The sequence below is a fragment of the Temnothorax nylanderi genome, unplaced genomic scaffold (assembly GCF_030848795.1).
Source record: "Temnothorax nylanderi isolate EJ_2023f unplaced genomic scaffold, tnyl_v1.0 TNYL_tig0370_pilon, whole genome shotgun sequence".
Lineage (NCBI taxonomy): Eukaryota > Metazoa > Arthropoda > Insecta > Hymenoptera > Formicidae > Temnothorax > Temnothorax nylanderi.
The window spans coordinates 122,592-190,135 of record NW_027249432.1 but is presented as its reverse complement, the minus strand read 5'-3'; the positions used below and the strand labels follow the sequence as shown (position 1 = coordinate 190,135).

Here is a 67,544-nt window from a genome sequence, read left to right as displayed (position 1 = left end):
CACGTCTCGCGAAGGGAGGAAACGCGTGAAATGAGGGCGGTTTCATAGCGTACATGGCGGGCACGCAAAGGGAGAAACTCTTTTCCTCTTTTTCCTTACTCGTCGAAACGGCGCACGGAAGTCGTTAGCTGCAGCTTGCACACGCGGGGTCTTCATTGAAAGGTGTCCCGGGAAGTAATGCGGGTGGTGCACGGGTGCGTGTAACGATGGCTGTTACTTTAAATATGTTCGCCACAAGAACTGCATTCAGAAGCGCGCGCGGGAGCACTCGTCGTCGACTAACGACATTTGATTCGGAATTGTGTCTGCGTCAACGAAGGCACAGTTTTTTTCCCCGGCGACAACGCGATATTGCCACTGTAAGTATTCGGCGAGAAAGACAGGAGGAACGAGAGAGATACGATCTCGATTTAATGCCGTCGAAAAAGCCCTATTCGCGGATATATCCTTCGCCCGATTCGGGCGATGCCTTCATTGTTTCACTGTTGCGTACAACGAGAACACAACGGCTACCTAGGTGTCGTTACGCCACGTGGAAACGACGCCGATAATGACGGGGCGAACAGTGCTAAAATTGATAACACCCGTTATCCAACTTACAATACCCGGCGATGGCATCGTCACCAGTAGTCGATGATTAAACGACAGCCCCTAGATTGATCCGTAATGGACTTCTCCAATCTATCCCGTAGTATTATATTACGAAGCAGCCGCGTTCGTGCGCGCAAATGTTGCGGTGTATACACGAAGAAGATCCGTATAGTTTGTGCCGGCGACACGGTTTCGGATCATAAGACACGAGATGCGCAGCTTGCGGCACCAATTACAGAGAACCAGGTGCGAGAACCGCGAGAACCACCGCCCGCGATTTCATTTCAATTGCATAAAATGGAATCGCGGCGCATAAGATTTTAATTGTTGAGACTGACGAGAACGGTAATCGCTCGAACGAGATATTCTCGCGCGTCATATTCCGCGACTTTACCAAGACTCTCGCGGCTATTGCTAATTATACAGCGAATCGTACAAGTTGATATATATATATATATAGATAATCTATATTGAAAATATTTAATTGGATTAATTTATATATTGGCAGGCGGATATAGCCGCAATTACTAATGTTGATTATTAATGCTAATACGTATTAAAGGCATCGATCCACGCGGGGGAGGAGCTCCTATTAATAACAGCATTAGCCCGTACATATTGGATGCGTTAATCTGTATCATATATGTCTAATTGGACTTTTTGCGCTCTTAGTGCTTACGCGGATTTAACTCTACGAGCGTGTAGCTCTCTCGCCAGTTTATACTCCATAAGGACTTAAAGCCCGTATAACCCTGCGCGCGTGCGACGTAAGCCCGGGAGTTCGTAAGGATTTAACTTTCGAACGCGTAGCATTCACAACATTTTGATTCGCTACGAACGAGATTAAACGTTTAATTTACTTTGTATTACGCAATTGCATCAAGCAGCGTTAATGTTAGTGCGAGTAGCATAGGTAATAAGTAGTGACTGGTAACCTGTAACATTTCGATAATCTACAGCGAGATAATATTCCAGTTGTATCGTACAAATACATGCATCGCATAACGTAATAATATGATACGCGCTATGCAGCGAAATGTTTATTCTACCCTTCATGTAAAACTGATATTATCGGGCGTGCAAAAGTTTAACGTTGGAGTTTCTTTCTTCGGGGTTTCGGGGCGATACCGGTTCGGACGTTCTGTTCTCTGTATGAAAATTCGGGTAACTACGTGCATACTGCATACAATAGCCGGTCGTCGACTGCGCCTGTTGCAGATAACTGTCTCCGCGTATACGGTAGCGTATAACTCGTATAGTAACAGAACGTTGCCATAACGCCTGCGAATCGATAGCCAATTGGTCGTTGAAGTTGTGCCAACGCTACATTTCGCGTAAATTGTAAATAGGTTTCCGCGAACGGCGTCGTTTGTTTCGAGAACAATGTCCATCAATACTAGAAAGAGCAGCGAACAGAGCGCGCCCTCAAAAACATCTTTATACAAAAGCGATAGAAAACGATGTTCACACGGTGATAACGCATTCGTATTCTTATTCAAGCAAAAATTTGTTTAGAACTTTGCATGCGAAATTAAGTAGAAAAAGCTGAAGAATTTACGAAGCATGATTTACGATGATGGAAGAGAGAGGAAGAGGAGAGAGAAAGGAGGGATTTTTCTATTTTTACGCTGCTTAATATTTATCAAGAAATTTTCGTACGATTTTTGGTCGAAATCTAAATTATCATTCGCTTCCGTCACGTACCATTGGACAAGTTTAATTAAGTTTTATTCTACAATGTCGAACGGGTGACGCGCGCGTTTCCCGTAGCGAACTCGCGAGCCCTATTGAAGTTCGGCGAGCGATACTTGGATGTGTACGTGAGTACCGCGTGTGTCCGTACACACGTTTGCAGAAAGTTGTGGCTGTAGAACAGCGTACAGTGAAAGACAATTTGGGTGACGACACTGGCAAACACTGGCGGTTGAACTTGTGCCAGCCGTATTTCATGCGCCATTGTACAACGAATAGTAAATAGCCTCATACGAAAAATCCGCCCTACTTCGCTTGTATCTATTTCGGATTTCGAACCCGGGCCACCCTCGCGGTAGCCCAACAATGAGTCTCTTCAAACTCTCAGCACCATCGACCTATCGATCCGTGCGATTCTCGATGCGCCGCGCCGCCGACGGAAGTTAACCGGCATGGCGCATTTTTATCTTTCGCGCGCTCTTGTGTTGTACCCCAATGAAAAATACCATTCAACAACAACTGGCCGTGAAACTCTTCTCCCCCCCTCCCACCCGTCCATAATACTAATTGCGCGAGGAACGTGTTCCGTATCTCCGCACTTGTTTCTGATTTCAACTCTGACCTCCGGGAAACTTTCGAGCGCGAGACCTCCGCGTTGATTCCGCGACCGCTGTAAATCATTCGGAACGCAATTACGCAATCTCAGAATTTAATTGAGAGCGGTGGATGAGTTTTTGCCGGTATGCACGCCTGGGGAAGTTTCTTTTCCAGATAAAAAGAAGAGATCGAAAAGGAAGATACCAAATCTGAGACCGTAGGAGTGGAATAATATCTCGCATATAATAAATTTATCACATCAATTATTTGTTTCCATTATTAAAATTACACTCTTTCTAGCCGAGCAAGCTAAACATTCGTGATAAGATCCATTCGCTGCACGAGCAATTATTCATGGCAACGTCCGTTACGTACCGCAGGGAAATCGACGATAAAGGAATATATACATTAGAAATTAAAACTTATACATACCGAACGTGAAGGAGAGAAATAAAAGAAACATATCCACTTCTAATCTAAAAAAAAAAAGCCGAAGCACTCCAGAGGGTGTGTCAACCGATTGCTTTCTCGATTTCGCTGGCCGCAGGTAATTCGTTTCCGAGGTGGCGGCAAGGAACGTTACGCCGCCCGAGACGCGAAAGAACGTTAATTACTACTCGTTACGCTCTACACGGTGTCGCGGTCGCCGTGAATTATATTCCGCGCGGCCGGGGCCGCGTACGTGGTCGCGTTAATTTTATACGGCGACCGACCGACCGCACGAGACGAAAGTGCAGCAACCCCGTGGGCGCGCGATAGCAATCACGTCGACGGTGAGAGCCTTCCGAAGGAGCCGCTGCGACTTTTATATTAATGAAAATCAAAGCGCTCCTCGAGCTGGGATATACGAGCGAAAGAGAGGATCCTGAAATGTTCGCGCGATTGGGTGGATTGATATCGCAGGACGCGAACTGCGGGGGTATTATTACATCCGTTGATGAAGAACGAGTGGATTTATAGTCGAGCTGTGTGTGCAGTCGATAATTACTCGAACGGGGGTGGACTTCCTGCGCAACTTCGCCGGACTTCGTAAATGCATGCGAGCGATAATTAGTTTACACCCGCGGGTAAGCATAACGTAACGATTACATATTCCTCATTAATTTGCGGTTATATTTATGACTTGTGCGTGTTCCGTGACGTAAGGCAAATAGATCATCGACGCCGCGAGTGTCCGTTGATTAAAAGTCGGCGATATATTTCGCGTCTCGTAAAATATATCGATTTCAGCGTGATAATAATAACGGCGAGATACCATTCTCTTTCAGAAAAAAGATCTTTTGTCACGGGCTTTATATCTTACGTCTGACATATTAAACTTTCCACACAGATAATTTCGAATAAAAATCCTATTTGTTTTAATTAAAACGATTAAAAAAAAATAAAAAAACCTTCGTCGATTCGCGCGAGATTATTCCAACGCACCTCAAGTTAAATGAAGAACACAATCCTGTTATTTGCTGGAAGACGACGCTTAATCTCCGATGGCAACAAACCAACCAATTAGCTAATGTCACGCCTGCAAACAGGCAGTGAGTTCGTGGGATAGATTTATAGACCTTCTCGAGGTAGATGCGATTCAGTGAGAAGGAGAAAGAGAAGCGAGAAGCGAGAGTGCACCTCGCCGTCTCTCCTTTTCTCCGGAAACAAACGTGGTGGAACGGACGTCGTAAGAGCGGTTCCGCGACGTGCACGTACCTCCATCGATTGATATAGGTCCTCGACGGAAATTCTAGACTGACCCTGATCGATACCCTCGACCCGGGGGCGATCCCCCTCCCCTCCTCCCCCCGCCCCCCGGTCTGCCCCCCTACCTGTCGGCGTACACGAGACGAAAGCAGCATTTATTTCTCCCGGAGTGATTTATTCGTCGGGGGCTAGCATTTATTTCGGCGTTTCGACGCGAGACAGCGGCAAGCTTTTTGGTCCCCGATAAAAACCCTTGACGCGTCCCTTGACGCGGGCACGAGACCGCGATCGTGTACCACTTTAGTGATAATGGTCCGCCGGTGTCGCACGAGCATCGGGACCTATACCGGCGCGGCAGCGATCGTAACTTCTTTCGTCCACCTTGCGAATGGCAGCGCGATGTGCTGAGAATACCGTGGCGGTGTAAAGAAACGCAATAACGTTTCTGTATAATAATAATAATACTGCATACAACTCGTTTTATGCGAAGGACGACGCATGGACGTGAGTTTCGCGTTTCGGGCGGGCGGGCGCGATTGCAATTTTAGAAATGGATCACGTGTTGCAATTGCGGGGCTTTTATTGATATATCAATCGTTCGACGGCCGAAGCTTAAACTTCCATTGAGATAAATGGTAACGCGCGCGCGCTTTCTACTCTTAGCGGGTTCACACCCGCCAATCTCGTGATTTACGTACGTATAACCGGCAGCGTCATTAGATGTATCGTCGGCGCGATTCAATCACAGAACGCCGACCATTCCCGGATATACCCCCCCCCCCGCGACACGTACGGCTCGGCGAAGCACGATTAAATTGCTGATGAAAGATGAATACCGCGCCGCCGAGGCCTGCGCTAATTGCTCGTTTGCCACGAAGTTCGACAAAGGTCGAGCCTGCGGGGCCCTCGCGTTCACGATAGGTATTACAAGCACCAATTTTAGCGCTCCAAAATTGAGCAATTCAAACTTGCCGCGCACGTGAGAACTGTAATTATTTAGCGCACGATGCATCGGGAAAAATTAACGTCGGACGTTGATATTTTGTAACGTTCATATTTGTATTTATTATTTCTTTGTATTTTAGAAATATATATCTACTATTATCAACAAAAATAACGTTACCTTCTTTCCAATATTTTGCAATTATTCACTACAATCTAATAAGAAAAATTTGAATTGATTATTATGTTTCTATTTTTAACGACCCAGGAAGACCATTGCATACAAATTCCGATACACCGATACAATATCTCATTACTGCGATAGCCGCAATTTTGCAAATCTGTTAATGCCTTGGCGTTTAAAGAGATGTATCTCGATAATTCAGTGAAACACCCGTCGAAACTCCACGCGGACCCGGATGTTTAATCGCTGCGGATTTACATCGTCTGTCTGTACATAATTGCCCGCCGACTTGGCCAATCGGAACGCCTTAGGTACACAGAATTCGTACACGACACGGTCTACCGAACCGCCAACAAATTGACGGCGGAAGATGAATACTGTTCCACGAAGCTGCGCTAATTGCGCGCCATCGGAGCAAGATCAACAAAGGACGGATCTCGGATATTAGCAATTGCAATCTCATAGTTATATTGTCGAGTTAGTTGGAAGCGCGCGCGAAACGGACATCCCGATTGACGATATAGCATCCTGGCGCGGATGCAGAATGCCTCGTGCAATCTTTGAATGAATATATCTACACTTCGAGAGCGACTTTGAGCTGTAATCGGGAACTTGCACGAAATTCTATTGTTAGACGACAAAGCTATAGATAATAGTTTTGCAATGTGTTACTTTGAAGATCATTAGTATCGTTACATTCTCATGAAGTCTCGCGTTTGCGTGATAATTCGGTGATAAGATGGTATTACGGGTTTCTCACCACGTCATACGGGGGAGAGAGCAAACGAGAAAACTGTCCCTATCGTGACGGGGGACATATTCAGCTCTCGTCAGGCGAAATATCTGAATTAATGTTCGAATGGTCCCGTCGCGCCCCTTTCCGCTTCGTAGTCCGGTTTCCGGGCTTCCGCGCGTCGTCGGGAAGCGACAAAGGTTCACGACGAGATATCGTCCTTGTCCTGCAGTCGGGTTTTCAATTACCCAGCAATTCCCGACGACGTCCGTTTAATTTCTCGTCCTTCCCGCCCGCGCCAGCCCTTTTCTTCATCACTCTTCATCGCGTTTACGCTCCCCGACTTTCCGTCGTCCGTTCTTTCATGCCACTGCTGCTATTCTTTGAGTCATAAAATGTCGAACTTTGGAATAATCTTCCCGCTATCAATAATCACGCTATCAATAATTTATGTCTGTGAATTCTATTCAAACGGGATTTTAGCGAAAATAATTATCCTCGGCACTTCAATTTTATACTATTATAACTCTAACCCACTAACTTATACTTACTAATTCATGATTATTAACACCAACATTCTTAGTAAATTACTTAAACTTCTGCAGATAAGTATAAATCGGTCTACTATGATTACCAAAGTAATTTTCTGGAATTTCTACCTTCTTTGAAAGAAAACTCTCTTTTGTCTCGCCAAGTCGCTACGCGAAGTATAAAGGAAACGCGAAAGTTAAGAGCGAAGGCTAATGCACGAGGTAGAGAAATTACTGCAGAAAAATTAGCATATCTAATATAAAGTGGAAGTCAAATATTCTCGCTACGAGTGGCAGCAGCTGCTTTTATTTCGGTGGCAGCGTGCACGGTAATTTTCCTTCGCGTTCCTTTTTCCGCGTTGCCTATACACGTTGGCGCTCCTGTTCTCTTGATGGTCGACGTGGAGTAAATCGCTGCGATGGTTTTTCAGCCGGACGAGCCATTGAAATTCAGGAGGCAAAAATTGCGGCAGCTCTCCTATCGACAAATGGCGGAACTGAGATTAATGCGAAACAGCCAAATTTCTTGCGGGTGTAACTTCGATTCGGAATATCAGGGGAAAAAAATTATACCTTCATATAAATTTCTGCATACAAATTCTCGTCGATTACTTCTTCGCAATTATTTTCCCTAAAAAGATTCTTTTCAAACGTTTTAACAATTACTTTTTATTGTCGCAAAATTTGAATTTAAATAAAATATTCATCATTATTATTATTATTATTGCTTGCAGCAATGCACGTTATTTTTGATACTATTATTCGTACATTGTTTATATTTAAATGTACATTGTTTAAATTTTGCCCTACATATTTTCGTTTTCCTCAAATATTGATATCCATTTATGCCGAGAATAATTAATATGAATTATTTATTATTTATCGGGTACATTAATCATGGCGTGCTTACTTTTGCTAATGGATACGCAGTTGGTCAAAGTTTACATGCCAACAAGGAACTTACGAACAGTCCTTGGAAACCGGTTCGCGAACACACCCGGCACTCTCCAAATTACACAGGGCATTTCACATCAAAGCTCGTATATCCTAATAATAGTGCGTAAACCAAAAATAAAATTCTAATTAAAATACATTTCGTTGCCTTTCCACGCAGAAATGATGAAACATCACCGAGGCAGCCGCATTCAACAGAGAGTTGGGTTTTGTGTGTGTGTGTGTGTGTCTAATGTAAAATCTACTAAACTTGCACCCTTAATTATTCATCATGACATGGATAGAGCGGTTAGGAGGTCTGTATCTGTGCTGTTAAAATCATTGTTCACTGTTAAAACAAATAAAACGGCGCTGTATTCGTGTCCATAATTATTCACAAAGGTAGAATAGGTTTTCTGCCTCTTTCGACACGTACACGTGACGGTTTTGCAAAGCGTCCGAAAAATTGTCGGTATACGCGTTATCTCTCACGCAATTACAAATCGCGACGTGAGTTGTCGCGCGCACGTTTCGCTAGCATATTGCAGGTGTTCATGGGAAAAAAAAGAGGGAAAAGAGAATACCAGCTGTACGATTACACCCTGACATCCCTCGCGCGTCCTATTTCTTTCAGTCGCCGGGGCTTGTAATTCGTTCCGGCAGTTTTTCTGTCGGCGTATCCGCGAAAAATTCAGGAAGTAGAAATTACCGCGACGCCCGCCGCGCCGGCTCGACGCGGCCCGGTAATAGAGCCCCGAGATTAATGCGAAACGCGGTCAAATTTGTCGTCGGCAATGACAAAAGGTCGTCGTCGGCGCGGTCCGTGGACCGTGAAGCCACGGGAAAAAAAAGGCAAAGTTAGTGGGCCGCGTTTGAAAGGGAGAGAAGTCGACAGTTTTTTCGCTCGGTGTTCTCAGTTTTCTCCCCCTGATCTCATTTTCGCGCTGCAGCATCCTTTCCTCTTTTTCCGCTCGTCACTTCTCCTTTTTTCCCCCCCGAACCAGCAATCATCACCGCACTCCCACCTCCCACCCTCCTTGCACGAACGCGCGAGAATTTTGCAGCGCGAATTAGTTCGGAATTCCATTCAACTTAACGAGTATAATCTCAATTTAATATCAATCGCAATAACTGGTTTTTTTCCTCTTTTTCTCTACGTGATAATTTTCGCACATGGATGTACGTCTCCCACGTTTCGATTCTCCCCGCGGATCTCCCTGGCTCGTCGTTTCGAGCGCGGAGATTATCCCCCCCGGAAATCACTGGGGCCTTGGACTCCGCGTGCACTGGCACTGCTTTCTCTCTCCGCCCTGCGGTCGCTGATATCCCGATTTTTATGTTCTAAATTCCCGGTATGTCGCAAAACGTCCCAAACCACGAAACCACACAGCCGGCGGAAGCGCCGGGAGACAAGAAAATAATTCGAGCATCGGGGATTTTTACGGTCTCTCGCGTACCCGTCTAGTCGAGAAATCTTTCAAGTTGTGTACACCGCGCTAATTTCAGACGCCCTTATTTTCGTAACTTATGGTCTTGCGCGATCCCTGCTTTTAATTTCTAATTGACATATCAGTGTGATATAAATATGCGGTATTTATTATGCGATTATTCAATTTATTAACTTTTGAAGTCACCATTCGTAATGTACCGTAAAATCTGTATGCAAAATTCAAATGTATCACGGAGAAAGAACGGTTTTGCTGAAGTATCTAAAAATTTAGCTAGATACAGATCTGAAAATAATTTTGTTGGTCCATCAAAATAATTATGTAGAACACTCAAACTGATTGCTAAATGTCAAAACTTTTTACAGCATTATCATCATACTTCAGCGACCTACTATAATTATTTTGATGCTGTAACACAATTATTTTCAGATCTGTATCTACACGGAGAGAATTTTTTGTTATATTTTACCCTTAAATTCACTACAAACTTGGGACAACTTGGCAACACCAAGGAATTTTTAAAATATACAAAAGACATTTTACAAACAACGTGATAAAAATTACCAAGCAGATTGTTAAATTTTGAAAAATTATTGAAATTTCCTAGATATATTTTAGTAAAATTAATCAAACATATTTTATATTTTAATAATAGATATTAATATTTTTTATTATGGTAGATATTAATCAGAATAGCTCGCATAAAATTCTTGGTGGTACATGTTGTCCCACAACTACCGTGATTTCAGGGTAAATTTTAAGAGAAAATTCTCTCCGTGTAGTTAAATTTTTAGATGCTTCAGCAAAACCGTTCTTTCCGCGTACGTTTCTCAATTCGGAGTCATCGATTGGTAACAAGCGCGCATTAAAGCGTGAAAATTATTTAAGTACGGAGTAATGCACGCCACGGCAGATTGCATCAAAATTTCATATGACCTAATGCACTCCTAATTAATTCCGCATTCCCATCGCGTAATCCCCCCCCCCCCCTCGATTATTTTACCAGGAGCTGCATCAAAATTCGAAGATGCATTTTCCACCTGTATACGCGTATACATTCTTTCTCGCGTGTGCTCGTTAATCCCATCAGCATTAAGTAATTATTCGGCCACCATAGTTTACTTAACCGTCCGTTTTGCCAGCGGAAAGATTATGTCGCGCACTCAAAGGCAAACCGGATTATTCTTTTCCTCCTCCGCGTGCCTTCATAACCGGTTATTATTTTATTCGGTCTCGCAGTCCCTCCACGGGGACCCACTTGGTCGCCGCTTCTAAAACGCTTTCAATTATACCGACTGTGCTTTGGGTCGGGCAATTTCAACAACCTCGACGAAATTTCATGAATTATTTGCCTCTTACATTCAGCATCATTTGATATTCTGCCCCGTTCCTCCCCTTTTTACTACGGGATTTAATGGGCTGGGGATCGTTCTCGAAAAATAATTGGCCGAACAATCGACAAGATAGAATAGACACCGTCATGAATGACTATTGAGTCTGTCGACTTTAAATTGGTTGAAAAATCCGCGGATAGAGAGGAAGAAAAGGGATTTCTGGGAGCATCTCCCCCGAGATACTTGTGTATCTCTGTAACTATATTTTTGCGGCACGTTTCATGAACTTTTTAGCGTAGCCCATAGACATGAAAATTTTAGCTTCTGGAGAGTGTCTTCGCGAGAATGATTCCAGCCACGTAAAAATGTAAGACGCTTAAAATTTAATATAGTCCCTCCGGAGCGTGATTGCAATTTAATCGCATTTTTTCCGAGATTATCGTCGTCAACACTTTCTCAACGACAAGACTTCCGAGGGCTGTTACCCTCAGGGAGGGCGTCAAAAACAAGGGTGGCGACAGAGAGATTCGGGAGATAACTTGCGGCATCGACTGTACCACAGGATACTTATCTACTGAACTGGGTCAATTAGAGGGTAGGCCGCGAAAACCCAACCCTCGACTGATGCCCGCTTTTAGGACGGCGCATTTACAGAAAGAAAGAAAAGGAAGTGCTAAAGGGCATAGAAAGGCGGATGACGAGGAGATAAATTAATGGATGATGATGATGAAAAAGTCTTTCCTTCCGCTGTGATCAGCTTCATCTTATTAAGTGGGTTAACTTCTTCGGGAGTTCACGTAAGTGTAGAGGGTGTATCATCAATAACGCGGTCGTCAGAGGAACTTTGAAGCGAAGATATTATGCCATTACGCAAGCAATTGTCGGATGTCTCTCATACGGTTCGGGGTATTATAGATGTTCCGCGCGGCAACAGATAAGAAAAGTTATTGTACCCTTAGTTCAGTCCATAGATGCTGAGATCCTTAGATGAGGGGAAAGAAAATTGAAGTATGGAAGCCGATACACGGAACGATATTGCCCATATTTCTCGCCATACACATCATACTCTCGAGTCTCGCCATATCTCTCTTTATGAGTTCTCAATTGCCGTGGTCTGGCAATATCATTCGCGGCGCGGATCTATTATACGCGTACTTGTTATCTTAAGCTCGAGAGCGGAAAGGCGAGGTTACGTTTTTCGAAATCTCTCCCGTAGCGAGACAACATATTTTTCGTAAACGCAAGTCGTGCAGTTTGTCGGGCACAACCATCGCGTTCAATTCCCTCGAAACTTCGCCCGGCCCATTACCGCAGAACCGAAATATCGTCCGCTCCTCCGACCGCACAACGCGCACCAGCGGAAGGTGTACACGCTCGTGTCTGTCTGTCCGTCTCTCAGCCCGGCGGCACCGACCTTGGTATCAGGATTTTCGCTTCCAATTTTCCCAAGGAATCCGTGATTAACGAGACACCCGGCGATAACGAAACACTCGACGGCACAAAGCCGGACCGTAATCGGGATTTTGCGCCGAGTACTACCCTGCCTCGTAGAGACGCGGACGCAAACGGGTACTTTACGGGTACAACGCCGGGAGTAACACTCACGCCTCGCATAAGCGCACGCTTCCGAGCGAAACAACGACGCGCTATATAGATGCAGGCCGAGCAGCACTTCGTAGTCCCGGGGAAAGATAAACCGAGATATCCCTTGTTTGCGTCCCGAACGGATTGAGAAGAATGGAATTTCGTTTCCACCGGCTAATCTATTGCGTTATTTTCGCCTGAAAAGAGGACCGTAAATGGAAAACTGGTAATATAAGAGTATCAAGCCAGTCAAGTCGAGCGATAATTTCTAATCCCTCGGATGAACTTAGCAGAGATTTCTTTACAAGGTACGTATTTGATAAATATAAAATATATATATTCTTTCCAAATTTATTATTTAAAAAATGTACGATTGGAAAAAAGAGCCATTAACGTATAGTCGAACAAGCTTTCTCCGCCTTGAAAACGTCGAATTTACCAGCTCGAATCCAACAATTTGACTACGCTAATGCCAACAACTTCCTTCCGCCACCATTACGTTCGTTCTATTATACGTCCATTTTGCTCCCTTAAGGAACTCGTTTCCAGTTATTTAGACAAACTCTCGCGTTTTCGATGACGCGAAAGAAAACGCGATGCAAAGAAAACGGAGAGGAAAATTGGCTTGGAGTGGAGCAACGAGAGACCGGGGGTCGAAATCGGTTGCCGTTTCATTGGTCGAGTTAAAGCCGCAGCTGCATCGCACACGGGCATCGTATCTGCAGCTGCGAGAGCTGCGAGCGGCAGTAAACGAGCCACGAAAGGAGATGAGAGAGCGTTCAAGGAGAGTCGGATGTAGGGGAAAAAAACTAAATGGGACGACCCCTCGGCAACGCCTTTGGATCAAAGCTTACCCTTCCCCCCTCTCTCTCTCTCTCTCTCTCTCTCTCTCTCTCTCTCTCTGTCTATCTGTACCTTCTCGAGTGCGCGGAGTTAACTTTCGGCACGAGGTCAACGCAAACATTTCGGAAACTCCGGTCGGATTGCGCCAACGGCGAAACACGCTGCAGGAGCCGGATGCAGATGTTTTGCAGCTTCAGCAGCGAAAGACGACGATGCACGAATGTAGTATAGTGCCGTGTGGTATATAGGTAGTATAGCGCGCAGCTTAGCAGCAGGCATGTCTGTCTTTATCTCTCCACAGGGTGATTCGGACAAAATTGTGCGCGCGCTCGGCACGACGTCGCAGGATAACGCGATTTACGCAAGGCGCGCGGGCTTATAATCCGCTCGACGCGATGAATCTGTTAATTTCATCGCGCCAGGTAGTGTCAGCGTTTTAATTAACCTTGCAATTAAGCGCCAAAGTAGTTTAACGAGGTTTAATTACCGGAATCGAAGTAAATATACCACCGACCACCAACGCCACGGTCGAGTCTCTCTCTTTCTCTCTCTCCCTCTCTCTCCTTTCTCGTTAAGAAATAGTTTATCGCGAACCACGGTATCGCGCGCGGTCATCGATAATGTTCTTTTTATTTTACAGCACGGGGATCGTCGCCTTCTGCAAATCACGATTTTCTACCATGTCGCCTGCGTGTGACCGTTGCACGCAGCGAAAAGACGAAGAAACGGATGGTTGTTTTTAAGAACATTTTCTGCCGCTTGCGCTTTCTCTTTTTTCTTTTTAAATTACAACAAATCCAACTAAATTATTAATCGCGGTTCGAGATATAAAAATTTCGCTCGAGTATAATGTATCTGATTAAAAATGGACGGTACTTTCGGTGACATTTTGATAAAGTGGCACATATCTTCAATCGAGCAGTCGATGGGAAGACGATACCCCACGTAAATATTATAAAACGCGCAATGAGATCGGAGTGTAATGATGCAAGGAAAATAATCCGCGAATCCGAATGGTAGAAACAATGCAATTCCCAAATGGTCGAAAGAACCGGGGAATAAGAGACGAGGAAACAAGATCGCGATGATTGGCTCAGAGCCGTACCCCGACCGACACTGCTTTCCTATCCCGCTGAAATATCAGCTGAAAGGTAAGATTAAACGGCAATAAATAAATTTTGCGAGAGGAGAGCTCCAACACGAATCGACAAGGCACGTAAAATACAGCGAGCACCGTCGAGGGACTCGATATCCGAAGTCTGACGCGGTAACGCGGTCGGTCGCGCGCGAAACAAGAAGAACGGGGGACTTGAGAAGTGCGCGGGAGGTTTCGTCCCCGAATGACGGAAATAAAAGGAAAGATACGTGGAGATCGTTCTCTGTTTAAGTGAAAACTCGGAGATATGGCCCGGCGTAAAGTTGCCAGGCGAGGGGAGGCTGATTCCCGTGGAACGCGTGCAATCTTCCGCGGAATGTCGCGCGGCGAGCGACAAACGTGACGACAACGATGCTGATCACGCGCGGGCACATTCATCTCGCACTGAAAAACCAAATTATAGATAAGACGCAATATCTGATAGCCGCGAATAATGCCGGAGTCACCGAGATCACGGGGCTTTTATGACGCCTTTATGACGACTCTCTCTCTCTCCGTCGCCATCTCAACTTCTTCGCCGATATAGCACAATCCTCCCTCTCGCAATTTACGCCCCGATGTTTACGACCGCTCGTGATTGCGCGAAATTCACGTTTCATCGCCAGTCTGATTAACCTTTAACGTCCCCGATCATACGACGTATGCAGTGCTATACGTCCACGGGCTACCGTTTCGCCGGGTTTCATTAAACGTAAATTTCCTGATTTCGTGAATTACGCGGTTATAAAACAGATTAGCACATATTGTTTTGGCGTTTGTTAGTAAACAAAGGCGCGAGTTTAAAGGAGTTAAATAATTAATGAGCTTTTGCGGAATATCGTTACTGCGAAGATTACTAATTAATAAAGTAAATAAATGCTTTGAAAAATAGGTTTTCATATAGAGGGGAAGAAAGAGAAACAGAGAGGGAGGGAGGGAGGGAGGGAGGGAGGGAGGGAGGGAGAGAGAGAGAGAGAGAGAGATCCCGCAGAATTCAACGAAAAAGGCACCATGATATCCTCAGTAATTACGGAGAATTCTCGTGCGTCTCAGCCGCAAAAAGATTCGCTCTTTACTTTACAAGATTAGCAAAAAAGCACTCGTACAAAATGAAATCCTCGCAATGTAAAAAAAATCAGCTTGCAGCGCTGCTGCGACCAAGTTCCGCAATGAAACTCGAGAGCAAGGAGTAGGATTCCCTGCCGAGAAAGCGAGGAGGGATTTCCTAGCAGATATTCCCCCGTACTCTTTACACGCGGCTCTCTCTCTCCCTCTCTCTCCGGGTCGAGGAGAGCCTGAGCTGAATGAGCGGAAAAAGAAGTTCCGTACTCTTTTGCCGGAGCTAGAACCAAGTTCGAGGCGCGCCCCATGAACCGTGGATACCGAAACGAAGTGACGCTAAACTAATTTCACCCGCTTCTGCTCGGAACGTTTTTCGACCCTCCGCCTTCGGCGCCTAGAACTAAACCCCTGTCGACAGTGAGGGGGGAGGTCGTGGTTGTGAAAAAAAAAAAAAAAAAAAAGAACAACATCATGGCTGCAGCCGTGGATGAAAATCTCGCGACACAAAGGGCGCCCCATCTCCCTTACCCCCCCCCCCCTCTCCCTTCACGTGCCAGCTCCTTTTGCGCTTTCCGTCTCTTTCGTTTTTTTCCCTCACTTCTTTCATCTGGCGTCACAACATTTCCTCCCCCCCCCCCTCATTCTCCCCTCATCTGCCGTACTAATTGACGTTTCGCTGGCGTGCACTCCTGCGAGGCAACTACTCCCTTCGGAGCTAGGGCCGCGAGCTCTCTTTGTTATCCTAATCACGAGAGCGATGTCGTTAGCCGGTGCTTCCCGCCATGCGCGCGTACAGCCGCACGCGCGCAGACCGCTTTTATTTGCGAGCTAATTTATTATGCTAATTGCTTTCCCGAGTGCGCTCCGTTCCGCGCGCGCGAGTCGACTCGCGTGCTCGTTTCAAGAACGAAGCGGCGCGCGAACCTCTAGTTCTCGTACAATTTGTCCCCTCTTACACTCTTTCCTTCCTCTCTTCACCGCCCGCGCCCGTACAGGTTTCCTGTGCTCTCTTGGCTTTTTTTTTAATCATGCGACGAGTTTAAAGAAGACCACGGGTACCGCGCGCGTGCTGCAAAAAGAGGACAATTGATTGGCCTGATTGCGATTGTACTACACGAGCGTTTACTCGAGTTCTCGCCGCGCGTTTTCTGCACGCGCTTGTTATCTGCTATTTTATGTAATCAATAGAAGTCAGTGTTAATAAAAGTAACTATTATTAATACCGATTACGTAAACTTCCTATTAATAATTCGTAATTTTTATCTTCGTTATCTAATTGTAAGATTTTTCGAGATTAGTTACTCCAATCAACCGAATGTTCTAATTAAAAAAAAAAAAAAAATTTCTCGAGATACCGCGACAAAAAATAATAAGGTGATTGAAATCGAAGAGCTAGATGTTCTTTATTTAGAAAACATCCATCTATGTCTTTTGCTTATTTTAATCAAGCCTACCATTTGTGTAAACCCGGAGAACTATGCGCTTGTAGTTTAATGGAAACTCATTCTGATACAGATTGGGGGCTTTCGATTGGATGATATTCCATTTTGTTTTATCACAAAGAGATAGAGTTCTATGCACAAACATTAATCATTCCCTTTGATATTCTACAATACGCAACATATATATTCGATTACGTTGCATTGCAAAACAAAGCTAGAAATGACGAATTCCTATTAGATTAAATATTTTAACATGCGCAAATAGAGCCTAAGTTAATATATTTGCCATAACGTGCTGCGCAATCTCTATCGTTAACTTTGTTATCTGATGGGCTTGATTAAAGGCAAGCGCAATATAATGCCGGTCGTAATAATTCAATTACAATTTATAGTACCACTGCGCATTGCCCATTACCGGTAAACAATTTATTTGCAGCTGCAGCTCATACATCTGTGCATAAATTACGTTCGTTTGTAATTATTGACAACTCACCTGCACAGTATTGGAAAATACCATATTAAAGAAGATATCAGTTTCGTATATAATTTTAGGACATAATAATATACAAATTAATTAATATAATTCGGAATATCGAAATCAGAAATTATAGCTCTGGACATTTTGAACATTAATTTGTATTCGTAATGTTTAAATATGTAGAATGATTAAATGTTAACTCACAATATGGTGAATGCTCCATCATTAATATATGTATATCCGCGAGTAACGGTTTGCCTTACTCGCGGATATGAATAATTAATAATAGTCGCCAAAGTGTCGTGAAAGAAAATGTTCAGAAAGTTACATATTTGAAAAAAAAAATTGGAAAGAAAGAAAATAAATCTATTTTTTTTTCATAAAACACTCATTAACATCCTTAAATATTACCGTACGGAATTTACTTTCGTGAAATAGATTACATGTTGTAATATTAAACACAACATCGTCACGAAACTTATTGTCACGGCATGATACAGAATAAGTTTAAAATAACCCGAGTATGAATATTTCCGTGCATTCTATTGTATTTTCATGTTGCATAGTGTTAACCTATATCTATACTCTGACGAGCGAGACATTGCAATTTGTTATCAACTACATTTACATCTACATACGTTTTACCTCAAATTTACATATTTCGATGCATTAATTTTCTATCTAAAGCACAAGATCTTTCTACTACAATAATTTCTGCACTATAAAATGACAATTTATGAAGTTTATTTTAAGCGCGCGTGCGAGAGAGAGGAGCTATTCTTCTTCTTTTAGAAAATTAATTCCGCATATTGTGCTCTGTACCTTATTGACTTTCGCATCTGAAACCAGGGCGCCTGAGGTGTTAACATAACGTTCGGATAACACACGAGGCGTTTATTTTGAAAGTAAGCCAGTTTCGAGACATCATGAATTTGAATGAGATGTGAACACGAACCGACGCGCAGACATAGCGCAATGAGTTTAACGAGATTTTCGATAAGCGGGTTTACCACGGCCCCGAAATAAATCAGACCTCATATTATTTTGATTCCGTCTGCGGGAGAAAAAAAAAAGAAGAGACGAGACGTCCTCGCGAATTGAACGGTGGAATTCTCCGGAGAAACGGCATCCAGGCTCGCCTGGCATCGTACATCGCGGTGTCTTGATTATCTGCAAATCTCGCGAGAGATTTACACGGCGGTTCAACGTCTCTCGTCTGCGCCATCCCTCGTCGCGCTCTCATCTCTCTCGCCTCCCGTCTCTGATTTTTTTTCCTCTCCCGGCCTGCCTGCGGCGCAACCCTTGTTCGCGGTGGTAGAGCTGATCGGGAAAAATCACGCGACTCGGGGAAGAGGCGAAATTGACTCCAGATGCGATGTCGGAGACGAGAATGCAGCCCGGGAAAGAAGAAACGCGAGGCAGGATAGGAGAGGCTGTGGGAGAGGAAAGAAGGGAAGGTCGTCGTGTCAGGTTATTGAGAGGTGTGCGCCATTATCGTTCGCCGTTCGCTGCAAAAAGTTCCAGAACCCGGGACGAGTGCGCCGGAACGAGGAATACGCGTTTTCGAATACGTGCCTCGATCCTCGATCGTCGACGAGCGCGCACCGAGAGGCGCGCCCGAGGAGGACAACGAAATGTCTCGCCGAAAGGAATTTTCGCTAAGTTAAAACGCGCTACGGGAGACTGTTCCGCTGCTAACGCGAGCTGTAAACTAAGCGGAAAACGCGAGTGACGGAATTTACGGCACGACATTCCGTTGATGGTCATCGTTTCAAGTTTTACTCTCAGACGCACAGCCGAAAACTGAAGTTTAAACTATGACGCGCGGAGGGGGAGGGAGCCAAAAAAAAGAAATTTACAGGATGTCGACCGCGCGCGAGTCCGTTGCCGTTCTGACAACGGCGAGATTGAAAAGGTGTATCCCAGCGTCGCGCATGCAAAACGACGAATCAGCGGAATACTTTGTGTGATAAATGAACAATGCGCGGCTTCAAAGCGAAATCTGCCGACGAAAAGCGCAGCTGGATCCAGCGAGATCTACCGAATGGTTTTATTTAAACGAAAAATTGCGACTTCCTTTTCTCCGTCATCCACGTTTTTTTCCAAGTATCATTTATAACACAGTAACAGTAGTACTGTAATAGTAATAGTTGGCTGGATTAAGAATAGAGGATATTCCGAATAAATAATTTATCGCTCTTCATAATCTTACGGTAAATCGCTTCTAGGAAGTTGAACGTTCGATAATCTTGTTCTAAAATAAACGATAATCGATACAACGCGCAATCTCTATTTATTTACCGGTATTCGCCGGATATTTCATGTCGTTACTTAACGTAAGGAGAAACGATGTTCGTGCAATACTGTTAAATTTATGAACATCAGGAAGCTACGCGGTCGGAAGGTACACGCTCCGGTCGTCCCCCTAACAAGTGTACTATCACCTGCTACGTGGGTGTGCTAGTAAGATCGAGCCCTCTTGGGGTGTCCTTCGTCTCCTTTCATCTCAGCCTCTTTGCTCATTGGTCCAGTTTGTTCGAGACGGCAGAAAGAAACGCGGTGGTAATTTAAAAAGGCTTCTCTGATCTCTGCGAGTTTTTCTCTCATCTAGACTATTCATATTTTCTATTTTCTATATCATATTTTCGTTGATCTATCTTCAAAGATGTGTAGTCAATATATCGAAGATGTTACGTAGCGAATTTTATCGGATAATAAGGTCGAATACGCTACTAAAGGAATACTCGATAAGGAAAATAAAGTAATTATTCCAAAATTGTCGAAACGTCGTGCGGCATCTTTAAAATCGTGTGTATTAATGTTACGATCGTATTTTTAATCGGAGGCTCAATTACGAGGTTGTTTCAATCGTCCGGCGGCCGAAAAAAAGATCAGCGATGTACGGCGCGCGATTAAATTATTATTTACCAGCGAGCTGCGGGCATTAAAAGCTCATTTGCACGTGGCCGCACCGTGATACCGACAGGCGAGCTGTGTGCTTCGAGGCAGACCGTAGCCGCGCGGTTTTACCCGTTTTTTCTCAGTTCTCCGACGAGAGAGGAGTGTCGGAATAACTCTTTCCTTCGAGGCCCGAGCATTATTCTGAGTGAAGAAGCGTGAGATGAAGTGGAGATTAAGCTCGCGACCACCTCGGTTTAATTGAAACCACGAAAACGGCACGAAAAATTAATTAATGGGCGCGGTACACCTCAACAGTCATCGAAACGTTGCTCCGCTGCGCTGCTGGCGTCGTTTTGCCTGCAACAGTTGCACGTTCACGCCGGAATATCTGGATATTCCATTCTAACCACGCGCACCTGGCTTTTAATTTATTTTTCTCAATTAGAGCGGTCGTTGGCGATTTCGTGTCTTTCCTTTTAACTCGCGCTCGCGCGAGTTTTTCTCCATTTTCACGAGGAACGCGTCTCAAACAAACGGCTGAACGGACCGTCGAAGCCGAGAGCTCGTTGTTTTCGATATTTCGCGCATTTCGAGATGCGGCGGCGTGCAATCGGATCCGATAATTATCGAAGCTGACGGATGAGATAGTTCAGATATCTGATAAGATCGATATACCAGGTTTTTCCCGACGAGATGTTTCATTGCGGGATTATCGACATCTACAATGATTCGCGTCTTGCTGCGACGTTTACAGTAGATCTTTTACCGTCATATTAAACGAGTCTATAACAAATAGCGTGTCTAGACTTGTAAAATCGCATATTTCTCAATAGCGTTTACTAAATGATATTCCATGCAACACAGTGCATTTTCTTCAAACTAAGCTATTCAAAGCAAAGATAGCAGTACCTTAAACGTCTGGCACGCGGCTCTCTGAGTACATACTTCGTTAATTTCTTTCATCGTTGCTCTCCGAGAGAGTTTCCCTTCCTTTTGCTCCTGGGATCAAAAGAGCACACACCAGGTTCGTCTCGTATTTGCCGACACACAACCACCCAGATATAAGCACATATACTCGCGCGGCAATTTTCCGTGCGGGAGTATTAACGAGTATTTCCGCTGGCATTACAGCTAAAATCTTTCCTAGTCATTTGCATAAGAAAATGATATATATGCAGACGTTCGTGTTACGATTTGCGAACAAGTCTTTCCGACGCGGAAATAAATTTTTATTTAGTGTACAATCTGCATGTATTGTCGTGCGGAAATTTGCGTGAGCATAAAAAGACACTCGTCGCAATCTCATATATTCTAAATAAATTCATATTCCTTGCAAATTACAGTATGTATGGGTTGCTCGTAAAATCGGCGGCACTCGAAATTTTCACTCCAAACAGGCGGCATAATATCACTCGCCGGAGGCGACGCGGCGCATATAGAGAAACCGGGAACAAACGCGTCGCGAACCGACGAGGACTGAAGGGCGCTCGTTTTCCGTTGCTCGTCTCGTCTCTCAGGAATAGGGCCACCACAAAGGGATTTATGAAAGTGGGAGGTTCCGTGATTGTTGAAGTCTCGCGAATAATAAAATAATTGTATATTTCTTTCTATAATTGTATTAAAATGAAAATAATACGATTGTATTAAGAATAATAAAGACATTGTAAAAACGCAATCAAATCGTGTATAACGAGAAACGCGAGCGACACGCTGTTTCTATTTCATTGCGGGCGATATGGAGATGCGACAATAACGTTTCGACACCCGGGATGTGTCCGTAGTTGCTTTTTCGTCAAATCCAGTTCCAGGATTTAGTTGGCAAATTTTTTTTTTGCCCAAGCGCCGCGGGAATCTTCTAAGCGGCTCTGCGCGAAAAAAACACCTCTCTTCCACGTACCGCGGGCGCTCCTTCTTTCCGCGGATGACACTGACGAATGTCTGCCGTCGCCGGCGGAATTATCTGACGCGCGCTTCTTGCCGAGAGAGAAACGGATTCACAGGGGCCACCTGATGTTTCCGCCCCGTGGCGGTGCAAGGTGATACGAACGAGCGGAATATTCGATATCACTTCTCGCGCGCGCGGCGGCGCAGCGTCTCAATCCATTATAATTATATCAGAGGGATGGGCACACACACACACACACAACACACACGCACACGAGGGGAGGCGTAAGACGCGCTGCGGGGGAGAACGCGACGGGGGTAGAGGGCGAAGGGGGGAAAAAGATTAATAGCTCGCAACAGCCGTGGTTGTTGCAGCTAACGATGACAGAATGAAAAATAAGTGTCGGATAACAGCGAGTGTTTCTAATGTAATAAATAGGCTGGAATTAATGCGCGATTTTTCATCGGCCGTTATCGAGTCGTGTATACCTCTCGCGCTGCAATTTCGCGCATAAGGGATCCCGTAACGGCGATTAATGATATCGTACGCGCGAATAAACGATTCTCGCGCGCGCGCGCGCGCGACGCTTCACTATTGTGTTTATTACCTCGTGCAAACGCATTCGATAAATCGGCATATTGTCACGAATGCGGAAAATATGGATCATTGTATGAGAATGGTTATTTCTTTTCAATTTCGATACGAACGTGAAAGAGCTCTTTTTGTCTCTCGAGAGAAATAAACTTGTAAAAAAAAAAAAACGCGGCAGCATTTTCTCATTAGCTCCTTGTGAAACATCTTGTGTTTGCTAACGTGTAAAAGGAAGTTTAATTCCGTAAAGATCCTCTTTCTAGAATTAAAACATTCTTTAGACAATGGTATTCAAATTAAAATATTAGACTGATATATATCTGCAATTTGCAATTTCTCGTAATAGCATTAATAAGCATCGTCGTCAGGATGAGCGCGACCGCAGTCTCGCAAAGATAGCGTCTTCAGCCTTGCAGCTGAAGCTTTTCAATTGAATTAAAGATATCACTTTTAATGGCGGAGATAGGCAGAATACCGAGATAGATAAAGAGAAAGAGAGAAAGAGACGTCGCGCGAGCTTACACAAGCACCACGTAACGCGAGCAGTGGCGGCGGCCGGGCTCGTAGAATCGCGCATTGCACTGTGCGCGGCACTCCGGCGAAATATTCGTTTGCCTGAGAAACGTAATTTGCGCGAATGAAATTTGTACAGTAATCTCCGTACGTGTACGCGCGCGAGCAAGCGACCGCGATCTCTGCAGGCGCCAACGGTTAACTGGAAAGTTCAACACGATAATGCCGGTTTAATATCGTGCAGCTTTCGGAGAAGTCACCGTGTGCCGGATCGCGTTACAGATCGCGATATTCGTCTAATTCATGCCAGAATTCAAACAGGAGCGTGTAGTATCCCGATAGCATCGACGAGTGTCGACGAGCGTCGGCGGGCGGCGCGCACCTTATCACGTACGCTAACTAGTTAATTAAGGGGCGCACGTTTCCTAATTAAGTCGACTACCTCCGTCTGTCCCTTTGCCGACACCGCCACGCCCGCGCGCCGTCTTCGCCATGAACGTCGAATTAATACCGGCCCTCGGCTTTTGTACGTCGCGCGCACACGGCGGGCGTTCGCGCGAAACGTCACTCGCGCGCTAATATCCGCCACGGTTAAATTCGCGTGAATAATAGGGGCCACTCCGGTAAATGGATGCACAGGGGTTTGCGCGATACGCGCGCGAGGAGTGAGGATGTTTTCACCCGTGCCAATTCCACGTCAGACGACGGCGCGAATCTCCTTTCCCCTCGCGCGCGTATCTTGTGGTATTCAAAGCAGTGTGTACAGTGGTATACGCTGCGCGCGACACGTATACAATACGCGGGAGACAAGAGTGCTTTAGCGTCGGCGATGCCGCGACTTAATGAAGCACGAGCGAAATGTTTAACCGCGCGCGAGCCTCCTCGGCCGTGAAGAGCCTTTTTTTTCGATCCTCTCTCGCACGGCCAATTCAATTTTCACGCAACGACACCTCGCGATTGATAATTGCCACACCGCGGGAATAAATAGAATGGTGGTTAAATCAGAGGCGATTAACTTGCTAGCACTGCAAATTTGCTAAGGAGTGTTTACACTTTGCTCCGTTCGACGCGAGTACCTAATTAAATATCCCGTGGCGGAAGTGTATTCATCAAGCTCGATGGAAATCATTTCTATAGAGACCGTACGTGGAATGTGATGATACAAAACGTTGATATCTCTCTTGAGAAGGGTCGGCACCAGAGCGGTAGAATCCTCGCTAGATCACAGCTAGAATGTGCTCCGTTTTCTGTCACATAAAACGGAAACTGACATACTATTACCCAGTGCATTCTATCATCTTCTCGTGTCAGAATAGTTGACGCTTTATATTTTATAAGTAACTTCCACACACACACACACGTATCCCTATAGACTTAAGCCGAAGGTTTGATGTAACATTGATTTATTAAAACTTTAATAATCCTGACAGATGCAAACAAGCACAATAACATGGACACAATATTAGCACGCTTAGTATACATTTTTACTTTAACGTTTCGGTTACCTATTCTTATCTTTGATGTATGTAGGAGTATAAATTCGTAAAAAAGTGTCTCCACCATTTTCGAGCGTTCGTTGTGAGCGAGCGAGCGACTTCTTCGCTGGCGATCTTTACGTGTCGCGAAAATGTCACGTATTCGAGAATGCACGGCACGCGTGCAGCATTCGGGAAACGCGACCGGTGTAATCACACGGTTACCGGGTAAGCATCAACTCGTAAAATCTCGAACGACGGATGACGTTGGGAATGGAGCGGCGGGCAAGACGATCGGACACACGTATGCGGTACGTGTGCATACGTGAGGGAGAGCAGGGGAGATAGATGAACCCCCGGCTGTCCGTGTCGGCTGTGTGATGCACAAAAGGTAAAGTAACTTGATACACACAAGTCGAGTCTTGGATATGCAAAGCGCGTATGCGATCGTGGCGCATATATCCGGCGCCGTGCCGGCTTGAAAATCCTACGACGACGACGCGACGTCAAGAATCGCGCCGCTGCGCTGGCTTGGAAACGTTACTTACGACGTTGGGAATCGCCCGTCGTTTAATAGTATTTTTTATTCTACAAAGTAATAGGAGTCTCGAAACCCTCTGGCGCGCACACGTGCCACATTTACTTATGATTGTAACAAGTTTCCGCACTGGGCCGAGGAGTCATTTACAATTTCGTCGCGAGTTACGATGGCGAACGCAAATTCAGAGAGGTAAATGGTGTTGTTTCGAAGCAGTATTACGATTGATGGTTGGCATAATAACAGTTGCTAGTTACTAGTTAGCAGTTGCTAGTTATACTCATATTGAGAATATATTTCATTTTATAATTTATTCAGAATTAGTAATAATAATAGTGATAATAATAAATAAATAGTAATAATAATAATTTTTTAATTAATGGCAGGTGTATAACATTAGTAGATATCTCCACTATTCGTTTAAATTTACAACAAACCGGAAAGATGTAATTCAACTGCATTGATCCCGGATTTCCGTGCGCTTTTCTGTCTCTTTCTCTCTGTCTTGTATAATAATAATAATAATAATAATATTGCACTTTATTGCGCATTATAATTGGCGGACATTGCGAGGACTATAATTAAACTTTACCATAAGTCAGATGTGGTTTATGCGCTACTAAACCCGCTCATGAAAATTTTTAAGTCGGCAACTGCAAAAATTTTACAATTCTGTTTATATCCCGCAGCACATCAAGATGTAGAACTGCATTTTTTATCGTGAAAGCTGCTCAACGCGATAGAAGTTATTGAGTAATAAATTTATCTATTGTCTCACTCGCACACATGATACTCTAACTATAAAGTTCCATTTCCGCAAATGAAAATTCTTATTTTAATTTCTCGAAAGTATTTTCATGATAGGTTAACCTTTCTTTAAAAACTAAATACGCAAATAAATATTTAAATAATACATGCTAAGGCAGAGAGAGAGAGAGAGAGAGAGAGAGAGAGAGAGAGAGAGAGAGAGAGAGAGAGAGAGAGAGAGAGAGAGAGAGGGAGGGAGGGAGAGGGAGAGAGAAGACGTGATGGAGTGTGGTACATCCAAGCACGTTCAACCGGGTCAATATGGTAGGTCGCTATCGTGACTATTATGTGAGAGGCCAAATCATTACGACGAACACGTACGTTGATGTGTGCGCTATTACGAAAATGATGCCACTGAATTCAAGCTCTGTGATCTACCGGAGGATTTCGTGAAACCATTTCATTGCCAGTCGATTCTCGATCAAGTTATGGCGGTTCGTTAAATACCGTACGCTTTAATCACTTTATACAGTCGCGGAGGAAAGAGTAAAACGTCCTAAAAAAGAAAAATCCGTTTTTAATAAGCGTAATCAATATCGAAAGGATTAAACAAACGGTACCTACTCCTTTTATAAATTCAATGCGCACTGATTAAGACCGGATCCGCCGGATGCGGAAAGAATTGAATACGGGAGGGGAAAAAAAACTTTATGCGTAGCGCAATGGAAATGGAGTGGAAAATCAAAGACAGTCGGAAAGGCAGTTCCGATATTGGAGACGCCATAGGCGTACGATAAAACGCAACGCCAGTAAACAAGATTGAGCATGCTGGCGTTCATTTGAAAAGTAGCAAAAACTTCCAGCGAGTATTCTTCCAACCGGGGAGAAGGAACGGGAAGACTAACTCGATTTGCAGAGGATCAGATAATAGTCCGAGCAATTTTCAAAATTACCCTCCCCAAGTAATTCTCATAAGAAATAAGGCAGTACACGATTCCTTGTTCTCGAGAGGAAAAGACGGACGGACGGGAATAAAAGCGGATGCCGGAACGAGCGAGTACACCGAAATGAAAATCGAAATTTCGATTCGGAATATCGCTGTCGATTCGAGCCGCGCTAATCGGATCCTCGATAATGGCAGCAACGTGACCCGGATTTGAGACGTTTATATTCGAAAGTGAATCCGCAAACTCGCGCGGGGACTATTATATTACGGGGCATATAATTACGTTTAAACGCCGATTCGACTGGTTTTACTTGGGCGGAATCGCCGTCAGATTCGATTGCGCTCATCAATTAATTCGGGGAGCGTAGTTAACTATAACGATTCGGAAGCTTGCGTGTGGCGTGCCATTACGATCGTTGTTAAAATGTCAGGCGCATTCAATCGCGGACGGGAATTACGAGGACGCGCGCTATGAACTTCGTTCGATTGCAAATCAGTTTAACCGCGAGTACATAAACGTGGTAGATCCTGTTATGGAAGGTATTTACGAGCCCTGTCCAAATTTTCCATGAAAATTTTATTTTTATAGATCCAAAATTGATTGTATGTTTTATTTTATAATAAAGATTTAAATAATTTAAAATTTTTCACAACAAAAAAATTATTAAATTCTAGCACTCTTGCAAGTTGTTGAGACCGCAGCAGTCATTTTAATTAAGCGTAACTTACTGAGTTGATACAGCGTTTATATCTTCAATAGTTTCATTTAAATTTTTGTCTCTCGATAAACATTTTTATAAATCTATCTACGTTTATGAATAGAATAAGTTTTAAAAGTAATCATTAAATTTGCTTTTCATTTCTCGTGAAAAGCGCCAGTTTTCATTGATTAAACGACATAAAAAAAAGGTATAAAAGGGTATATAAAAGTAAAAAAAGATATTCACGAAAACTCGTCAAAGTATAATCGTTTCATCAGTAAATGGTTATTTCACACAATGAGAGACATCGAGTGCCAGCTGTAATCAATTGAACGACCATTATCTTCATGGCTAATGTCCAATGAACTCGAAAAAGCGTATTATTAAACGAGAGAAGACCAGAAATAATCTGTGACAATACTATACTTTACGTGGATCCTATTTTCCTATCTCTACAAAAGGAGACTAATAACTTTGTTTCTCAAGATTGCGTTTTACATAGTCGATATCGCTTCGCCGTAAAGAAAGAGATTCGAATATAACAAGATTGTTTATAAGACCAATATTCTCGGCGATTCCAATCTCCTTTCGTATCACAATGTATCAATAGAAGCTTAAAAATGCCAGTAACGGTCTCGCGATATCTAATCCTTAATGGTTATTAATCGAGCTCCCCAAGCTTTCCCGTTCAATGGGAGATTTACGATGCGGCCCAGTCTCTGCTTTTTATCTCCGTTTCGTGATAAATTCGCGATTAATAACGCGCCGGGGCATCGGGGCAAAAGGTTCCGCGCGCGGCGGATTAACAGTGAATTCGTCAAACATCGACTTACCAGCGCAAGAGCGGTCAGAATCTCTCTCTTTCTCTCTCTCTCTCTCTCTCTCCCTCTCCCTCTCCAGCTGAGCGTAACGTGTAAATCCACGTCCTGCCGGCCCCGTTCGCAGCATCCGGTCCTCGTGCCCGGAATAATCTGTATTGTCCGAAACACCGCTCCGCGCCGATTCACCCTCGCGAACGCGTCAACAGATGAGGGCGACCCTACATTGTATGCCCGCACACGCTCGTATACGGAGTCGAGAGTCACGGGAATGCACTGTTGGGAGCACCGCGTTGAAAAGTGCGAGTTTAACTCTTCAGGGTCAATTCGCGCGACACCACTCACATCCGGCGAGAATTTCGATCACGCCGGGACAACACACCTAAGTCCCCCTCCTCAGGATAAGTCCAATCTGTCCAGTAATACGTTGACTGACCCGATAAGAGAGCGATAATCGAAGGAATGTCCATTTCCGATCGCTAACAGCTCATGTGTATGTTACATATGCGAGAAACCCGTTCGGAAACTGGGAACGATCAATCATTACGCGTGATGCGGTTATTAAAGGCGCGACTGAACATGAGATACGAAACTATACGATCCGGACGATTCGTATGAATTATCGACAGCCGGACGAAGTTTGGCCGACACCGACCGGCAACGATAACGCTCTAATGATTTCTCCAGTTCCGTGCAAACTCTCGCGATCGCGGAAAAGTCCGGGGAAAGTTTCGCGATGGCTGTGAGACGGCGGGGGGATGGGAGGTGAAAAAGGAGAGAGGGAGTGATGAAGCACGCCCGGTTTCGATCATGAAATGTTTTGATGAAATCTCTCGCTATGTCCTAAGACGACCGTCGTCGTCGACGACGACGACGACGACGACGACGATGAGGGGTGGGCCAAGTTTCAGTTCGCGCGAGTAAGCATTAAACTTTCCGATGAGTAGTAGTCCCCGTCCGTTGCTGCTGGTGGCCCTGTATCCCGAGGAGCGGTCCTCGTGAGCGAGATCCGTGATTCCGCGATTTTCGCGTCTGAGAGAACATCGCGCTACCGATTTGCCCCCCCGGCATTCGACTCCGGCACGTTCATTTCCGCACGATTATCGTCGGCGGCTATACGTACGCGTATGCGGTTCTCTCGCGCCCGTATAATCACTAGCTTCCCGACGACTCGCGACTATCTCGGCATCGCCTCGATATATCTATCGGTGACCGACGAAAGCGTGTCCGATATCCGATAACACTGTAGGACAGGTCACAATTAATACGCCGGATTTACGCAGGCGAGGGACATCGTTCTACGCGCGTAATCCTGGATTCTTGACTGTTCGACGAAGGACTCGAAGAAGTTGTAGAGTAGAGATTATCCACTCGGACGCGATGACTTTCCACCGGTCGTGAGGACGTCGTGCAGCCGCCGTCGAGGAATTACGTCGCGACTGGGCTGGGAGTCACGCACAGGTAGCACGTGACGCGCGACGCTCGTGTGTGACGTTGTCGTGACGACCGAGAGAGAGACGAGGGAGAGACGTAGGGTCCACGTTACCCCTAGGCACGCGGGCCACCCGACGTGACGCTCTGGTCGGGTCTGTGTACCAGGGTGCTACTGGGGATAGCCGTATGCTTGTTTTTGCAGAGCTACGCGGCGAGAGAGTGAGACTGGGAGCATAGTGGGAGATACAGGGTTGAGAGAGGGTTGAGAGCGCGCGCGAGCGAGCGAGAGAGAGTAGGAGAGCGAACAAGGACGACGAGAGGGAGGAACGGACTGGTTGAAGCGAGACGGGCAATTCGGTGGAGTGGATGAACGAAAACGGCAGTAATAGCGGAGCGGAAGAGCACGAGAGGGTTGACAGGGGCTGGAGCGAGAGAGAGAGAGAGAGAGAGAGAGAGAGAGAGAGAGAGAGAGAGAGAGAGAGAGAGAGAGAGAGAGAGAGAGAGAGAGAGAGAGAGAGAGAGAGAGAGAGAAAGGACGAAAGAGGGGGAGGAGGAGGGAGAGAGAGAGAGGAAACCATCCCGGTCGGGTGGACTCGGCTGGCCTCGACGACGAGCGACGTCGCGACGGCGCAGCAGTCACCAGGACCTACCATCCCTCTCTACACGTTCTCTCCCTCCCGTCGCGAGATAGGCGACCCTCCACGCCACCATCCACCTCACGCTGCTTGCCGACCCCGCACCCCACCTTTTCCAGGGCCATGGATCGATCCTGACGTCCGTCCGTGTATCCGTACGTACATCCGTCCGTAAACTTACCGCTATACGGTCGTTATGCCCACGCCGGTGTATGATCAGCCAAGACGTATGATACGAGTGTGTCTGCGTGCGTGACAGGGCGCGTCTCGTCGTCAGGAGCGCGTGTCAAATTTGCGACATCGAGCCGACAGGATCTCTCGGAAAATCTCATGCAGACAGAAGTGCGTACGATTGTTACGGCGCTACGTTTCGCTCGTTGTCGGGAATAAAAGTTGCCTGTGGACCGCGTGCATGTACATACGCGTGTGTGCGCGGTCATCATTACTAAAAAGCGCATGTCCAATTCGTATAGCACTGCTCGAGCTCCGATCGAGATATCTGCCTACCGTAGATCGTAAAAGTAGTTTAATCTGTTTCGCGGATTCTTTTTCAGCCCTCGAGTACCTCGTTATGCGGTGATTAACGGGGATTCCGGGATGGTGGCTAAGCCGGCAGGAAGTTAGCTTGAAAAGTTAACGAACATTATTTCGAACGATACGACTACAATTGCAAGTTACGGCGAGAACACGTATGCTCGTTCGCCAAGTTCGTCTTTCGTATGTTTGGTTCTCGACAATTCGCATAGTAGTATATCGCGAAGGAGCCCGCGTGTTGGTGCGAACTTACACAACGGCCATATGCGCGCTTATCTCCTGACATTTCGTTTTAGTGGCGTGGCACTAAACTCGCGCTCGCGCTCGCGCTCGCGCACGCACGTTGAATTCGTAGCTTATACACTTGCAATTTCTCATGATGCAAGTATGCCGCTAGTAAGATCGGATGTTTACTTTACCATTAAGAGAAACGGTTTTTCACTTTGCAAAGTGATAAACGAGTCAGTGCGAATAGCTTCCTCTCTCAAGCTTGCAAGAGCAATCCATTACGCGGAAAACTGATATATTTGACACATGATAAAATATCCGACTTGAAAAGACTATATAATGTCAAAAATAAAAATTTCCGGGATGGCTGCTGTAAAATGAAGATAGATCGTACCAGCGTGAATTACTTCACGCCAAAGAATATATAGGTACTAATAAGGACTCGAGTATACATGTGTATACATATTTATTTATACATATAGTGATAATTCTTAGCCCCATATTTAGTCTTATTTTTTAAAATTATCAAGTGAGAGATATTCAAAATAAAGTTTCAAAAGTTAAGATGCCGGTAACAATACTTTGATTAAAAATTAAAATAAATAATTAGATATAAATTGATTGATTTTTTACACGTAATTGTTTAAGTATTATATGGTTTTGCCTAACATCTTGGAATAATACATACTTATGTGACAATGTAAAATAAAATAAAATTATCGATAAACCATGTAGGCTAGAAAAAGTTAGAATAAAATTGGCGCATTCTAGAACAAATAACTGATAATCATTAGCATATTTTTCTTTATTAAATAAATTGATTGGTATATACGTGATTGAAATAATTCGCTGTTGTTTTTATTCGTTTATATTTGTTAAGCATATATATTTTATTTACTAATAATATATCTATGCATATTGAAAACAAAAATCTCTGAATATTATTTTCTTGCGCCAATTTTTATAATATTTAATCTTGGAAAAATAAGAGGCAAAACGCAAGCTTTAAATTTTATGAAAAGAATATTGAAAAAATAAACTCATGTATTTCAATACTAACACATTTTCTTCACTGTATATTTTATAAATATCAATTTATTGTTATTTTGTATATAAAAATACACAAATATCTTCTTCCTATCTGTACGATGTTCGTGAAATACATACATGAAAAAAATTCTAGATTAAATTTAAAAACTCCAGATTCTAAAAATATTAGCATTTGTTATAAATATATGTATTTATTATAATTTTATTTTAATTCTCTTTTTCTAGTTTCCTACAGTTTTTCTAATTAATTAATTAAAAAACTTAAGTAATTATAATGCATTTAATATAAAAATAATTAATATTATTATATTATATCATTTCACAGTGTGCTTAACTCAGCTTTTGTAAAATTCTTGTTTGTATAAAATGTGTTCCATGATTAAATATTTTAATCCTTATCTATTCTAGCCTATTTATTTTAAAGCAACGAATCTATGAAATCTCACATTTGTCTGTAATATTTTTCTTTCATTAACTTAATATATGATGCATTATATCTGATGCAATGTTTTTTTTTTCACAAATCCGTTACTTCAATATAAAATAAAAGATAATTTGAAACTCACGGGAACGATGTGCAGCAGCGGAATTATGAACTACGTTGAAAACTACGTTGAACTGTAAAATACAAATATATTCAAATTATTAAAACGCCCAAGGTAATTAATGTTTTTTGTTATTTATTGCGCGCGCATTGAATTTTTTATTCAATCTCGAATAAATATTTAAGAACGTAATTACATATAATTTTCACAAAAAAATATATCTTTCTCTTTTTTAATTGCAATCTTCTATAACATTTCATGATAAAAGTTTAATTTTCATTTAAATTATTCGAATATAATTTATATCATTCGAAACGAATCTACATATAGAAATAAATATCGCGATAATAAATAATGTACGTAAAAGATAAATTATATACTCACCCCACGGTTGCTCCGCCGTTACTCGATGCCTTCCAGGCCTCCTCCTCCTCTCAGAGATTCGTTGGTTGCAGTTAGCAAAACACTCGCGAAAATACAGTTAATTATCGCGGTCGCGCAAGACTTTGTGCGGCAATCCGGAAACGATTGTGACAATACGACGATCGCGCGACACTTTGTGCGGCACTCCCGAAACAATGGTGACAATACAACGATCGCGCGCGAGACTTTGTGCGGTATTCCCGAAGCGATTGTTATAACGCGACGATCGCGCGAACTTTGTCCGGCATTCCCGAAGCGATTGTTACAATGCGACGACGATCGCGCGAGACTTTGTGCGGCACTCGCGATCGCGCGCGCTCGGGTACTTCGCTCTCCCTTCAGAGTAAATCCTCCAAATATTGAATCCTCCCACTCGAGATGCACCCACGGGAGAGTATCGTCGCAAAGAGATGCTATTGGTAGGCTTCAAGAAACGAGCGCGGAATACCGTGTGTACCAGCCAATTCCTCGCTATTACAGAATATTCAACTGTAACATACATATACATATTCGTGTATCACTCCGAGTTCACTCTCAATTTAAAAATAGCAGACTGCATTTAAATTGAAACGCGATACGAGTACCTATTCCGATGCAAGTAGCATTAAGGAAGAATCGCCAGTAACAAGCAATAATTTATAATTTTCGTTCTACTTTAGCTTCAATTTGTTTCTATTTCGAACGGCTATAATTCGCATGAAAGATCCACCTCGACGAGCAATCGTCGCCTCGATACAATCGCAAATTAAAGTAGCTGATCGTAAGAATTGATTGATCACACGAATTGATAATTGTTCGTACGGAATGATCGCGTTTTAAAGAACAGTATAAAGAGTAGCGCGACGGAGCGGCACGCACCGCGACCAGTCTGGTCGAGTGTCGTTGCGCGAATGATAGCGCGACGACCTTGTTTACGCAGCGCGATGATGTAGAAGGCCACGCGCGAAAAAAGGAAACGATTATCGAGAGCTGTATTTTAAAAAGTCCGTTATTACAAAATACGTAGCGTATTATAAAATAATAACAATGCCGAATATTCTTCTTTGTACTCCAAGTTCATTTTAACTCCGTAATATAATAAACCTATAATCTGAAGGATTAAAGCTATTTTCGTTTTGATCAGAGCAATTGTACAAATTAATATTTATTTTTTTTTGCGAGAGGAATAAAACGATGTGATTTTTAGTAAATTCAAGATTGTGTAATTTTAATTAATGAAGAAAATTAGATTGGATCGTCGCGAAAAACGTCGTGATTTAATTTCATTATTTTTCTCTACTATTCATTAAAATCACATAATTCCACTGCTCTCAAAATATAAACAGTAATCATAAATTAATTTCCATAAATATTTTACCGATTGAAATGAAGGTAAACTTTATTTCCTAAATGAACATTAAATTTAATGACACGATCATATTACATTCGAAAAAAAAATGTTACGCAAATATATACGTTAATTCGGCCTTATTAATTAATATGCAATATCAGAGAGACTTAAAAAAATATTATCCAACGTTATTTTTCAAAAATATCGTAATAGAGAATAATTTTCTGGAATCCCTAATTTAACGTTTTAGAAAACTTTTCTAAAATCTCAAAGTTTTTCGTAACCGTCCTCTTTTTAAGTAATCTTTAAAAGTAATACACATCATTAAAGTAATACGTGACTTTTTCCGATTCAATACTCAATTGATACGAGATTGAAAATGATTAATGTATGTACACGTATACATACTACTGTATACGTGTTTCAAGAATCGATTACTGAAGCGTGAGAGATAGAACTCAAGTTGTGTCGCAAGACGAACTTCATCTCGGTGTTCCTCAGCTGAATTACAAATATGATATTACGAATATCAAATTGACTCTCTCAAGATCCATTTATTGTATCGTATCTCAAAACTCAAAACTGAGCCGAGTTCTTAAACAGAGAAACGCGTCTATAAATATAGATTATATTAATGTTAATTATAAGTTCCTCAATATAACTTTTTAGTTATTCAATACGATTGATCTGATTCGCATGTGCCGATTGCGTATGCGAATTCCAGGCTGCTCGAGTCTTACATATGTTACAAGTTTACAACCCAGTAACGATATGGAAACCGCGCGCGTTGCACGTATCCCTGTTAGTCAGTTTGGTATTTGTGTATGCCAACGCGTAACTTAGCAAATACGACCCGCACGTATGTACCGTGCGCCGCCGCGCGCCGCCGCCCGCGTTAAATTCATGGGAACACAGCCGTACCACTCGTTGCAATCCTGAAAGATCTCGAAGGAAGAGCGAATAAGTCTACGCACGCACTTTGGCGCCGCCTGTAACGTCGTAAAGTCGCAACGGCATGTAAATGCGGCACGGAAGTGCGCCCGTCTGGCTCATCTCCGGCCACATCTAACTCGCATGCCGAATTGTTCTCCGTTGTCTGATAGCTCAGACACGGGAAATCCACGTACAAACGCATATGCGCGCGCGCGCGCTCACACACACACGCACGCACGTACACACGTGTGTATGGACGCGTTCCCGTGATTCTCGATTTACACGACACGCTGGTAACATCGTATGCATACGCTATCCGAAATAGGCGCGATTTGCTCGCGTGCTCGGTTAATGTAACTCTTTGCGCGCGCACGCATCGCACGCCGGGGCTTAGATCCGTGTTACCGGACGGACCTTATCAATTTGCTCTCTCTTTTTGCAAATGGAGCGCACCGCGCGAATAATTAATTAACCGTACTTCGGTACGGTTGGCGTATGCGCCGGGCGAGAGCGCGGTACATTATCGCGCGGACAGATATTACAGTGGCGTTTTGTCCACGTTTCATATATCTTACGGTACCCCGCGGATAAAAACGCGCGGTCCACGAATTCGAGATCGCTACTGCCAAGGAATGCAAGCAAATAAAGAACTTTCGTCAATTAAAGTGTCGTGAAAGCTTTATGAATAACGAAACACGACCCTTTTTCTCCTTATCGAAATTCAGGTAGAAATTTAAGTAGAATTTAAACTGATTTTCTATTGAAAATACGAGCTTCGGTCGTATTTTAGTCTGGATTACAGAAAAGCTTTTTAACACAGAATGGAAATATGTTTCGCCCATTAACGCAATCCCCGAATTTTTTTCCCGCGTGTCGGGGATTCGCCCCAATAATAAAATTTATTTTAAAAATGCCATTGAACTTCTTCTCTCTCCGCCGTAAAAAGTGCACTAAATGCATCTGTACTTCGAAAAATTAATTTCAAAGTGTGAACAAGATTATTTACAAAATATATGCGTGTTCGACAAAATGAGCGGACGGACGTTGCGTGTGATAGAGAGTCCCAGCTTTCGCTTTATGCGATAATTATAATTATTACGATAATAGGTAATAAATGATGGTAATTAATGGCCATGTCTAACTAACCACAAAGCGACATTAATTACCGTGATTAATGATGTCCCACAATGAAACGAGGCGCCAAAAATTTTTCGACGCCGCAACACGACAGCGTGTCCCACCCTATTAATTTTAATGATAGATTCTTTGACAAATTTCACCGCAATGCGATACTTCTCCCCGCATGCTTACCGAGCGCGTCCTCGCGCGAATATATTAGAAGACGTGTCAGACGTTTATAAATTTCTCACGTAAACGATGCACGAGCGCCGTGCACTTACACGCGCGTCTAAATTTCGCGAGGCTCGTTTGCAACCTTTTACGTTGCGGCGAAAAAGTTTAGCTCGCGTAAAACCGAGCGAGAGCCTCGTGTCAAGAAGTTCGACACAAAGCCAGACTTCCAGACTCGTTCGCGTAATGCGAACTGCTTTCCAAAGTGCCATAAAAGCGAGAATTGTACGGAGAGTTGGGTTTATTAAGGGTTCCGGACGCAGGTTCGCGGCATCTTGATGAAATCCCCTCCGGGGGATATATACGTCTCTTGGATACCTCCGGCTGGCGCGTCTTCAAAGTGGAGTGCGCAATAATTTGCGTGCATGGACCGACTGGCCGTACATCCGCGTTGTGTGTATACATACCAAGATGTATAATACATGCGCGATATATGTACACATGCCGCTTGATGGCCACTACTCCTCTCCTACACGACCCCCGTCACATAGGATGACCATAAATTATTGTAACGATTATATTGACAATTATGCGCAACGATCGGATGCGAATGTGTGTTTACCTGGACGGGGCTTGCGCGTCCCCTCTCTCGTTTTAATTAATATAAAATCCCTGCGTTGGTACAAATATTGATAATATTAATGATAATACTGCTGGTTTGCACATTCACGCGTGACATAAATCTCCGGTGATAATTGCGCTCTGATTAGATATAACCTTTCCGCGGAATTTTCAGGTCGGATTTTCATCCTCTAATATAAATTTTATCGGGGCGACGACGTTTACATTCGACGTTATACATCGCCCTACGGAATGTGAAATAGACCCTGCGAATCCCAACCTTCGCACTTTAAGGCTAACGAAATTCTGCCTCGTTACGTTCTAGGATTACCGTTCAACGGGGGCTTTTCTGTCACGACGGACGGTTGATTTATCTTTCAGGTAACGATCGGCCTTCAACGGCAGTTCTACAAGAAAAAAAAAAGATACTTGTTGCTCTGAAATGCGCAGAGAAACGGAGTAGCGGGACTCGTTAAATAGTTAAAATTACACCGCCTACTCGCTAAACTTTGCATCCTGAAATCTCAACTCTCAACTAAGATACTCGTAACGAATACAGCCTGAAGAGTTACAAAACTTTTAATAAATCGGATATGACCGCTAGATATAATACAGCTGGTTTATCTGTGTGTTTTAATATTCTTTATTTGTATAATATTCGTTAGTCTACCGGGCCGGATAATTTTCTTGTCTCTTCTCGAGAATACAGAATTAAAGTATGAATACAACGAAGCGTATAACTTCGACATAAAATGTTTCTCTAATTTATTCATATGCCATCGCGCCGCACTAAGGAGCCGCTACTTGTTCTTTGCACAATGTGGAGTAATGTAACTCGAGTAATTAGTGCGAGAAGCTCTCTCGCGCGGTTGGGGAAGAGGGGACGGCGGAGAATCGGGAGTGGGGAAACAGGACCCCCGGGGAGAATCAGCGACGGGAATGTCGAACATCCGTTGCCTTGGGTGCGGCCGAGACAGGAAGAAACCGGGTAAGAAATTGCTGCGGGCCAACTTTATGCCGCGCGAGAAAGTTAAGTCGAAGCATCATTAACCGGCCGGGGGCTAATGAGATGCACCTGCAGTGCGGAAACGAGAGCGCCCGTTACACGCGCCCCGAACTTTTCGGGCGCCTAAATGCGTCGTAACTTAATGCGTATCTCGTTTAGCGCGGATATTATCATTTTTAATCTGAGCCATATGACGTTACTGCCAAGTGAGAGAAATGACGTTGGCTAACTGTTATTCGATTAATAGCTGCACTTTACACTATTGCGATATCTTAAAATTGACGGCGGGTCTTTTTTCAAAACCCTTTTCTGCCGAAGGAGATCCATTAACTTCACTTTCGGCATCATATTAACGCATCGTTACGAGCGGCGGAAAAGCTCGTTACAAAACCCTCATGTCGGACGCCGCGGAGCGGAGCAGAATATTGAATTCTGAAAATTGACAGACATTAATTGCATCCCGTTAGTTCGAGTCCGGGTCGGACGCGCCGAGTCCGGAACCGTAGACGCGTTTTCGGTAACACGTAATACGTTACCATTACCTCTATTTCTCTTCCTCTCTCATCGAGAGGAAACGAGCGCGGCGCGCTTCAGTTTAGTTTAATTTAGTTGGGCGTTCTCGTCACGTAGCCGCGCGTTGCACGCGCGACTTGTAAACTATCGCGGCGACACATTCAAAACGCCGATTGGGAGGTGACGAGTTGACGAGGTGACTCGGGCGGAAGTGCGAGAATAACGAGTCGGGATCGGGTGGCTGGTTCGCGGTACCGCTCCGCGCTCGCGGGACTGTCATCGAGTGACTGTGAGTCGTGAGAAACGAGCGTAATCCTTTCGCCGAGAGAGGCTTATACGTAGACGCGGATTTCATCGAGCATTCGCTACGTCTCGAGTATTCGCTACGAAACGCTACGAACACACGGCGCATTCGAAGAACGCGCTTTTGAATTTTCCCGGTCCCCGGGCGAGATACGGCTGCTCGGTGCGGGGAGGAGTAACGGAGTACAAGGCAATGTATTCGAGTGATTCGCGCTATCGTGGAAGTACCATTCGCGAGCCGGAAGAAGTCGAAAGGTAGTTTCGCTGACGCAAGTTTCGTCGTTGCATTTAAACTCTATGTGCGTCTTACAAGGGGGTCTCACGCTCCCGCAACTTTTCGAAAGGATGCACGTGCGCGGCGTAGAAGTCCGCCGGCGTAGCCGGCGACGACCAAAGTGCACAATGTTTAGTCGTGCTGAACGCGCCTTTTGATCTTCGCGATGTACCGGGATATGAGAGCGCCGGGAAGGTGGACCGAGGCCAGTCCGTTCGAGTTAGGGCACAAGAAGGAAAAGGGATATATATGTATACACATATATGCATACATATATGTATATTTTTTGTGTGTCCAAAGAAAGAGAGAAGAGAGAGAAACGCCAGGGGTGAGGGAGAGTCGCGAGTGGCATCGGCGATCCACTTGAAAAATTGTGTTAAGGGGCCGTCAACCTCGGCACGGCGCCGCGGCGCAGACAAAGCGATTGGATAGGATGAAATAGCGTTTCTCCCAGAGCGTTCCTTTCCGCGAGAAAGAGATAGAGAATGGTGCGATGTCCCAGCTTTCGTCCCGAGAAACTCCGCTTTGTGCGCTGAAAAGAAAATGCACTGTGCGCCACCCTGTTATGTTTGTGCGTCTTCTCCTCTCGGTTTCTTTGCTCTCCTCGTCTATCACAACACCCGGCTGCAGTCTTTTGAACGCGACCGATTGCCTTTCGGTATTATTGCTAATACAGTTAGAACGCCGTATCTTTAAAGATATAATTTAAGGGAGGCTTAAGAGATTGCAAAAGAATTTATACAATAGAAGAATTTATCAGATAATATAAATGATGTAAATCGCATATGCGTATATATACATTCATAAGAAAATTAAATTATAAATTAATCCTCGACAGCTATCGAAATAGATTACGTGCTTTAAGTAATTCTATCAATGGCGCCCGACTCGCCCGAGCGCGAAGTTATTAGGTACCGAGATTAATCAAGGTAAGGGAGTATTTAAAAATACGAGTAAAACGAACACGCGCGCGCGCGCGCGACTGTAATTATTCGCATGAAGCGAAACGTGAAATCAGTCTTTCGACTGAAGAGTACTACTCGCGTTCGCGAACCTAGTAGTAGTCATGCTTATTAAGCGCACTTAAACATCTCTCCCTTGAGTTCAGTTTCCATAAGAACGGAGGAAAGCGGCTCGATAGGATTTTCTGTACCGGCGAGAAGCGGTGTAACTTTTCGTCTAATGCGCTAAAATAAAGTAGCGGGGAAATTGACTTACTTAAATCAGTTGACTCGAGTTGGCCGCAGAGAGAAGGAAAACGGAGAAAAGCTACCTTCTTGCCCCGTCCCCTCTCCCTCCCTCCCTCTTCTGCCACCCCTTTTCAGGGACAAAGTTTGCAGCTTGTGCCGTAAAGCAACTTTGCTAATTAATAGGCGTAACAATATTAGCGTAAGCTGCGTTAGTCTGACTTTCACGGGCGCATATTATGCACTATGCATAACGTGACAGGAAAATATTAGACACGTTAACGACAATGTCGTCGCCTTAAGCGAGGGCAGGAGAGTACACAACGTCGTTATTGACCCTAAACTTGGCGAAGGAAGTGAACTTGAAATTGCGTTACAATGGAGAACGTGAGGGAAATACAATAGAAAGTGATGAGAAGCACTCGGCATTCGTCAATGCACAATTTTTTAAATATTCATGCAATTATGATGCAAATATTTCTGCAATTATTGCTTGATGCTTAAGTTTTACCGATAAAGATGAGATGTGCATCACGGCAAAATATCAAGCCGCTTTGCGAATGAGTGAACGAACGCGTTGTCGGCGCTCTAGCGCTATGCATAATACGGGAATGCTGCAATTTCAATTTATGCCTCTAGATTTCTATCGATAGATGCCATCCATCACCATCACGGAAAGATGGAATTTTAGGTTTCCATTGCGCTTCACGTTCAAAGGTAAAAATGTACGCGCACGGAAAATATCTCAACAAAATGCATCGCCACCTGTTACTGTTCGCGTACAAACGAAAATATTCCGAATAATCACATCAACGCCCGGTGAGCATATATTTCAACGTCCGTAAGCATCGCAGTTAATTTTGCAACCGTTAATTTTGGCAGAATTGCACAAATAAACACCATTGCGCAATGTACGCTTTTCGCTTATCGAGTATTATTCTATTATCAGTTTAATAAAAGTTCGCAACCGACAATTCGATTAACATAAATTGCACGCATAAAGGGTGCTAATAAAAACGCATGCTCGACTGGTTTTTAGCGATATTCCCATGTATAATAAAGTGGAAAACAAATACGCACATTCTCGTTGCGCTCTTGCCGGGCCACATTTTTTGTTCGCATCCGAACGTGTAAATTATTACACGTAGCGGAAACGGACAGGCACTACCTAAGGAATACGGCGTATAATTTATTTTTACACAATTCGCCATTTGCATTTCAAAAGAGCGAGTATTTACGAGATAAACGATAACCTTTCTGCCAAACACCGGCGTATAAGTGAAAAAGAAAGGCGAAAGGGGTGAAGGCGGGGGGGGGGGGGGCGAAGAGGAGCGGACGGACGGACGTGGAAAACGAAAAGAGTTTCTGACCCCTTAGGCAAATCTACACCGTTCTCAACGGTGCGTCTGCACCGAACTACAACGTTGCAATGGCTTCGTTGCATCGGGCATCATGCACCCTCCTCCACGTTTTCCCGCCTCCCCCTCGCCTACCCTCGCGGCCATCTCGCCGACTACTTCGCCCCCCATTGTAAAGTCCGTGTCGCGGAATTTAAAAGTCAAAGCGAATGCAGATTAGGCGTACCCCCGCCACCGGTGTGTGTATATAGGTCACCTCTTTTGTCTGTACTTTTGCACGTTCCTCAACACCCCGCGTAAGCACGTGTGTGCGTGTGTATTTTTACGCGTGCTCTTTGCGCTCTCGCGAACTATTGAAAATTCCATACCGATTTGCGAGAATCCGTCTCGTCAAGGCGGCGAGATTATCGTTGCAAGTGCGCGCGGCACGTACATAGAAATGCTAAAATCTATGAGATATGTAGCGTCGATACTACGATATGTTAACGAAATGTAAAAATCCTGTCCTGTATCTAAATCGAATTTTTTGAGAATTTGAATTTATAAATGGCTAAAATTATAAAAATGTAGTAACATTGAAAAAGTCCTTTTCATACTTTTGAATGGATCGACATATTGAAAGATATCAAACGTCTCTTTGCTGTTTCCCATCACAATATATTGGAACGAGCACTGAGTATTTGTAACACGCGGAAAGAGAGAGAGAGAGAAATAAAACAAAATTAAAAGATTAATTCTTTGTTACGTTATCATGTTATTTAATAACAAGTCTTTATTTAAAACAAATCACCTTTGAAATTCCGACATATGGCAGGCATTGCAATCCAAATGCCTGTCATGTACACTCTACCCTGCGATGAAATACGAGGCTGATGTTGAGACTGAGTAAATTTTAATTTAAATTGAATTGCGCTTTAACATTCGAATTGCATGCTTCTGAACTGTTTACTTTATAAATATTATCATATTTATAATGTTTTGTAAATATCGTAATACTTTATAGCAATTTTTATCGGAATTACTGTAATCTGTTACAATACAGAAAGATACAAGTTGTCTCTGCGTTCTCCGAATTCAAATTACGCGATTTGCTTATTGTGACAATAATTGAAACTTCCTGTTGTTTATTATTATAATATCTCAAGACAGAGAGCCAATCGATTTCGACACAATACAGGTCAATATAACGTATAATGTATGACAATGTTGATCAACCGTATGGTATCGATATGACAATTAGAGATTCCGCACCTCCCTACTGCGAGAGAAGCAATGGAGTGATTAATATCAATTAGTATACGTACGTGAAGTTGAAATAAACATTGCATAATATACAATTTTAATTACATGGCAGGTATTTGCTGCAAACAAAGATCATATGTTTGCGCGAGAGAAATACGATGAATAACGAAGACGACTTTAAATACTGCAGAAGATGCTCTCTTTTGTGAAAAACGCTCGATGCTTCCCTCATCGCAGCGCGACTTTTGCTCGGAGTACTTTTTTATATTTGAACACACGTTCCGTTCGCGAGACACAATGCAGCATTTGGACGTGTGTCCAAAGGGGACGAGAAAAATGTAAGGAATAAAACGATGCACGCACGATGCAGAGGAATAAAAAGATGAAGAATATCTACGTAATGCCGACAATGAAAGAACATGCGAGCAACAAAAAATGTATGTGTAGAAATAATGCAGAGAAAGGAAGTACGCGCGAACAAGGGGTGGCGAGGAAGGATGAAAGGGGTGACATTTTCTGGATGAGGGGATGACGGCGCCGAGCGGGGAAAGAGGCGACGGTTAACGCAGGCGGTATACGCAGCTACATGAAAGAAAATGAATGGACAAAAAGTAGCAAGGTGGCAGCGAGATCAAATAAGGAAGATGAGATACACGGTTGAAAATGAGAGGAGCGACGAAGGAATGAGGTGCGGCGCATAGGCGGCGCAGTAAAGCTAAAGACAAAGGGAACGCGAAGTTTTAATAGAGCGGGGGCCACTGCGCGACAAGATAAACCGAAGGAAGCACTTTATAAATGGAGACGCAAAAAGGATGATGGGGCGAGCGCGAGGGGACAAAAAAAAAATGTAGCGGTGGAGCCTGAAAAACCATGATAACAGGTGAACGCGACAAACAGGTTGAAAACAATGTGGCGCGTAAAAACAGAAGGGGGAGCGAGCGCGCGAGAAGGCTGAAGAAATAAGTTGCAGCGGGGCTGCACGTAGGCGGGTGCGGAAAAAGGTGGAGGGAAGGATCGATGGATTCAATGATGCGGTTTAAACTTTACTTTAAGCGTCGAACAAGACCACGGCGAATTTCTTCCCCGGGAGCATCGCGTCGCGTTGGTCTTTTGAGCAAGATAAGAGCAAGATAAAAGCAGCCGAGCGGCGGGTGTATAAGCAGAGATAGAAACTGGCGGAAACTTGCGAGACGGGCGTAAGAAAGGTCGGTAAAAAGCGAGGGGTGAGCGCTAAGTGAACAGCACACGCAGGTGAAGAGAAGAGAGGAAACGGCGCCAAGTGGGGAGGAGAGGGGGGGGGGTGAATCCGGACTTTCGAGAATGCCTTTTCTCCCCGTCTCTCTCTCACCTTCCTCTAGCGAATGTTGAAAACTGTTGGCGATTTCCGGAAGGTTTATCCTGTCCCGCGCGGCGGGCGCAACCCGGCTGTATCTTCTGCATCTTCTCCCCGGGACAAATTTCTCACGGTTAAACATTTATCTCCTTATCGTCACATGCTACAACTTGTATCTCGTGCCATTTCCCGATGTTCTCACGAAGAAAACAAAAACGAAAGACCAATATAGCTTACCTATGGAGAACGGAAAAGGATCTGTCGATCCTAATGGCATTAAGAGAGCATTGATTAGAGTACTTTGCAATCTGTTTAAGCGCAGAGGTACATTCATTAGAAGAGAAATCGATACAAACGTCTTTATAAATTACAGTAAGTATGCCAGTTTTAATCGAGATCACGAGATCTAATCGGATAATTTTTAGAAGAAATATCTCGCTTTTAGCTGAATTTCAGTTGAAAATTGCAAACCAGATTGGTGATTAAACGCAGATATAATTAGGAATAATCATATTTTAATTCGTACTTTTAGTTAACGCTTCATTATAATTGCTACAATCTCCAAATGAAATGTACGCTCCACTTAACAATAATTATAAATTAATATGTAATCAAGTTAGAAGCGATTGCGAAATGAGAATAATTTGCGGAATTGCTATTGTAACGAACGGAGCACATATGTATATACGCGTGCGTGGGTCCATTTTATATCGTAAATTATAGTCGAGCTGTCGAATCCAACCGATTTGCATGGAAATATAAAAAAAAACCTATAAATCACATAAATCCTTGTCGCAGTCCTTCAAAAATTGCGACTTCAATAAAAGTGCGGATTATGTACATATTATAAAAACCGGACGACAGACGCATGAAAAATGCTAATGAAATACGCGAATGCTTCTTGTAATCTTAATTAGAATAGATCATTTTCTCGCGCTGCTCGCTCATAAATTAATATCGGTCTCGTGTTATCTCTTTCTTGAAATTTTCTAATCTTTAATGAAAATATTTTGAATCTATTCGTATGACATGGCAAAATCTCCATATGCAAATGCAAAGTTCATTAATGTAAGATAAAGAGACAGACGTGCGACAACGTGAATTTCACATTCGCGACATAAGTGTCATGGCTTTATAATAGCCTATATGAATATCCATCGTACGAAAATTTTTTACCCCCCCCCCCCCCGCCATGCGCGCGCGTTAGTCATTGCCCTCGTGTTTGAAATGAAAATCCGCGCAACAGCAAATTTACATGTGTTCAGCGCGCTTTCTGGCGCGTTCTGAAAATGTATAACACCAGACGGTGGACGCACCCGGATTATGCCAAGACTTGCATAAGTTATAACAGGATGGATTCTGGCGATTACGTCGGCCGCGACCGACCCTGAGCTCACTTTGCTGCAAGCAAATCCATTTGAAGTCGTCTCCATGGCAAACACGGCCCCGTCCTAATCCCGTATTTTACTTCTTACAATTTCTACTTCTACGAAACAAGCTCCTTCCTCATGCGCAAAGTGCACATTTATGAGATGGGTGTTACGTTTTAAATGAAAGAAGAGAAGTTTTACCGCCGCTCGCTAAAACCTATCTGAAATACTTTGTACTATATATATATATATATATATATCTTCATTCCATTTTCTGTTTCGCCCCGATGTAAGGCCGTTACATCAAGAGCGTAATATTATTTTCCAGTAAATAAATTTTCTCCCTCGCTTTTTGTGCGTTATTTGATTGGCACTTGATTCTGGTAACACTTTGCGAACACTCGATACATTTAATTTAATAATCGCGAGAGCAGACAACGCCGCGAATTTCTAGATGATAAATTATTTCGAGAAAGAATAATGAAGCAGATCAATATAATGAATAACAAGCCGATAACTTTAGTAATTTCGTTGGACCATTTTTACGACGGGAGACCCACGCTTTTGGCGTTACATTATTGAACTGAGCAATCGGCAGCACGTATGACAAGTTAATTTTTTTTCCGATCGACGGATCATGCTTTAAAAAAGTTACGATACCGTTCGATTAATTTTTGCGGACGTAAAACGCATTCCGTCGTCATCCATATGTCGAGGTCCAGCGATTTTCATTTCCCTCTTCCTTTTCTTTAGGGACCGTTTCGTCCCGTGGGCTTCGGCCTGCGTGGAAAGAGCTTAATTATTTCCAACGATCGGGGCACAATGCGCCTGAGGTTGAATTCTAACGACTCGATGGATGCCGCGAAATACGTGCTTTGCGTAGTCGAATCGCGCGGGATTCGACTTGACCTGTGCTACAACCCTATGCTCGCGCGCGCGCGCGCGCGCGCGCTCGAGAGAGAGAGAGAGAGAGAGAGAGAGAGAGAGGAGCCTGCACAATTGAACAACCGGCTTTAATTGAAGTCGTGACCGCTGTTACACTGCTACGATTATGTCCGCATATGGTAATTCATTGTGAAGCTGCAATGTTTCGAACATAACATGTAGCGACACAAAGACGCTTCTCAGTTCCGAGATTCTATAGCTGGGGCGACGAAAACTTTGATTCAAAAGACTTTCTCATAATTAAAGAATTTTGTATGTTCCTTTCCTCAATTCTCTGTTACGTGACAAAAAGAAGGATTGGGAGATATGTTCATTGCCGCGAAATAATAATTTTAGCACGTTAATTTTAACGGCAATCGAGTTATTACGTATAGATAATTCGTTGCCATCAGAGGCAGCGGAATATCGAAGTAAGGTACAAAAGTATATCGAGTTAGTATAAGATCGATAATAATTCTATTTTACACAATTACATTAATTCCATGTCTCTCTTGCTTAAAGAGTTTCTCTTAAATCTTGAATCTTCAAGAGTTTTATAAAAAGAAATATGTTCAATTTTCCAATTCCTACAGTTAAACGATAAGAACTGGAGATAAAATATATTTATAGTGTGTTTTGATTTAACAATGTCTCTGCTCTTTTTTGCTAAGTACATACGAAACAAGAGCTCTAGTCTTGTAATAGTTGCGAATATGCAAATGGTTAATTGCGAATAATCGCATTTGAAAATTTCTAGAACGGTATTCTGAATAATCGTAAATACGCAATTTTCTCTTCGCAATGTTATAAATGGGTCATATTTTTAAAGAAAAATACGTTTAACGAATATAAAAACAAAAGTTCTTAAAATAAAGAGTGAAATTATATTATTAAAATTAAAATGTAAATTCTAATAAGTTAATTAAAAAAATAACTTGTGTGAGTAAATATTCAATATTCAAAAAATATCAATATTGAAGATATTATATTCAATGCTCCCATTATGAACGTATTATGAAAATATGATAATGATAGATTTTGCAAAGAGGCGAAAAATTTTTCACATACAACACGATTCTTTTGAAATAACAGATAAACATTTTATTTGATTATTTCGTGTTTAAATAGAACCACAGCAAATTTAATACAAATTATTGAACCATATTTAGTTCCTTAAACAAGAATATCTGCAGTATATTCCACAACTAAAACAACTATTATAAAACTATATATAATAATGAAATAAATATTAAATAAAAAGCTATCTGTGCATAAGTTATAATACGAATAAAGGAATAACTTATGATTAAAGCTAATTCATGTAAAAAGACGGCCAATTTTCGAGTAAAAAAAGATGTTAGAAAATTAATTTAAAGTAAATATGTAAATTATTATATAAATATTATAAAATTTATTAATTCAATTACAAACTAACTGTTTACGTTTCAAGCCATACTTGGCGTAAACAACTTATAATTAATTTAATTTAATAAACATTTGCTTTAAATTAATTTTCTAACATCTGTTTCATTGCATTCTTTTACATAATAGTACGTTTTTTTGCAAGTGGATTATATATCAAATGGATATTGGAAAAAAATATTTACACTTACGTAAGTTAATCAACAGTCTTCCATAGTATACATGAAATTATTGATATAACAAGACAAGAAATTATGAGCTAATAAATAAAACTTCCTAACACATTAGTAAGAATAATTAGAATTAAAACGAGTTGCCCGACTAATTGCCTGAGCACGACTGTGTGAGCGCATATGCGCCGTGTATATTGTCCAATCTTTAATTAAATAAGTGATTAATTAGCTAAAGGTTCTCGATATTAAAACTAACGAGTAAGAAGGAAAAGTGGGCTACGAGAGTCAAACACGGTTATTTATGAACGAGTTTACGTTATGTAATATTCAATTAATAATTTAATATAAATCGTACGTTTCGACTCTACTTTAAGTCATCTTCAGCGACCCGGTGATAAATTTATTAATCAAATATTACGTAATATAAATTCAAATAATCGCGTTTGACTCTTATATAGCCCACTCGTCCAATATTTGTAAAGAAATCGTATATTTTCCGATGTTAAAATATAATTCAAAGGCATTGAAAAATGTAAACGTTTGCTAATGCAAATACTGTTAAAAAAAAAGTTCAATTTCAGAGCACATTTCGACCATTCGAAATATGCGTCTACTTACGTAATATCGCGAATGAGTTCAAGAATAGAGCTCCAGATACAGATGTAACTGATGCGAAATGATTCGCTCCCAGGACGCGAAGCTGGCGAGGATAACTGAAATGTCCCTGCTGGTGAAGAAGTGCAGTCACGAAATACAAACAGATCTCGGATAATTGAAATGCTTCCGGAGTCGCGAGCGAAGAAGGTAGGAGGAGGTCGTCGACGAACATTTCCTTTTTCGTGCTATGTAAATTGCATTACCGCGAGCGACCGTTAGATATCAGTGTCGCGCGCGCGAAAAAAATCAAATTGCCCTCGCCGGTGCACCGCTCGTTTCCCTCCTGGTCGACGCGACGCGGCCATTAAACATTCATATTCTCGCGGGCGTAAACTTTAAAATTCTGTCATGAATGTCGAACTTTTCCTTTACCGCGCGGCGTCGCGCGCCCCACTGAAACTTCTGCCCCGACTTAAAGATCGTGAAATGCCGCCCGGTAAAAGAGGTGTAGTCAGAATTCCTTGGCTCTTATGTAAAAAGAGAGAGAGAGAGAGAGAGAGAGAGAGAGAAAAGAGAAAAAGAATTCGCCGCTAATTCTATTTTCGCGCACTGAATTTCTACTCAACCAGTTGCTTTTTAAATAGTCAGCTCAGAAAAGTCTGGCAACATTTTCCTTATCCCGTATTATTAAAAATTAATAAAAAAATATTAATATATTATAGTTTCAAGATATTTCCAAGATATTATTAATCTATAATATATAAGTATATCTCCTATATTTAAAAAGAATTAATTTCTGGCAGTAACACACATATTTTCTTTGCGGTATTATTAAAAATATTAATATTAGTCTAAAATAAAATTTATTAATTCAAATGTATCTTATATATTAAAAGAAAATTTATTTCTGATAGTAACACACATATTTTCTTTATGCGGTATTGTTAAAAATTAATTTAAAAATATTAATATATTAGTTTCAAGATATTTCTAAGATATTATTAACGTAGAGAGAGAATTTATACTTTTGAATCAAAGAAAAATACGAACTAAGAGTTTCTTACATTTACGAGCTTTTAGTCACATTACTATTTAATTACGTTACCATTTCCGAAGTACATACAAGTTTCTATACCACTTTCGCATTTAGAGAATCTTGATTATAGAAAACATCGCATTATAAAACGCTGTGATCTACGACGGCAGATAAAGAATTGACCGTTTACCTGTAGGGCTCGAAGGTCCGCCCGCGCCGTTGGATTTGGACAGTGGAAGCCAAGGATCCATCCTCCGACGCGTCGTTTCCTTCATCGATCGTATCATACATGCATGTCGCATTATGTCTCTCACACACATGCCCGTCCACGACGCTCGACGTACGCGCGATATGTGTACCTAGAGAACGTTCAATGCTGACGAGAAACGGCGCGAAAACTGCCGGACGACATTTTACGCTCCGCCGCCGCCGCCGTCGCGAAAGCAAACGCGGTTAACTTCGCGTCGGCTCGGCCGACGCGACGATCGCGAACGTTCGTCGACATAGCCACGAACAGATTCGGCTGCCACGCGCGTTGTTTTCCGCACGATCGATTCCGCGTCGCTGTCGGGAACGAATATACCGAAGACACTTGTCGCGTTCGCGCGTTTTGAACCGGCGAAATAGACGACGAGAGACGCGACGTCGCGCCGAGCGTCTCTCGTCTGCGCGAGCAGCCCGGAGCAGCCGTGCCGCGAGTTGCGTGAGCCCCGTAGGGCGTGACGTCACGATGCGCGGCGCGTTCAAGAGACCTGCGCGCGACGCGCGGCATTTGACGCGGTATTTAATTTGTTCAGCAGCCGCGTAGATCGCGATTGTAATAAATATGATGGTGCAATTAAATAAAATACTTTTCGAAGATCGTGACATTACTAGTTTTACGTGTGTAAAACGAGTAAACGAGGCTGGCATAGCATTGTTAAGTAGAAGGATCCATTCCGCCGCTGCTGGAAATTTCAAGAATCCGTTCTAGTTCGCTCGCTGTCCGCTAGATCAGCGTTCGGGATGCATTTGGAACTCCACAAGAGTAACTTTCTCGAGAGCGTTTTCTAGTACGCCTTGTAGAATATATAGAGTTGTAGAAGGGCTCTCTCTCGTACTTGCTTCGGCAGTACATATACTAAAATTGGAACGATACAGAGAAGATTAGCATGGCCCCTGCGCAAGGATGACACGCAAAATCGTGAAGCGTTCCACATTTTTTGGCAAAAATTGTGAGGATTATTTAAACTTTCTTTTAAATTTATTTTTGAATCTAACACGCGTGCGAAATTCTTAATTTTTTTTCTTTAATTACTTAATTTTGACTATTTGATACAATTTTAAATGCGTTTGTTTTACAAAATAGCCTGTTACTATAATTTTTTAAATAACAAATAAAAAGATGCGATGTATATGTGAGTATAACGAGACAAATAAATGAATAAATTTGGATTTTTAGTGTAATTCTCGAGCCCGTTACCATCACATGACCGAATCTTAATGCAAGGATGACACGTAAAATCACAAAATAATTCACATTTTTTGATAAAAAATTATGATGGTTATTAAACTTTTTTTAAATTTAAATTTAAAATTTAACACGCATGTTAAATCCTTAATTTTTTTCTTTAATTACTTAATTTTGATTACTTGATTGAATTGTAAATGTGTTGATCTCTCACCAAATAATCTGTTAATTTTTTTAATAATAATGAAATGATTATGCAAAAAAGATACAAAATACAAAGAGATGAAATAAAGATAGAATAAATTAGGACTTCAGTGCATTTTCGATCGCCACGTGACCGGAATACCGGACCGAAACTTGGTCCCCTCACTCCCCTCTCCACTTCGCCGGAGTCCGCCGGAGTCCGCCCTCCGCCGTCACCAGTGTCACCACGTTGAAATCTTCGACCACGCTGTGACCGTAGGTTATGGCAGTTTCGTAGTATGGCATTTTGATAAAATCGATAAAATAATTTGCCGAGATATTGAATTAATTTTACAAAGCTATTTTCAACAGTCTTATTATTATATAATCGAAATTAACATTTCGGTATTAAAGTATATTATACAAAGTTATAATTATACCTCCCTATTGACGCCACGTGGAGATTAGAAACCTGAAATTGTTTACACAGTAAGTAGTACATAATTTTATATTAAAAATATTAAGTACCAGCTGGAGTATTTATCATTTACAAAATATAATTTAAAAACATATATGTTGCAAACGGTTGTCGAATAGAAAATCTGTTAAACAGTTTGTAGGCTAGATGGGTCGCAAAGCAAAATTTGATAAAGACTCCAAGGTTCCCAGTGGTCATGGGAGGAAGGCGAAGAAGCAGAGCGATCCGACATTCCCTAAGGGAGTCCTAAGTATGAAAAGATAGTAATAAATTTTTGCTGATATTTGTACGAAATTATATGTGAAATTAGCTAACCTATCGGTTCGTGTTACAGTCAAGGAATCTAACAAATTAGGTCACCGGCAGATGCAAAGAGCAAAGAAGAGACTATTGAAGAATCAACAGCTGAAAGAAAATGCGAAGAAGTTACTTAAAAAGAAAACCAATATGGAAGAACAGATACAGCTTAAAAATGTATGTTCCTTGTTTATATGATAAAAGCCTGTTATTACTTTCTCTACAACTTTTATATAAATAATTTTTTATTTAATCGAATAAGAAAGCCATTTTTGGTCTAAGCTTAGATCTAAGGCAGCTCAATATTAATTTCCGTGTATATGTATTATTTATAATACATATACATATGTATTCCAACTTATTAAACTGTACACTGATCACCATCGGACTTGAAACACAGTTATTGTTGGAACAATAAATCCAACTCCGACAGTGATCGGCGCGCAGTTTAATAAGTTGGAATATACATATATGTATATGCATTATAAATAATACACGGAAATTAATATTGAGCTGCCTTAGATCTAAGCTTAAACCAAAAATGGCTTATATTCTTATTCGATTGTATATCGTAGCGGTCTTGTTTTCTCTTATTATTAATCTTTTATTTAATTAATTTTAGAAGGAAGATATATTAAAGCAGCAGAAACAAAAGAAAGAAAAGAAAGTAAAATTTGTCAATGACAGTTCTCACAAAGACGACGAGATGGAAATTCAGTCTGATCTAGGATCAAAACTAGAAACAAAGGTAAAGCAAAGTAAAAAGAAAAAGAAGATAAAACAAAAAGATGTAACCAGGAATATAGGAAGTGATAGTGGCAAGAATCATTACAGTGAAGATGATGAAAATAATCAAGTATCCAAACCAGGCAAGAAAGCGAAACAAAATAAAAAAGTGAAAGGCACGAAAGCTAAGACCAATGTGGAACGGAAAAATGATAGTAATAAAAGTAATGATAGTGAGGATGAAGGAATTGAAATATATTCTAGTAATCAAGTATCCAAACCAGGCAAGAAAGCGAAGCAAAACAAAAAAATGAAAAGCATGAAAGCTAAGATCAATACAGAAAGTGAAAATGATAGTAATAAAAATAATGATAGTGAGGATGAAGAAATTGGAATATATTCTAATAATCAAGTAGCAAAACCTGATAAGAAAACGAAACAAAATAAAAAAGTGAAAAGCACGAAAGCTAAGATTAATATAAAAAGTAAAAGTGAAAGTGAAAGTGATAACGATATGTTATTTAATGGCAATGATGATGAAACTGAAGAAGATGAAAATGAACAAATGGATGAGGAAGATGAAGAGAATATGAGCGAAGATGACAATCAATTGCTCTCTACAGCAAAATCAAAGAAAAACTTGAAGAAAAGGAAACAACCTTTTATAGAGGATAATACAGAAAGTGACAGTGAAGAAATGGCATCCAGTGACGAGGAAGAATCTGTTGAAGACGAGCAAATGGACGAAGATGAAGAGGAAAATGATGAGAGTGACGATGATGATTTACTTCCAATAGAAAAAGCTAATAAGAAATTGAAAAAGAAGAAAGAGAAGGAAGAGTGAGTGAATTTTCAGTTACATTTTTTATACTATAATTTTTCTTTTAAAGATTTTTCAAAATACTATTTTTATACTAATTTTTCTCTTAATGAATTTTTTTTATTTTTTATTAAATAGGAAGCTTGCCGAGGAAGAAATGGATGATATGATGGCACATCAAAGTGTGTTCTCTTTTCCGACTGAGGAAGAGCTTGCCAATGTTACTAGCTTAAAAGATATTCAGCAACGAATACGAGATGTCATTATGGTATTGTCAGATTTCAAGAGATTGCGGGATGAAAATAGATCGCGTTCTGAATATACCGAACTACTCCGACGGGATTTATGTACATATTACAGTTATAATGATTTCCTAATGGAAAGATTGATGCAAATATTCCCGCTGGACGAGCTATTAGAATTTTTAGAAGCGAGCGAAGTGCAAAGACCTATGACTATCCGCGCGAATACTTTGAGAACGCGACGCCGTGATCTAGCTGAGGTAGGTTTATATCTATATTATAGACTAAATCAATATTATTTTTGTATCCATAGTAATTTACTTATAATGTCGAATCTATTTTCAGGCCCTCATCAACAGGGGTGTTAATCTCGACCCAATAGGAAAATGGACAAAGATTGGTCTAGTGGTGTATTCTTCACAAGTGCCTATGGGCGCAACACCGGAATATCTAGCTGGGCATTATACTATACAAGGTGCTTCCAGCTTCTTGCCCGTAATGGCATTGGATCCAAAAGAAAATGAAAGAATCCTCGACATGTGCGCTGCACCAGGTGGTAAAGCCTCGCACATTGCTGCTATGATGAAAAATACCGGAACGCTATTCGCTAACGACGTAAATAAAGAACGATTGAAGGCTGTCGTTGGCAATTTCCATAGGCTCGGTATTGTCAATTCTATAATCTGCAGTTACGACGGACGAAAATTCCCTACGGTAAGAAAATCTTTCTTCCGTTAGTCTCTATAGCTCGCTGTAAAGATTATGCTTTCAAAATTAATGAATGTGACAATTTTCAGATCATGAAAGGCTTCGATAGAGCCTTGTTGGATGCCCCGTGTACAGGTACAGGAGTAGTCGCGAAAGATCCCAGCGTGAAGGTGAATAAGGCGGAAGTGGACATCCAACGCTGTTGCACATTACAAAGAGAACTGTTATTATCTGCAATTGATTGTGTTAATGCGCGTTCGGAATCAGGTGGTATTATCGTTTATTCGACTTGCTCGATTCTACCGGAGGAGAACGAGTGGATTGTCGATTACGCTCTTAAAAAGCGCGACGTCAGGTTACTGCCTACCGGCCTGGAATTTGGAACCGATGGCTTCACGAGCTACAGGCAACATCGATTTCATCCCTCGCTGAAATTAACTAAACGGTTTTATCCGCATGTACATAATATGGATGGTTTCTTTGTAGCAAAACTGCAAAAATTCTCCAACAATGTTCTTAGTCAGAAAGTTGTGGAGGAAGAAATGTCCGATTAAAATTTTCTTAAAAATTTGTTCAACAATTTTTTTTATAATCAGATTACAGGAATGCTATTATTACATACAATTATTATTATAGCATTACTTTATCTCATTTACATATACAATTTTTTTTAATTTTTCAATAGTAATGAATAATAATGGATAATATAAAATATATATATATATATAGGTATATAGAGAGAATTCACATTTTATATCACATGTGTATAAATACACAGCTTTCTACAATTATTTCACTCATCATTAATATGTATATTGCCTGTTAATAATTGGCGAGATAAAACTGTTATGAAAAGTTACTCGTGAAAATAAAGAAATAATATTTATAATTTCATTACATATTTTCATTGTTATACATTCATCAGTGGAAAAAAATACTTTTTAATTGTTTCTCACAAAGCCTCTTCACTTCATCTATAATAAACAGAAAGATTATTAGGCAATCATGAGTTCAAACGCATAGAATATATTGTACTTACCATCAATTTCTATAATACTCGCACTTTTCTGCTGTATGACAACAAAAAATTCTCTCAAATTAGACAACTTTCCAATAACCCAATAATCACTTATGGTCTTTATAATTATTTCTCCGGCTTCCTTCATTCTAAAAGTCAGTTGATTAACAGTAATTCTCATTAACGCATGTGTTTAATGAATTTTGGAAACGTACCTGTTCCTATCGTTGTATATATCAGTAATGATCCTCAATACCTCAGGTGTGGTAAGTACATTAGAGCAACGTCTATTATCTAAATGTATCGTACTTTTGTACGCTAAATTCAACTTATTAAAATACAGATACTTCGTACACGATTCCGGCGTGACTATTACATGTTTAGAGCATTGCTCAGCTACAGAGCTAACTAATGTGGTTAATTGTGGCCCCAGAAAACTGTCTAAGCTTTTGAAGAAATCAATTAATAAACTAGTTTTCTCTGGAAAGTAAAAAAAATATTAATATTTTAATTTTTACGTTGATAAAACAATGTAGTTAATATATCTTAGTTTTGACTTACTATCGACGAAGAGACATATTGTAGCGCTTAGCGCTCGATACACTACTAGGTACAACGACACAGGTTTAGTAGAATAGTTGATAAAAACTTTTGGCGATTTTCCAATTAAACTGGGCTCGTTAACGCTAGCAGGTCCAGTAACAAATCTAAAACAAAATATTTTTAATGGCATTTTTACTGCAACCTCCATTTCAATTGCAACGAAAGTATAAAATCTGTTCTTACTTTCCATAGTGTGAAGTAGTGAACGGTGAGGGAGAGTTTCTAGGTATTGAGCCTCCATGCAACTCTTTTTCAAGATGAGCCGGCAAAAGAGTACTCACTAAATAATTATAAACTACTTGCATGTCCTCGGGTTCTAAGCCGCTCCTAAATCACACGTCGCATAAATTTTGTATAAAAAAGTATTCAAAATATGCTTTATGTTAGAGAAAGAATGTATGCCTTGACTTACCAAACAACTTGGTCATTATAAAGAAACGCTGTGTATTTTACTTGTGTAAACATAGCTTCTACAAGATTCATAAAGCATTGCACTTTGAGAAACGTAATCTTGTCAAGAGGTAAGAATTGTAGACCTTGAAAAACATCTAGTATATCAGTATTATTCAGTTTTAATGAAAGTAGATACTGAAACAAATCGAAAGTGAGATAAAGTAAGGATACATATCCATAAGATACATGTGTCGAGCTTATTTAGTTTACATTTAATAAACAAATGTGCATTCACTTACTCGTGAATAAAAATGTTCCAGTTTAAGCTTTAACAGCATCACAGAACCACATTCAGGATCGTTAATGATAGTTTCAAAGGAACCCATGAATAATCTAAACATCATATATGTCTGCTTTAATATAGCTTGGCAAACACTGTTGGATATCTCGTCATTCTGATACTTATTACCGTCTCTTTCTTTATAAATGTATGGTACACCAACAATCTGTAGAATATCAATATAGTTAATTTGTAACTCACGCTAATTGAATTAAATGATAACTATTCATGTTGCCCTATCTGTTATAGCATCTTAAAGTACGTACCATTACCATCCAGAAATTAGGCTCTGGTTGATAGTATATCTGACGTGTTTTGTGTGTATGGCAATAGTCACATGGCTGCCCAGGGTTGAAAGATCTGTAATATGATTTCTCTCGTGAGACCATTCTTCATGGAGATACATAATTGCGATACATACTCTGTAAACTTGATTATCGCTTCGCTGAGCCCTATGTTCTTGATTTGAGCATCGAGGTCCTTCTCCGGATAGTAATACAATATCTTCTTTTCCTCCTGATAAGAAAAAAAAACATGTTTACATCAAAGGCAACTTATTTAAATTAGAAAAATATCACTCTCTGCATACATATCCCTGTATACTTGCCTCTCCCTCTTTCTTCGCATAAGTGCCATTAAAAATGTAAAAGTGTTCCAGCGTGATCTCGGACTTGGAAGTCATTCTATGAGTTTAAGTGAAGTAATCAAGCTACTGTAAACAGTACAAGAAATCGGTTCATTGAGACATGTCAACTGATAGCTGCTGAAAGCTGAAAAAAGGGATCTTGTCAAGAGGATTAGTTGATCCTGGAGACCTCACGCGATAAAAGCACCAAGCTCTAGATTCAATTGTGTATGTGTGTATGTGCAGAGCAGAAACCTGAGAGCACCTGAGAGAGGCCATTCGCCATTCCTGTGTTTTTACTGAGGGACGCATTTTCAGACGCGCCGCCTGAGAAAGTGCGCCTCAACTACGTCGTTTCGCTCGGTAAGGGCCTGAGCAGAATAGCTGACTTATAATTTCAAGACAGTGTTTTATGCTTTAAATCTTTGTTTTTAGCAACGCACAATACTGTCTTGTGTCTCAAGTCTTAAACGAGTGTACAAAGTGTCAACATTGTAAGACTTGAGACATAAGACAGTATTGTGCGTTGCTAAAAACAAAGATCTAAAGCATAAAACACTGTCTTAAAATTATAAGTCAGCTATTCTGCTCAGGCCCTAACTGCACATGGTTTGCGTCCGTGCTAATGGTTCGTGTTCGAACTACCCAGCTGGAGAGGATATGCTGGCCGCGGCGTGCCGCGGCGGCCGGCTCGGCGCCCGGCATGTTTTTATATATAAACTCGAAAATTTTACTTTGACCATTTTTCCAAAAAATCGCTCTGTAGCAGCTTGAAGGCGATGCTGCTGATTACGAATATCATATATAGTTAAAGTGCGATTTTCTCATTATTTTGGCCGTAATACGGATTTTACGATTCTATTAGTAATAAATGACTCCTGTCGACCTTTAATTGTAAAATTCACCATTTCAGACTTTGCATCGTAATATCTCCGCTCGTAAGGCACGTAGCGGAAAAATAAAAACACTCTCATATAAATCGACCCCAAGCTATCGATCCAGCCTACTTAGAACTTGATCCGTTCACTCGTTATTGAGATCTCAAAATCTCGGGTACTCGCAACTCGTGCGTTCGCGTAAAAGAGTCACGGGTGCGTCTCGCTCCGCGCGTACATGCTGACGCGAAACACTACCATGTCTCTTTGATATACATTCTCAAGCTTAATTCCTTTTTCAACACATCTCTACTCTCTTGGAATATTGCTTCCCATTCGCTTTCAATTAATTCTTTTTTCTCGAAATTATTTTTTATATACGATATGTGTACCGAACATTTAGTTCGAATGGAGTTTTACCCGTGCTTCAATTCAGTGCCGCGTTTATAGATATTGCTGGGTTCAATCTAAATATTTATATCAGTCTTCTAGTCTTGGTGTTACCAATTTTGTTAATATAGCTATCTGTTTTTACGCAACCAGAATTCCTTGGTTTGCTCGGCCGGTTCACGCTACCAACGTCGCAGCATTCACCGCAAAATTCGAATACCTATAACACTAACGCTATAACACTATAACACTATAACACTAACGTAACCAATGACCAACATTCGATTTATTGTTTTTACTTCACTGTTTGGACACCCATAGTGATAAATATATGTTCAGTATTTTCTTTTTAACAATATTCGCGAAATTCGTTTGACGTAAAAGCGATTCCTCCGTCCAAGATAATTCATTTCGGATTTTCAAAAATAGCAGCAAATTTATTTAATTTATATAAAACCTCTATTGATCTAGTTGATCGTATTCCGAATAAACCACACAAATTTTGAAAATGCATCTAAGACTACAAAAATATAACGATATCTTTTTTTAGTTGAAGGTTGTGTTCCGAGATGATTAATATATGACAAATTTCGATAAGATTGCAGAGGAAAATAGACTAAAACAGGGGAAGCGGGTCAAATCGGGTAGCCCTCTGTTTTTATTATTTTATTTTATAAAACCAAAGAAGGAGTATACATAGGCCAACCTAGGAACACAGCCCATTGGTTGACCGGGTACCTCTATTTCTTCGTGACAGTGCTGCTATCATCGGTTAAATCGAGTTATTAATTGTGTTAATGCCCACGCGCACACGATATTTTTTTGGGGAGAAGTGCAAAGTTTTCGAACCAGAAAATCGATATCGGGGCAATAATAAAACGAGACGTCGTAGAATCTTTCTGCACAGAGCATCTGTATAGAAAAACTCGGTAAGTGCAGCACTGCATTCCGTACGTATTAGAGAGTATATCGCACTAATTTTGATCATTACTTTGTACGGCGAAATGTACAGCCGCCGTGTTTATTATTTTCCACGTGTTAAGGCAAAAGCGAGTAGAGGAGACCGGGACTAGAAGTCACATAGGCCAGTCAAGTTACGGTTTTACATCTTTGAATTCGGAATATAATTAATAATTTAATTTTAATATTTAACATGGTTTGATGTAAAAATTACGTAAAAATAATCTAAAAAGTTGTAATTACATTATAAGAAATTGTAGTTTTCACACAATTTTTGCGTGAAAAATTGTAAAATTATTTCTACCAGGTTATTTATTCTTATAATAATCGGACAAAAATATTTTAAAAAATATCATTAACTTTATGATTTTTACATATAATATTTTATTTTATTTATTATTATTTTTCTTTAGATATAAAAATGGCACGAAATTATAAGAAGACTGAAAACCAGAGCTGGTCTGAGGAAAGCATGGCTGTAGCAATCAAAGATTTTATGAAGGGAATGAGCCAGCAAAGAGCTGCTGAAACCCATAAGGTTCCTGTTAGTACCCTAAAAGATAGGATAAATATAGCTAAAAAGGAAGATCCGTCTTTTTTAGAAGCTGTCCAGAGAAAATTAGGCAGGCGTAAAACTTTCTCAGAGGCTGAAGAAAAGGAATTTGTAAAACACATACTGCTTTTAAAAGAAAGGTTATTTGGCCTCACTTTAATAGACATATGCAAACTCGCATTTGAATTTGCTGAAAAGAACAACATCCATCATCACTTCAACAGGGAAATGAAAAGAGCAGGGACAACTTGGCTCTACGGTGTCCTTAGCAGGCATAAGCATTTATCGAAAATGAATTTTGAAGAAACTTCTCCTGCAAACGCGAAGGGCTCTAACCGTACAGCAGTTCAATCATTTTTTAATTCATTAGAGTTTGTTTATAATAAATACAAATTCTTACCTAATGACATTTATAATGTCGATGAAACGGGCATTATAATAGAACCAAAACCGTCAAAAGTACTAGCTCGGCGTGAAGAAAAGCAAGTTCGCTCTTTATCTTCCAGTAAAAAAGTTCTCGTTACTGCTGAGATATGTATGAATGCTGCTGGTGATTATATGCCCACAATGTTTATTTTCCCCATAAAAGAAGGAAGCTCTGTGTCGGATGACTCTTCTCCCGACTCATTTGTTGTCTATCACGAGAGTGGAACGATTCAGCAAAACAGTTTTATTACTTGGTTCAAGAAATTTATTGAGTTTTCTTGTCCCCAACCTGAAAAGCCGGTGCTTTTGCTTCTAAATAGACACGCTTCTCATACCAAAAGTGTGGAGTTTATCAAACTTGTACAAGAAAACAACGTCATCATCTTGCCCTTTCCTCCGCATTACCCACATTGGTTGCAGCCACTTGACGTATCATTCATACCTTCTTTGATAACATTTTATGAACAAGAGGTGCAAAAATGGCAAAATCATTACCGACGAGATGTATCAATACATAAAGTGGAGACACTATACAAAAAGGCTTTTTCTAGAGCAGCTCGAAGGCAAACTGCTATAGAAGGTTTTAAAAAATCGGGAATATACCCATTGAATAAAAACGTGTTGGCTGATTTTGATGCTCCATCAGAAACCACTGAAAAACCTATGCAGTAAAAAATCCAAGGTAATGAGGCCCGCTCTGTAATATCTGGAAATGACAAAACCCACCCGTCAACATCTATAATTTCCTCGAATTTTTCCCTTCCCAAAAAGAAAAACATATTCAGAAGAGAAACAAGAAAAGAGAAAAAACTGCCATCCTGACTTCGTCTCCTTACAAAAAGCAGGAAATGGAACTGCCACTCGGAAAAGGAAGTTAGAAATAGAAGCCCATAAAGTTAAAAAATTAAATAAGAAAAAAAGGCAGAAAGACAGCTCATCCTCAGATTAAGAAGAAGACGAAGCCTGCATCTCTTGCAATTATTTGTCAACAACAATCGAGCACTGGATACAGTGTATTAAATGCAAGGGTTGGCCTATGAGTCCGGCAACAATGTAGAGCAAAAGAATATCTTTGTTTGTGTTTTTTGTTTATAATATACATTTTTGTATCGTACACTAAGGGTGCGTTCGGGGAGCTCGCTACCGCGCTACCAACGCTAACGCTACCAACTCCGTTCACGGAGCTATAATAGCGCTAGCGAATGATAGCTCCATGAACAGCAATAGCGTAGCGTTAATAGTGGGGGTAGAGGCATCATTCCATTTGCATTTTATACCAAAGGTGAGAGGTTAACAATATTTCTGTACGATGACATATTCTAAATAGGTTTAATTCATTTTGACGTTTTATACAGTTGAATTATAATGTCCATTTCCTCTAACGTAGATTAACTTTAATTTCAGTCCAACTTCTCATCTTTTTTGTAATTCGAATTGGAAAATATAAGATCCACGTTGAAGCGGCATTACATCTTTACGAGTCTGTTTACACCTGATGCCTATTGTTCACCCTAGTGATAGATAAGTAAGTGAATATTGCACTATTGCGAATTACAGGAATGTGTTTTTTACGTGATTATTGTAAATCGTTCTATTCTTTTAGGTTTGGCACAATTAAATCTTAACAGCTTCACTCGCTGTGGAAAATATAAGATTCAAGTTGAAGTGGCATAGCATCTTCACGGGTCCGTTTATACCTGATGCCTATTGTTCATCCCAGTGATAGGTAAGTGAATAATGCACTATTGCGAATTACAAGAATCTTTTTTCTACGTGATCATTGTAAATCGTTCTATTCTTTTAGGTTTCGCACAATTAAATCTTAACAGCTTCACTCGCTGTGGAAAATATAAGATTCAAGTTGAAGTGGCATAGCATCTTCACGAGTCCGTTTATACCTGATGCCTATTGTTCATCCCAGTGATAGGTAAGTGAATAATGCACTATTGCGAATTACAAGAATCTTTTTTCTACGTGATCATTGTAAATCGTTCTATTCTTTTAGGTTTCGCACAATTAAATCTTAACAGCTTCACTCGCTGTGGAAAATATAAGATTCAAGTTGAAGTGGCATAGCATCTTCACGGGTCCGTTTATACCTGATGCCTATTGTTCATCCCAGTGATAGGTAAGTGAATAATGCACTATTGCGAATTACAAGAATCTTTTTTCTACGTGATTATTGTAAATCGTTCTATTCTTTTAGGTTTTGCACAATTAAATCCTAATAGCTTCACTCGCTGCAATATCTAATGGAGCAAGATCGTAACAAACTATTATTACAAGCAGCAGTACTCGTAGTGCGAGAAATAATTGATATATTTGAAAGCGATGATGATGATGAATTAGAAATATTAGAAGGGATTATAAATCCAAGAAGATATGTACCAAGAAGACGTGTTCCAAGAATAGAAAATTATGTAGAAGGAGTAATAGGAGCATTAACAAAGCAAGAATTTAAAGCTCATTTCAGGTATTGACTAATTATAATAATTTATGTCTCCGCTGAAATATAAATATATATATTGCACTTAAAATATTTGAGGTTTTGGTTTTAATGCAGAAAGTATTATCTGATAATACTTTGTGTGTGCTCAGTTATATTATTATATATGTTCAATTATATGTATATATATATATATATATATATATATATATGTAATATGTGTAATGTTTGTGACTTAGGATGTCCCCTGAAACCTGCGATTATGTTTTGTCGTATATTGAGCCAAGGCTACAAAGGACATATAGTGGAACACCAATGATTTCTCCACGCACACAATTTCTATTGGCATTATGGAGACTAGGTACTCCAGATTCTTTTAGGTAAGTTATTGTAATTTTCTGCAATGATTATGTTTGGTAGAGAAACTATAAACTTTTATTTTTATTTGTATGTTGTACAGAGGATTTACTTTATTTATGTATATTTCGTCATTTCTGCTTACAAAGATCAATTTTGTGGCGCATATAACCATTGTCAAAAGTTCAATTTAGCACATATTATGTTTTATTTCTTCATATTCAGGTCAATTTGTGAGCGATTCAATGTTGGCAGAAGCACTTCATTGTACATAACAAGAAGAGTTGTAAGGGCACTCGTTGAGCTAGCGCCTGTTATTATTAAGTGGCCTGCAGATGAACGTTTAAATGAAGTATGGGAAGGATTTGAAAGCACGAGTACTTTTCCGAAAGTAATTGGTGCTATAGATGGTACGCATATTAATATTCCCGCCCCAAAAGACCATCCCGAATCTTACATTAATCGAAAAGGCCATCATTCAATCCAACTTCAGGTGTGTTTGCTATTTTACTCCAAATGTTTCCCATCACATTTTATGTAATGTATATTTTTTACTAATGTCTCTTTTTGTGTAGGCTATCTGTGATCACAAGTGCCGGTTTATTCACTGTTTTGTTGGACACGTTGGATCTGTCCACGATCAACGAGTATTCCGTCAGTCCGAAGTGCACAGTTACTTGGGAGATGTTACGAAATTTCCACAAAACAGCCATTTAATTGGTGATTCAGCATATAAACTGCATGAAAATTTATTAGTACCATATCGAGATAATGGTCATTTAACACAACGCCAACGAAATTACAATTTCTGTCATGCTTCAGCAAGAGTAGTTATCGAGAGAGCATTTGGACTGTTAAAAGGAAGATTCCGAAGTCTTTTAACTGTATTTGCAATGAATCGAGTCGACCTGATTCCAATCCACATTCTTGCTTGCTGTATATTACACAATATTTGTTTAATGAGAGGTGATGACTTTAATTTTGAAATAAATGAAGATGAAGAGGAGGTAATTAATGTGGCGCACAATGCTGAAAATGTTAATAATCTTGCTCATGCAGGTGTTGCAAAAAGAGATTTAATATGCGAAACCTTAAGAATTAGACATGTGTAACTGAAATTCTTTGAAGGAAATTCCTATATAGCACGTAATATCTATCGTTATTTCTATATAATAATATATGATGTATTATTCTTTTATAATCCGTAATGTAACTTACGTTGTAGAATTCATTAGAACATACAAACAAAATGTTATTCTTATAATCCGTAATGTAACTAATACATGTTATAGAATTCATTAGAACATACAAACAAAAAGTTATTCTTATAATCCGTAATGTAACTAATACATGTTATAGAATTCATTAGAACATACAAACAAAAAGTTATTCTTATAATCCGTAATGTAACTAATACATGTTATAGAATTCATTAGAACATACAAACAAAATGTTATTCTTATAATCCGTAATGTAACTAATACATGTTATAGAATTCATTAGAACATACAAACAAAAAGTTATTCTTATAATCCGTAATGTAACTAATACATGTTATAGAATTCATTAGAACATACAAACAAAATAAAGATTTTATAGTTTCTCTAGAATTTTATCCAGTTTCTCCATTAATCTCTCTGACATACCCATCTTCTCATCATGTCTCTTCTGTTTCTCTTCTGCAATTTACAATAGGCATTGGGTATAAACGGACTCGTGAAAATGCTATGCCACTTCAACGTGGATCTTATATTTTCCACAGCTAGTGAAGCTGTTAGGATATAATTGTGCGAAACCTAAAAGAATAGACCGATTTACAATGATCACGTAGAAAAAAGATTCTTGTAATTTGCAATAGTGCACTATTCACTTACCTATCACTGGGATGCACAATAGGCATCAGGTATAAACAAACTCGTGAAGATGCTATGCCGCTTCAACGTGGATCTTATATTTTCCACAGCAAGTGAAGTTGTTAGGATTTAATTGTGCAAAACCCAAAAAAATAGAACGATTTACAATGATCACGTAGAAAACACATTCTTATAATTCGCAACAGTACAATAATATTCACTTTACTTACCTATCACTAGGATTAACAATAAGCATCAGGTTACAGGTGATAAAGCAACAGGCTCGTGAAGCTCGTGGATTAAGGACCGATCCCACAGTCTCCGATTAACGTGATCCTCCGATTAAACTCACTTTGTATCTCTTTCTAGGGAGACAGTTAGAAAGAGATGCAGAGTGAGTTTAATCGGAGGATCACGTTAATCGGAGACTGTGGGATCAACCCTAAAATCTCAGTTCAACTTACATTTTATCCTTTTCCAATTCAAACTAGAAAAAGATAAAAAGTAAATTGAACGGATATCATTAAGGTTAATCTACGTTGGAGAAAATTGATATCAGATTTTACTGTGAAATAAGAATTTAATTGAATAAAAAAATAATCGTACGAGATACGGCTAGTGTTATCCAACTAACCTTTTTGTCGTAATAACACAAATGGCGAACGCTACCGTTGCTGTTCGCGGAGTTCGCAAACGCTTCCAAACGCTAACGCTACCGATGCACTACCTCGGAAGGAAGAGCGTTGGTAGCGAGCAGTTATGACGTATAACGCTACCAGTAATGACGTCACGACAGCGGTTGGTAGCGCTATCATGGAGCTCCGCGAACAGCCAGTAGCGCTGGGTAGCGCTAATAGCGTCTCCCCGAACGCACCCTAAGAAAAACATTTCTGCATTTTAGTAAATATTAGTTTGCAAACAACCTTGACTCCATTTACTAAAATGAAGAAAAGTTTCCTTTTTATTAGCATATGTGTATTCACTAAGAAAAATGCAGAAAATTTTTCTCTCATTGTCAGTGTAATTTGACTAATAGCGAATTCGGGCGCTTGCACTAGTGCACACTGAGTGCGCACTAAGGCTTGTTTATAATCTATTCTTATATTTAAAGTCATTTAAATACACATTTAAAAACTTTTCAGCCAACAAAACAATCTGTATATGGATCTATATGGATGCTATACAAATTATTTTACAGACTAAGTATTTGAGATAATCTGTAAATATAACAATTGATTAAGAACAAGCCTTATTGCGCACTCAGTGTGCACTAGTGCAAGCGCCCGAATTCGCTATAAGATAAAACAAAACTTCGTAATTGTACTTTGTAATTGTAACTCCGGTGTTTTACATGCTTTCAAGCGATTTCACTCTACCGGAGGAGCAAAACCGGGTATTTTAATGTCTTTAAAAAATCCTGTTATTTCTCCTTGTTAATTAAATCTTTTTTGAAATAACTAGCCTTGTTTTCTCATAGTTCAAGGTCCACTAAAGACTACTAACGGCTCAGCAGAATCTTTTTGCCCTCTGATTTCTAGTAGAATAACAAATCCAAAAAAGCACCCGGTTTTGTTCTACTTGCTCCTACTTTTAGGTATAAAATTTAAATAACCATCTAGCCAGCTTGTGTTTTTTATTTGCTAAAAATTTACGACAACTTCGAATATTCTTTCGATCGTATAACGCATATTAGGAAACCAATAATTTT

The 67,544-nt window shown here is 41.1% G+C and overlaps 3 protein-coding genes and 1 non-coding gene across 9 annotated transcripts; 3 read left to right on the top strand and 1 right to left on the bottom strand.

Moving 5' to 3' along the window:
• The first annotated feature begins 51,189 nt into the window (after positions 1–51,189).
• On the top strand, positions 51,190–51,296 carry LOC139781878 (U6 spliceosomal RNA). Its single transcript, XR_011720717.1, has one exon. It is a non-coding gene; the product is annotated as a U6 spliceosomal RNA (small nuclear RNA).
• Positions 51,297–51,933: 637 nt separating this feature from the next.
• Positions 51,934–55,891, top strand: LOC139781874 (uncharacterized). Of its 2 annotated transcripts, none has more exons than XM_071720762.1 (7): positions 51,934–52,215; positions 52,347–52,454; positions 52,539–52,678; positions 53,124–54,067; positions 54,186–54,549; positions 54,635–55,003; positions 55,087–55,891. In XM_071720762.1, the coding sequence occupies exons 2-7, from the start codon at positions 52,352–52,354 to the stop codon at positions 55,549–55,551; spliced, it is 2,385 nt and encodes a 794-aa protein (XP_071576863.1). In that variant the 5' UTR covers positions 51,934–52,215; positions 52,347–52,351; the 3' UTR covers positions 55,552–55,891. The 2 variants fall into 2 exon arrangements, with proteins under 2 accessions (XP_071576863.1, XP_071576862.1); XM_071720761.1 differs by having other exon boundaries at positions 51,935–52,215; positions 52,340–52,454.
• Positions 55,867–66,561, bottom strand: Ccz1 (vacuolar fusion protein CCZ1). 3 transcript variants are annotated; one of them, XM_071720763.1, is made up of 14 exons: positions 66,471–66,561; positions 66,067–66,370; positions 65,858–65,930; positions 65,630–65,779; positions 57,959–58,063; positions 57,773–57,867; positions 57,618–57,711; positions 57,311–57,517; positions 57,031–57,206; positions 56,802–56,945; positions 56,577–56,722; positions 56,231–56,495; positions 56,037–56,164; positions 55,867–55,971 (listed from the first exon to the last, which is right to left on the bottom strand). In XM_071720763.1, the coding sequence occupies exons 5-14, from the start codon at positions 58,031–58,033 to the stop codon at positions 55,919–55,921; spliced, it is 1,383 nt and encodes a 460-aa protein (XP_071576864.1). In that variant the 5' UTR covers positions 58,034–58,063; positions 65,630–65,779; positions 65,858–65,930; positions 66,067–66,370; positions 66,471–66,561; the 3' UTR covers positions 55,867–55,918. The 3 variants fall into 3 exon arrangements, with proteins under 3 accessions (XP_071576864.1, XP_071576866.1, XP_071576865.1); XM_071720765.1 differs by lacking the exons at positions 65,630–65,779; positions 65,858–65,930; positions 66,067–66,370; positions 66,471–66,561 and adding an exon at positions 58,242–58,259; XM_071720764.1 differs by lacking the exons at positions 65,630–65,779; positions 65,858–65,930; positions 66,067–66,370; positions 66,471–66,561 and having other exon boundaries at positions 57,959–58,160.
• Positions 62,303–65,424, top strand: LOC139781877 (putative nuclease HARBI1). 3 transcript variants are annotated; one of them, XM_071720767.1, is made up of 8 exons: positions 62,303–62,462; positions 62,585–62,705; positions 62,784–63,107; positions 63,186–63,308; positions 63,387–63,653; positions 63,866–64,006; positions 64,209–64,476; positions 64,559–65,424. In XM_071720767.1, exons 5-8 carry the CDS (start codon positions 63,433–63,435, stop codon positions 65,093–65,095), a joined length of 1,167 nt encoding a protein of 388 aa, XP_071576868.1. In that variant the 5' UTR covers positions 62,303–62,462; positions 62,585–62,705; positions 62,784–63,107; positions 63,186–63,308; positions 63,387–63,432; the 3' UTR covers positions 65,096–65,424. The 3 variants fall into 3 exon arrangements, with proteins under 3 accessions (XP_071576868.1, XP_071576869.1, XP_071576867.1); XM_071720768.1 differs by lacking the exon at positions 62,303–62,462 and adding an exon at positions 62,475–62,507; XM_071720766.1 differs by lacking the exon at positions 62,303–62,462 and having other exon boundaries at positions 62,491–62,906; positions 62,985–63,107.
• Positions 66,562–67,544: the final 983 nt, after the last annotated feature.

Bases quoted from the DNA above. Each gene is read 5' to 3' on its own strand.
- LOC139781874 (XM_071720762.1), top strand. From the start codon at position 52,352: ATGGGTCGCAAAGCAAAATTTGATAAAGACTCCAAGGTTCCCAGTGGT. The intron at 52,679-53,123 runs GTATGTTCCTTG...AATTAATTTTAG, and splicing joins AACAGATACAGCTTAAAAAT to AAGGAAGATATATTAAAGCA. The intron at 54,550-54,634 runs GTAGGTTTATAT...ATCTATTTTCAG, and splicing joins GACGCCGTGATCTAGCTGAG to GCCCTCATCAACAGGGGTGT.
- Ccz1 (XM_071720763.1), bottom strand. From the start codon at position 58,033: ATGACTTCCAAGTCCGAGATCACGCTGGAACACTTTTACATTTTTAAT. The intron at 57,207-57,310 runs GTAAGTGAATGC...GATTTGTTTCAG, and splicing joins TGGAACATTTTTATTCACGA to TATCTACTTTCATTAAAACT. The intron at 56,946-57,030 runs GTAAGTCAAGGC...CGTGTGATTTAG, and splicing joins TATAATGACCAAGTTGTTTG to GAGCGGCTTAGAACCCGAGG.
- LOC139781877 (XM_071720767.1), top strand. From the start codon at position 63,433: ATGGAGCAAGATCGTAACAAACTATTATTACAAGCAGCAGTACTCGTA. The intron at 63,654-63,865 runs GTATTGACTAAT...TTTGTGACTTAG, and splicing joins GAATTTAAAGCTCATTTCAG to GATGTCCCCTGAAACCTGCG. The intron at 64,007-64,208 runs GTAAGTTATTGT...CTTCATATTCAG, and splicing joins GGTACTCCAGATTCTTTTAG to GTCAATTTGTGAGCGATTCA.